Genomic DNA, 72,089 nt, shown 5'->3' with positions numbered 1-72,089 from the left:
CGTCACTTTTTCCCATTTTAAAGAGTGACGCAAAAGTGGTGCAAGGCCTTCATAAATGAGGCCCGTGGTACATCCCTGCTGATATGCAGGGATGCGCCAATAATTGTAAGTCTGCCCCTTCATGTCCGTGATACGTCACAACCCTGTGTGTACTTGCAGCAGAGGGGTGGGACAACATGTTAGACATAGCGTGGCCTTCAGCATTGCGTCATCCAAGTTGCATTTGAAACACAAGTCCACAAATGCCCCACCATTACATCACAGTATTTAACACACATTGCAGCATAGAAAATGCAACACAATTGTGGTGGGCCAGGGAGGTAAATGTGTGTCGCATGTGTGTTGGTGCATCCCTGCATATTTTAAAAAATGCACCAGGACACATTTATCAAGACAAAATGGCATTTGAGCCGATTTACAAGCCCCCTGCGCCACAACTACGTCACTTTTCGTGACGTACTGGTGGCGCAGGGTGGTCCTACATATTTACAAGGAGAGGAAAACCCACCCTGCGTGACTTGCCCTCTCCTTGTAAATACGGCCCCTTCACACGCAGCACTGTGCGTGGTAGGGGTGTTCCATGGGTGTTGCTGTGGATGTTCCCAGGCAACACCTATGGAGTGAGACACATCTACAGAATTTCTGAAAAGTGGTAAAGCTGGAGATGCGTATAAATGCTACGCCACCCTAGAGGTGGCGTAGCAAGGCACATTGATAAATGTTTCTATTTCTCCTTGTTTGGTCCACTTTTAATGCATACTGCATTTTACAGCACACATAGAAAGAGGAAAAAGTGTCTTGCAATAGTTTATGTGCTGGATTTTGGCCCTTCCTGCACAAAAACAATCTCCCCATGGTGCAGGCATCCTTGCACCATGGTGCAAGGGTGCCTGCGCCAGTGCATGGCTGGAGTTTGTGCGTCAGCGCAGGGGATGCACAGACACACAACATATTCTTGTAAATATGTTGCATCTCTGTGCTTTGCAATTTTCACCCTGAGTGGGCTGGGTATACTCAGACGTGAGTCCCAGGCTCTCCACACCACTGGAGTCAAGCTATCCAGGCTGAATGAAGGCTGATAGCCAGAAACCGCTCCTTGGATGCTTGATTCCGGTCTGGGAAAAACATGGCTTGGTAGTTCGGACTGGACTGTTCCCATGAGGCACAGGGTCAGAGCTGATTTGCATATAGACAGTGTCTAACCCAGGGTGGTGTGGAGTGCAAAAAAACGATGGATTTAGGCCCAGATCCTTGTACTGGGGTGAATGTATGACATTGTTCTACATTCTGTCCATCAACTGTGTTTTTTGCAATTTTCAAAAGTAACGCAGCACGGCGCAGAAAAATGACTTGCGTTAGTTTGTTGTAAATCTGAGATATCTTTTGTATAATTTTAAACATAGCAAACTTTTACATATCTGTACATTAGTGAGAATGACAACATGAGTAAGATTACAAAAGTACTCACCGGTTGGCCCACCAACATCCATGCCAAGATGATCAAGCACATCAACCTCGCGGCTGATGGTGTGCTGCCAGCGGTGCTTGATTTGGTGGACTGTCCGCTCCACCTTGAATAATTGTATGTATGTATGTATGTATGTGTGTTCTTATATAGCGCTCGACTTACCCTAGGGCATCTCGGCGCTTGCATTGGGAACCCGTCCTTGCTTTTTCCCTGTGAGATAACCTGTACTGGGCATCCCCAAGGTGAAAGACAGGCATCCTGCCGCGGGGGGGGGGCGTTGTGGAGATTAAGCAAGCTTATTGCCCAGAGCTGCATAGTGTGAACTCATGCTTAGAGTGGGCACCGAAGCGAGAATTATCGAGTCCGTGGACAATTGGGCTCAGGACCCTGCCGCGTTGGGAATCGAACCCTGGTCCCGGGTCTGACCTCTGCTTCAGGGTATGCCTCCTCTAACCAGTGAGCCACACTTCTCCAGTGCCAGATGTTGCTGCACCAGTATCCATCGTCCTCTCCGTTCAACTGTGGGGTATCCTTGGCTGACACGCCCACCCATGCTCACCATTCTAGGTAGGTAGTGGAATATTAGCCACAGGAGCCCACCAAACTCCATGTCTGTCAGGTTCTTTGACCTGCCTGACATTGTGATCAATGTAAACTTTATGAAAATTAAACTGAAGTCAGATAATAAAGGAAACTTAACAATAAAATGAGTGTAATGAAATAAAAACCCAACCCCTATAATAACACCTACACTAACTACCCCTATAGACACACACCCCTAAATATAAAATATAAATAGAACACACAAGACTAACAATAGACAGTCCAAAGAACTGCAAAATACACAAAAAACACAGGAAAACACTACTCTCAATCAGAACTCTTTCAAACACCTCCTCCACCAAGCACACACCCAAAGAGAGTAATAGAAAGTGAGAGAAACATGTACTTCCTGGTTTGGAAGAATCTAGAATGATGACATCACTTCCTGCCGGAGTTGCTGCACATTTTTATGATTTGCAACACGCTTTTTACGATGCGTTATTATTTCAATTGGTAACTAATCTAATCCTGTACATGCGTGACGGTTTTTTATTTTAAGTGTCGCATCGTACGTTAACATGCATTTGCAATTATGAAGCGGGACATTTGTTATAGTGCTTTTTGTGTAGATGCGACACTTTTTTGTGGATTTGCGAATTTTTAATGGTAGATGCAACGCTTTTCATGTACCTTGATATTTGTTACATTTGGTGATGCAACACATTTGTTTAATTGAGACATTTTATGGAAAGAAGCAACACTTATCTTAAATTTGAGTGACTCTTCTCAAATTTGAGTGAATGTTCAAATTTAGTGACTCTTTCCAAATTGGAGTCTCATTTCAAAATTTACAGTTAAATCAGTGCTTCTGTCTCAAGATGTACCAGGAAGTACTGCATCATCTTTTACCAGCCTGCTCGATGGGGCTAATCCCCGGCCTCAAGTAAGCAGTTAGGTGGGCCAGAGTGCGGGTGATCCGGCCCCAGCTTACGGCGTGAGCCGGTGCACCGTTGGAAACTTAGAGCAAAGACACCGAAGGTGAGATGGACCTCGGAGTAGCTGGAGATCCCAGCGGTGCCCTTTTGTGGCCTCATTGGGCTGAAGATGTGCAGCATTCTTGTGACGCTGGGAATTCGAGGTGAGGTTGACAGTGCGGTCTGCTGGTCCCCGGCAGGTGCGGATACCTCCAGGGGCACATCGGCCTGTGTGTCTGGAGCAAGCGGTATGGTGGAGAAGACCGGCTGTATTGCAGAGGACCCCAACGGATACCTTTGTGGGGCAGCACAGCGCAATTCCACGTGCTACAACATTCAGCCTCGGCCCTGGCCGGGAACACGCAAGGGACCAACTGGTGCAATTGCTTGGCTGCCCCAACTGGATGCAGTCCTACATGCCGGGCCAGGGTGCCAGCGGGCACCACATGCGGGAGACACACGTTCCGCACCATTACCCAGTACTGATCCCTGTGGCTACGGTTGAGGAGTAGGGCAATTTATTGGAAGACCTTAACAGGTCGCAAACCAGCAGCGAGGGACCCAAGGGTGATGACAGAGCTCCACCTCTTTTGGCCGGGGCCAATATTGAGGGGGTTCTGTTTCTAGGCCCTTCGACCAGCGGGCATTGGAGTTGCAAGTGCTGGTGCCTCGACAGAATCACGGAGGACCACCTGCGCAGATGGTGGGTGGACTGTACTAACCATCACTTCCGAACTGTGGCCTAGCTGATGGACTAAGATTGGCACAATCAACAGCACATCTGGGTCGCTCACCAGATGTAAATGGTTTTGCACCCCATAGTGAGTAGCTTGCGAGATTGATCTCTCACCATTATCCCTGTTTGCTGTTTGTCCAATGGACTGGGCAGCGGCAGGCGATTCCCACCTGGCATTTGAACGCGCTGGCGTTGTAGGACTCATTTCTTTAAGCGGTTGTGCAGGAAGGTATGGTGCGTTACTTTGACCATGATGAGGTGACGGCATCGTGCAGGGGCCCTTGAATGGGATGCCTTTGAGGCGGTGATTTGTATCTCCTCCACAGCAGGATCTCACAAGACTCTGCAGCAGGATCTTGGGAAGAGCGAGGATCGGTTACGTCATGTAGAGCGGGCCAGCCATGCAGATTCAGTGTATCACGAGGCGGCTTCGGCTGCACGTGCAGACGTTGCAATACAAATGGAGAGACTCCGCTGTTTTGATCATAAGGAATACCTCATTTGGGCTCACGCTGAGCATGATGAGGTGGGCTCCCTGTTGGCCTGGTTGGCTAATCCTGCTGCCCGCAATTCTGTCCCTGTGTACTGTGGAGGGCCGTTTGGTATATTCCCATAAAGAAGATAATGAGCAATTCTTCACTTACTATGACCCCCTCTATAGGAGCGCAATGCCAGACATACCTGTGGACCTTGATGATTTCCTAGCCGCTGCCCAACTGCCAGGCATAGATCCGGAACTGGTAGATTGCTTAGGAGGAGAGATGACAGAGTGTGATATTCATACAGCAATGAAACATATGTATCGACATTAAACCCTTGGTGCAGACGGTTTAGCAATCAAGTTTTACGCAGCATATGCAGAAATATTGGCCCCACGTTTGGAAGCTATTTACAGGGAATCTTGGGACAGCGGTGTATTGCCTGCGACTGCCCGAGAGGCACTAATAATCCCGTTATTTTGATTTCAAAGGCAAAGTACAGACTTTCAAAGAAATCCTGGTAGACATCAACCTCCACCGAGGGCAATTCTGTCTATATAGGGAGTTTTGTGAAGAGTGTTGCTAAACTGTCTTGAAGAATAGATAATAAACCTTCCATGCACCCGGTCATTCACATGTGACTACGGATGTTCCCTGTGCAGCATTTACTTTATTGTGTATTTTAACCATGGCAGTCCTTGATGAATACACCCTTGCACCCCTCCAGGAGATGGAAACACGAACTTCCACACACATAATTGCTAATCATGTGGGCTGTACAGTTCTTGGAATAAAAAACTGATGGACCTACTTTAATTTTCAGATTTAAATTTATTTAACATTATTACATACTTAAGTATGATCATTCATGCAAAAAATTGTGTCACAATGTGTGTGCGGCGTCTTATAGCTGCTGCAGTGTTGCAGATGTTTTGTCCTCCTGCTTGACCTCCATCACCATCATCCATTTGCTCAGGGTGTTGGTCCTCTTCGTCCCAGGGGACATTTGTTTTGACACATATGTTGTGTAGTATTGCACATACTAGTATCATTTTACACACAGTTTCTGGAGAAAACAGTAGCCTTCCACCAGATACATCAAGGCAACGGAACCGGGATTTCAGCATTCCAAAGCTTCTCTCTACGATGTTACGTGTCTTACAATGGGCATGGTTGTATGCCTTTTGAGGTTCCGTCTGTGGGTTTCCAAATGGAGTCATCACCCACGTCTGTAGATCATATCCTTGATCAGCTGGAAGTAAAAGTAAATGTCTTACTTTAGTGTTAATTCTGTATACATAGCATGTGTTGTACAAATAGTTTGTGAAGTTTGTAATGGTGAATTAATTTGTGGTCAATTGCATATTGTGTTTGAGGTTTCTGATCAGCTTTGCATGCCCCTGACACTACTTGTTTTTTTGGGACACACTGTCAGTGCAGTGCACTGCACCATATTACTATGTACGGACAGAGACCCCCTGGGTGGATTTGTAACTCCTTGTTACTTTGAATCATTTACACACAGCACTTTCCTTTGTTGATGCTTACTTTGGTGTTGTGGTGGGTGGTTGCTTTGTTGGTTTGTTGTTGCTGTGGGTGGTTGCTGCTGTGAGTGTTGTGGCTTTTACATTTCCCTGCGCACCTTGAGTTTTCCCCCTAAGAGGCACAGTTCTCAAGAGAGTTGCATTGGGTGGAATGGCATGCAGAGGGACTTGGTGCCTGTGGAGTGGCTGTGGCCCATTAGTCCTTGGTAACAGTGTTGGACCTTGGAAACAAGAGCTGCAATGTCACATTGGGGTCACCTCAACCTAAGTCATTGTAGCAGAGCATTCCCCGTATTGACCCTAAGATCAGTCTCACAACGGAGCAGACTGTAATACAGCGGATCGATTTTTTTATTTATGGTTGTGGGTTAGGGAGGGGGCCAGTATTTTGTGTGGGGTACTGGGGGAGGCTGTTGGTCCCGGAATTGATGGAAACTGGAGTAGGCATTAAGACTGAGTAATGCAGGTTGGAATGTAGGCATCATGGTGTCACTGGCTATGGTATTATGTAGTACATGGGGGGGCCTGACCTGCAGTCTAAGATGGAGTTTGCATAGGCACTTTGCTCCATGCTGGGCCTGCTGCAATGCGACCATACATCCTGTCCCCTGGCATTAATAAGGCTGGAGCAACGTGAACTCGTACCAGAGTATGGTGTGGCTGTCCGGCTGACTTTTGCTGGAGTGTGGTTGTGCAGGAGGGCTTGATTGCTCCCACACGTTGGTGTTAGGACACGCCTACACTCAGGGCCTGGAAGTGGCCTGGTGCTTTCTGCTGCACCGGAGTGTCCTGCCGTGGTGCGTTGGCTGTTGTCCTCACAAGCGGCAGACCCTAATGCGCAAGTGCCAGGCTTGGTCCTCCGCTCCTTGTCCCGGTGGGGACACCCAGGCGCCTGTGTGCTGACCAGATTGGGTGCGTGACTCCTACCTGCTTGCTGCTTCCCGACTACACACTCGCTGGCAGCAGACTTGGGAACACGCTAGGCAGATGCTCTGGGTTCTGACGGGGAAGAAGGAGGTGGTCCAAAACAGAGCCTTGTCTTGGATTCCTGCAGCATGGACGCATGCACATATTGTGCAGTGACAAACTGTGTCGAAGGAGACAGAGATGTCTAGGAGGATGAGTGCTGCGCTCTTGACCTTACCTAGCAGGGTCCTGATAATGTTGGTGGCAGCAATGAGGGCGGTCTCGGTGCTGTGGTTGCTATGGAACCCTGACTGAGAATGCTCCAGGATTCTGTTCTCTTTGAGGTACCGGGTTAGCTGTGTGATAACGATTTCCCCCATGACCTTGGCCACGAAGGGGAGCAGAGTGATGGTTTTGAATTTGTTGTTGTCTCTCGTGTCTACCTTGAGTTTTTGGAGTCAGGCCTTCATGTTTGCATGTTTCCTGTTGTCTGGGAAAGTCATGGTCTCAAGGGAGAGATTAATGACATAGCAAAGGTGGCGTGCAATGGAGCTGCTTGCTCGGATGCAGAGGAGTCGTCCATGACCTTGGACCACTCACACCCTTCATTTTAAGAACACCAATGCTATACATCATGCTGCTGTCTTAACGAGGTGGGCAGAGGGATGAAACCTTACACATCTTGAGATCCCAACACAGACATATACAGGAATATTCTTTCTACTCCCATCCACTCAACTTACATACCCTGTTAGATCATTTCCATTGTACCACACATCTATCCCCTGCCATACACCACAGTACGTTCCTGGGCAAAACTATCTCCACCCATTATACAATATGAGTGTCGCTGAAGTGGGTGGGGGTACCAATGCATATTCATACATGGCGTCTGCAGCCAGCAACACTAGTGGATCATGTGTTTGGGGCTACATTGGCCAACACTGTTAATACTTACTGTAATGTGAACGAGTGCACCGCTACTACCAGGTGCATTTGAAATTGTTTACACCCCGGCGTATTTTCGTTGCAGTAAGCTGCATGAGCTGCTATGTCCTGGAGCTGACAGACTGCGTGACCCTCACTTACTGTTGTCCACCTCAATCCACTACTGGAAGCAGGCACATTTATCGTCTACAATTGGACAAACCTATGCTCCAAATGTCCCTCTTTGTTCTTCCCCTACCCGGCGCGGTGTCTTGTCAGCTGGGCAGGTCCGGGACTGGATATAAGCGGACACAACCACAGTTGAAGTTTTTCTCTACAATGGTGCACTGAATTCTCATGGCAAATGTGCCCGTACTTGAGCAGTACAAGAGACTCTTTTTATCACACATGCATCGTTTGTAGAATATGTCCGGCAATATTGGTTGGCAAGGCAGACGGAACACCCAACATTTCAGTTGTTGCTGTCCATGCACATCATGGCCCATGGTCACCACCTGGTGCACTGGCGATACCATGTTTTGAGTTAACACCAGCAGCTACCACTGCTGACACTGTGTCTTAAGTGTGAGTTGGCACTGCCACAGGAACTGTAGTACAGGGAGTGGGATGCCGCCCTGGAGCATACCTGTCGGGTGTTGCATAATTTACACATACAGTCCTTTCATCTACTGATACTACATAGGACGTATGTTACTAAGCAGGCTATACAATTCATGTACCCCTTGGCTGCTGCCCAAGATGTCCACAGGATTCTTCAGATGTCACACATATGTTATTTGCATGCACCTGTTCTGGGAGGGGTTTTGGTCTGAAGTTGTCGGTGGATTCTCCACATTGACTGAGCACAATGTTTGCGATGCCATGGAAGTGTGTTTCTTGGGTCTTCTCCCCCTCCCAAAGTAAGCAAAACTGGTGTTCCACTGTGATGCTTGCAAACAGAAAATGATGACACAGCGACTACATTCATGCAGGGCGCCAGAAGAGGGCATCTGGAGGGAGTAGGTCATTAGATGGGTGGTGACAGAGGAGGAGGCACTGGCACAAGTAGTATATAGGGGTTTGCAGAAGAAACCAAATGCGTTGTATTGGGCTCAGGTGTAGGAACTGCATTTTTAAACTTGGAAATATAGCGTTTTTTATCTTCTGTACCTGGGGGCTCTAAATAGTATGTTTTAATTGGGGAATTCGTTAGGCACACTGACACCTGTTTACACGCTGTACTGTACCCTCCCTGCCTCGCCCAGTCGTTTTCTTTGAATAGTTGCTAGCGCCGGCGGGCGCCATCTTAGGTAGGGCTGGGGGTGCGCTCTAGTCGCGCCGCCCTCCCACCCTCCTAACACTCTATAAAATGTGTATCCCGGCCAGACGGCGCAGCGGGCTGGCGCAGCGGGCTGGCGCAGCGGGCGCGCCGGATGCGCGCCGAAGCCGCGCCTAAGCCAAGCCTGTCTGCGCCCGTCCGCGACCGGACACGGCCCAGGGCCCGAACCCCTGCCCCGACCAGCAGAATCTCTTGGAGCAGAAATGAACTTGTAAGTTACTCGCTCAATGTGTGCACTCCAGGACTCCACAGTATGAAAGCAGGGTTGAATGAAGGGTGCCGTCACTGCCAATTTCGTTTCCACACAGGGAAAGCAGATAGCAAGAATAGTAATTCTTCCTTGTCCTGCGGCCTCATTAACGTGAGATCGTTGAGTTGTCATAAATATGATGTTCATGAACTCCTCACTGATAAAAATCTTGACCTACTGTTCATGACAGAAACATGGCTTGATCCCAACTGTGACCCTGATATTATACAGGCCTTACCAGAGAACTATCAGATGGTCCGCCTGGACAGACCGAAAGGTAGAGGAGGTGGAATTGCGATCGCCTTTAAACAACATTGGGCCTGTAAACTTGAATCAATCTGTTTGGCAAGTTGTGAGGCGGGCTTTTTCACCATAACGATAGACGGTAATATAACTTTAAAAGGCTTGTTAGTCTACCGCCAACCAGGTCCTTTGTCTAGATTTAAAGGCAATCTGCTAGAGTGTATCACTGAAACAGCGCTAAGAAGTGATAAGTTTTTGCTGTTAGGTGACTTAAATACACATCTAGATGATCCACTAGACAAAGGAGCGATGGAGCTCAGTGAGGAATTGAATACCCTACAGCTAGAACTCAAGGGTCAGCTTCCCACACACAGCCGTGGGCATCTGTTAGATCCCATATTTGCTAACTGGGAGGATGTCCGGGCTGCACCCCCTGAGCCCCTGCCCTGGACAGATCATTTCCTTGTCCCGTTTGTCATTCACCTGCCTAAATACAAAGCTCATGCCTCCGCCCCTCTCAATTACCCTCGTCGAAGGTGGGCAACATTCTCCTTGCCAGAGTTTAATAGGGCTCTCATGGCGGAAGGGCCCCCAGGAGACCAGGATGTGACAACAGCAAACAAATTGCTTAATGACCGCATCACAGCCGCCCTGGACTGTACAGCCCCATTGGGTCGGCCAAAAAAAGGTGCCCACAGACAGACAACTGCTCCCTGGTTTGGGGAGGCACTGCGTCCCGCCAAAAGGGACTGTAAGCGGGCAGAGAGACAATGGAGAGTGGCATATGATGACTCGATGAAAGAGGTCTATCATATCAAGAGACGCATCTATCATAATAGAATCCGTATTGAGAAAGCTACATACTATGCAGACAGAATCCAGAGAGCAGAGAATTCCGCCAAGGAACTGTTTAGTATATATAAGTCTCTAGCCACCCCTAAAACTGCGAGTCTAGATCAAGATCTCTCAGTAGCAGCATGCAACCGCATCGCTACTTATTTTGGAGATAAAGTATCTAAAATCTATGCTGCTTTCCCCGAAATGCCTCATGCAGCGGAAGAGCCAATAGACCTAGCAGCAGAGGAAGACGATCGTAACCAGTTACTTAACTTTATCACCCCTTCACCGGAAGAGCTAATTAAAATCTGTAGGTCTGTTAAATCTGGTTCCCCTCGAGATCCTGCACCCCCTAAAAGATTGAGTGACAGCTTGGAGACCTTGGAACCCTACATCAGGCATGTGCTAGATGTCTCCTTCCGATCCAGTTCAATACCTGAGGATTGGAAACAGGCTGTGGTGCTTCCCCTCCGCAAGAAGCCCAACATTAGCTTCGAGAATTTGGACAATTTGCGCCCCATCTCCTTGCTGCCGTATTTCTCCAAGATAGCTGAGAAGGTGGCAAATAAACAGCTAATGACATATGTGGAGGAAGGCAACCATCTTCATCCTACCCAATTTGGGTTTCGGCCCCGTCACTCGACGGAGTCCGCCCTTCTGAGGGCTACTGAAGCCCTCAGGCAGGGTGCTGACGAGGGACAAACAATGGCACTAATTTTATTAGACCTTAGCGCCGCGTTGGACACTGTGGCACATTCCATCTTGCTACAGTGTCTGGACAAGGTCGGGGTGAAAGGGGCGGCGTTGAAATGGATTTATTCATTTCTCACTGGCCGGGGTTTCCAAGTGAGGCAGGGTGAACACTACTCGGAGCGAATTCCTTTGGACCAGGGGGTGCCGCAGGGCTCGTCCCTGAGTCCAAAACTCTTTAATCTTTATGTCGCTCCGATTGCCACCTTAGTAGAGAGTCACGGCCTCAGCTTGATGTCGTATGCCGACGACACGCAGTTGGTCATCTCCCTATCGCGCGCACCCGGTCTTTCGGCGGACATCTTCAGAGCATGCATGCAAGACCTGGCTGCCTGGATGTCCGCCAATTGCCTCAAGCTTAATGGGGGCAAGACCGAGGTGCTGGTCGTGGGGGGCTGCCAGTCTGCGTGGACGTCGGCATGGTGGCCATCTTCCCTGGGCCCAACACCCATTCCTTGCCAAAAAGCGAGGAATCTGGGCATTTGGTTTGATGCCGCCCTCACCTTTGGCCCTCAGATCAATCAGGTGGTAGGAAAATGCTTTGGGACCCTCAAAAGCCTCAGGAAGACGCTGAAGTTCTTGCCTGTGAGAGCCCGACAGACCTTGGTACATGCACTAGTCACATCGAGGATGGACTACGGCAACCTTCTCTATTTAGGAACCCTGGAGAAGAATCTCAGCCGCTTACAGGTCCTACAGAATGCTGCTGCACGATTGGTGCTTAGATTACCCAGAAGAGCTGCTTCTGCAGCGGCTCTCCGGTCCTTGCACTGGCTCCCGGTCAGAAGCAGGGTAGAATTTAAAGCACTTTGCACGTGCCATCGGATCATTCATGGGAAATCCCCTCTTCCTCTACAAGGACTCTTGACACCTTATGAGCCTCCCCGCTCTCTAAGATCTTCTGGCTCTGGACTCCTGGCTGTCCCTAAGGTATCCAGAGCTCGGATGGGGGGTAGATCTTTCAGATACCTTGCAGCCGCCAGATGGAACAAGCTGCCCATGGCGCTACGACTAGAGCCATCTGAGTCAATTTTTAGAGCTAAGCTCAAAACTGCTCTATTCGCCTAGTAGGTATGCCGTTTTGCATGGTCCAGGAATAAAGTAGCTCCTCAGCGCGGGGACACGCCGTTGCTGCGTCACCATGTGCTTTATAAAACCCCCAAAATAGAAAATAGAAATAGGAACAATTTAAGGAACTGGTAGGAGAAGATGTAGATGCAGCCCTATATCTACCGCTTGAGTTGGCCGCATCGGCATGGGGCTATGTTATGGACAGCAACTCAAACTAGATGGGGAATTACATTTGTGGACCAAAGAGGTGATGGGGTTTTTACATTACCAAACCTGACCTAGGCTTTCACCCCCCCCCCCCACCTTCTCACCCCTGACTGTCTTGCCGCCTCACTGGTCCTTCCTCCTCTGCCCCCCAAACCTAGGGAAACATATGCAGTATTATTTCAGTGACTCCTTGCCTCATTCATAGTAATGTAGCAGACAAGTTGATTGTTCAATCTTTATAGAGAGGTATAGTTATGGGTAGTATATTAAAGGAGGGTATGCATGGATGGCACAGATGTGGGTTACTATTGGCAGACTGGAGTACATTGATTACTTTTGGATAGTATTTGTCCCCTAGATGGTTGCGTAACATTTAAAAAAAAAATCTTTTTTTATTAATCACATTAATTCACCATAACATACACGGTGCAATATCTCTTATCAGCAAAACATTTCCACTGTAACGGTGAACAGTACAGTATACTTTCAGTATTCGTATTTTTCATTTTTGGGAAAACTCACCAAACCCGGAACTGTACCCTCCCTCCCTCCCCCCTTTGCACTGAAAGATCCAGCTATTAAGATCAGTAGAGGCAATGGTACGGTTAAAATAGACGTGTTAACCTAGTCGAGGGTTCTTTTGTTTGTTTGTTTGTTTAACATTGTGATTCTGCTGTATTTTTTCATTGTTTTCATTGCCTTCTGTTCTTATCTGCTGTTGTCCCCCTGTGCCTGTGTGCGTTGCTATTGCCTTGCTAATACTTATTGTAGTCCCCCTGTGCCTAGCCCACCCCGCTCCCCGCTGCCGCTCATGCGGCCACGCCCCCTTCTGTTTTGTGTCCTCCCCGCTCCCGCCTCCCAGCTGCTCCTCCCTCTCACTTAGCCATAAATGGCGACTGCGCGCACGCGCAGCGGGTGCGCCCAAGGCGCGCCAAAGGCAAGCCCGTCTGCGCCCGTCCACGCCTGGACCGCGCCCAGTGCCAGGACCCCTGGTCCCCATCGATGCAAGTCGACCCGACAGACCTACGACGCCGCAGCCCTCAACGCACTCAATGCCGGCCGAAACCCCTACTGCTGCCGAGCCGCCCCGAGACGCATTAACGGACCCTTCACCTGCACAAGCTGCAAATTCTCCTGCCTCCGAACCTGCACCGCGCCCGCCAAGCCAAACTCCAGCAGCGACCTCAAGTGCATCCTGCTCAACACTCGCTCCGTCCACAGACACGCCGTGGAACTCTGGAACCTCCTAGACACAACATCACCATACATCGCCTTCCTCACTGAAACATGGATGAACGCCTCCTCAGCCCCCGACATTGCCATCGCCATCCCGGATGGATACAAGATCATCAGGAGGGACCGCGTCAACCAGACCGGAGGAGGCATCGCCATCGTCCACAAGAACACCATCCGCATCACGACCGACGCCGACGACACCTTCGCCACCGCCAAACACCTCCACTTCCAGATTCACACCAACCCAAAGACGACCCTCAGAGGCACCCTCATCTACCGACCCACGGGACCACGCACGCAATTCAGCAAAGACATCACAGACTTCATCAGCCCACACGCCCTCCCCTCCGCCGACTACATCCTCCTAGGGGACCTCAACTTCCACCTGGAGAACAACAAGGACCGCAACACCGCCACCCTGCTGGACAACCTCGCCAACCTCGGACTCAAGCAACTGGTCAACACCCCCACCCACTACGCCGGCCACACGCTTGATCCCGTCTTCTCATCCAGCAAGCACATCAGCTTCAGCCACTCCACCGGACTCCACTGGACCGACTACAGCTGCGTCCATTTCAGCTTCAGAAAAACCACAACCCACCACCACCCGCAACAGGTTCCTCACAGGAGCTGGAGCAAGATCACCGCCAACCAGCTCACCACCTCCCTCAGCCAGAACCCACCTGCCAGCACATCGCACGCCAACGAAGCAGCCCGCAACTTCACGCAGTGGCTGACCGCCTGCGCCGATGACCTTGCACCATTGAAGAACCCTCCCAGCAGACCCAGAAGCAAGAAAGCCCCCTGGTTCACCGAAGAACTCAAGGACTCCAAGAAGACCTGCCGCACCCTCGAGAAAGACTGGCTCCTCGACCAACCGCTGACAACATGACCGCCCTCAAACACGCCACCCGCAAGCACCACCAGCTCATCCGCACCACCAAGAAGAAATCACTGAAGGAGCGACTGGACAACAACGCCCACGACAGCAAGGAACTCTTCAGCATCGTCAAGGAGTTCTCCAACCCCAACACCGGCAACAACAACATCACCCCTTCACAAGATCTCTGCGACTCCCTCGCCTAATTCTTCCACCGCAAGATTGCCGACATCCACAACAGTTTCGGCGCACCATCCACCACCGAACCCCACCGCCACCCTCTGCACCTGGACCACGGTGACCACCGGAGACACAGCCCACACGATGAACACCATCCACTCCGGCTCTCCAACCGACCCCTGCCCCCACCACGTCTTCAACAAGGACGACTCCACCATCGCACCCCAACTCCGGGACGTCATCAACAACACCTTCAACACTGCCACCTTTCCGGAGAGCTGGAAGCATGCCGAGCTCAGCGCCCTACTGAAGAAACCAACAGCGGACCCCACCTACCTCAAAAACTTCCGCCCCATCTCGCTCCTCCCTTTTCCTGCCAAAGTCATCGAGAAGATCGTCAACAAACAACTTGCCGCCTTCCTCGAGACAAACGGATCCCTCGACCCCTCGCAGTCCGGTTTCAGAGCCAACCACAGCACCGAGACCGCCCTCATCGCAGCCACCGACGACATCCGAGCCCTGCTCGACAACGGGGAAACAGCGGCACTCATCCTCCTGGACTTCTCTGCTGCATTCGACACTGTCTGCCACCGCACCCTAGTCCAACGCCTCGGCAACACCGGCATCCAAGAGAAGGCACTGAAGTGGATCCTTCCAGAAGAAAACAGAGAGCCCGCCTCCCCCCGTTTCGATCCGAGGCCACCGAAGTCATCTGTGGCATCCCGCAAGGATCATCACTCAGCCCCACCCTCTTAAACGTCTACATGAGACCTCTTGCCGCCATCGCACGCCAACACAACCTCAACATCATCTCCTACGCCGACGACACCCAGCTGATCCTCTCCCTCACCAGAGACCCCGACACCGCCAGAACCAGCCTACACGAAGGGATGAAAGACGTCGCCGAGTGGATGAAGAACAGCCGCCTGAAACTGAACTCAGACAAGACGGAAGTCCTCATCCTGGAACCATCACCCTCCACCTGGGACGACTCTTGGTGGCCCCCAGCCCTGGGCACCGCCCCCAAGCCAACAGACCATGCACGCAACCTGGGTTTCATCCTGGACTCCTCCCTCTCGATGACCAGACAAGTCAATGCCGTATCCTCATCATGCTTTCACACCCTTCGCATGCTTCGCAAGATCTTCCGATGGATCCCGACCGAAACCAGGAAGACGGTCACCCAGGCCCTCGTCACCAGCTGACTGGACTACGGAAACACCCTCTACGCCGGAACCACAGCCAAGCTACAGAAAAGACTCCAACGCATCCAGAACGCCTCCGCCCGACTCATTCTGGACATCTCCCGATGCAGCCATATCTCCGGCCACCCGAGGGACCTGCACTGGCTCCCCGTCGACAAGAGGATCACGTTCAGGTTCCTCACCCACAAGTCTCTCCATGACCTGGGCCCCAAGTACCTCAACGACCGCCTGACCTTCTACACGCCCACCCGCCAGCTACGGTCCACCAGCCTCGCCCTCGCCACCGTACCACGCATCCGAAGAGCCACCGCCGGAGGCAGATCCTTCTCCTACCTGGCGGCCAAGACATGGAACTCCCTCCCCATCCACCTTCGGCTGACCCAGGACCACCTCGCCTTCAGTAGACAACTCAAGACCTGGCTGTTCGAGCAGTAGCGGACCCCTTCCCCCAAGCGCCTTGAGACCCTTCCGGGTGAGTAGCGCGCTATACAAATGTTGTGATTGATTGATTGATTTTACATTCTCCTGTTAAACGTGAGCAAAACATTGTATGACAGCATGTGAGTCCAGCAAGGTCTGCTCCTCAGGCAGGGCTAGGGGCTATTAATATACAGTGAACATGTGTGTGGCCCCCAGCAGACAATTCATCCCAGCGCAATCCGCGTCCAACTTCTGTTGTTATTTGTAGACACACCCCTAATCATCAAGTTCCTGAAGACCCTGCTCAAATTCCATCAACAATTGGTTCCAGTCTAGAGAAATGGGATGTTTACGGAGTCCCCTACGCTCTTCCTTATGTAGTTCCTGCCCCTCTGCCTTACCCCATCGTACTACTTCCCAGTCCCAGTGGTCCACGTCTGGTGGCCTAGCTGACTTCCAATTGATGGCAATCGTCCTTTTCGCCAGTAACAACGCTAGATCCACAAACCGAGTAGTCACACTCCGTTTCTTTTCTTTGTGGCCTATTCCCAGTAATCCAAATAATGCGGACGTGTAGGGCCTGCCCGGTACTACGTCACTCAGGATATGGTGAATCGTGCCCCAGTAATTGCACAGTTTGGGGCAGGTCCAGAACATATGTAAGAGTCCTGCATCGTCGTGTTGACATCTGGGGCATGTTCCGGTTGTATCAGGGAGCATCTTCCGCAGCCTGTGCGGAGTCAGGTATGACCTATGGACTATCATGAGCTGTATAAACTTGAATTTAGGGTTGCGGGATATTTTCTTTGGCAGTTGGAGCGCCCTCCCCCATTCCTTGTCATGCAGTGCCCTCCCCACATCCTGCTCCCAACGCATTCTGAGGGGTTGTAGCGGATTAGTTCTGCCGGCTCTGATGCCATGAGTCAGCCATTTCGTTAGGTGGCTACCCATTCCCATCAGATACATCATAACGGTCAGTGTGTTAGTATCCGGTTCCAGACCGCCTCTCGCTCAGTGCGTGGTTATATAATGTGTGACTTGCGCATGTGTTATAAACAGTTCTGTGGGCGTCTGGTGCAACCTGAGGAAATCTGCATGTATCATGAGTCTACCGTCCGAGAAGAAATCCCCGACTTGTGTGACTCCAGCGTCAGTCCAAGGGTGTAGCTTTCGTTCTGTCAGTTAACCCGTTCCCAACGGTATGCCCAGCAATGGAATTGAGGGTGCATAGGCCGTATTTCTGTTCGTGTATCGTACTGCCCTTTTCCACTGTGTTATCGCCAGCCTAAGCAGTGGTGGCGCTGTGTCGGGTATCCTGGCTTTTGGAAGTAACAACCGGTGTATGTCCCCCCGTTGCCTGTCGGAGTCCGTCATATCTAGTTCTTGGAGGTTCCAGCCCGCCAGCCAGTATGCCAGCCATTGCAGTTGACATGCATATCCGTATGCCATCAGGTCTGGCACCCCTGCCCGTGGGAAGTTGTAGTTTTGCTAAGCTTATGCGTCGTCTGCCTGTACCCCACACCAGTTCCGTTAGCATTGTGTTTAGTGACTTGAAAAAGGGGGCAGGCACGAGGACAGGCAAGTAAGTGAAGAAGTAGAGTAGTCTTGGCAGTACCACCATTTTGGAGATGGCAACTCTGCCCGCCACAGACAAAGGCAGGGAGGTCCAGAAGCGCACCTGGGACTTCAGATCTCGTAGTGCCTTTCCCAAGTTGCCCTCCAGCTTGTCCTGTGGTTGGCGATATCTCTGGACGCCTAAGTATTTAAAGGTCACTGGTGCTATCTGAAAGCGGTAGGGACCAAATGGGATATGTGTCTCGTCTACTGTTTTGTGGAATCCAAACCCATACGATTTGGTGTCATTGATCATAAGGCCCGAGAGTTCGTGGAAAGCAGAGAAGATCTCCGATAATGGGTGCATTGGACCGGTGACATCATTCTAAAACAGCAATATGTCATCCGCATATGCTGAGATGACATGATGGTTCGTGAGCCTGGCGATACCAGCAGTGGCTGCAGAGGCCCGCCCTTTTATCATTAATGGTTCCAGCGCAAGTATAAATAGTAAGGGCGATAGCGGGCACCCTTGTCTTGTTCCCTTTTCTATCTTGAATGGGCCCGAGATACATTTATTAGTGCGGACCCATGCTGTAGGTCCCCGATACAGTAGGGACACCCAAGCTATGAATTCTGGTGGGATCCCAAACCTGGCCATCGCCGTAAGCATATAGTCCCACCTGAGGGAATCGAAGGCCTGTCTAAGGTCCAGGGATATGAATCCCTCTGTGTCCCTACCCTCGGCGCTAGGCACCATGAGTTGGCTCAGCCTCCTCAGATTCAGGGTGGTGCTTCTGCCCGGCACGAAGCCGCACTGATCAGGGTGTATCATGTCAGGAATGTACTGGGAAAGTCTCGTGGCCAGTAGTTTACTAAGAATTTTAAAATCAATATTAAGCAACGACAAGGGTCTATATTTTTCCAGCTGTAGGGCGTCCCTCCTGGGTTTGAGGAGAGACACTATCAAGGCGTGTGAGGTCGTATCCATCAGAGAATCCCTCTCTAGTGCCTCCCTGTAAAGTGTGTGTAATCGGGGGCCAGCAGATCTATGTACGTTAGGTAGAACTCTGCCGGTAGGCCATCCGTTCCGGGTGCCTTGTTCTTGGGTAGCTCCTTAATTGCCTGCCTCACTTCCATTAAGGAAAGGGGCTTTGAAAGCTCCGTTCTTTGCGGCCCACTCAGTTGGGGAATGCATATGTCAGAGAAGAAGGACTCCAAGTCCTGGTCCGAAGGCGGTTCGTTGGGCCATACAGTCCAGCGTAATAGTGTTGAAACGCTGCGTTAATCCCTAACTGGTCTTGCGTTAACACCCCTGCATCATCTCGTACTTCCAATATAGGAGTGCTTATCGGGTCGTTACGCATTAGGCGTGCCAACAGCGTGCCTGCTCTATCTACTTTTGAGTGTTGCCTGGAGGAATATTCCCCGTAGTCGACCACTCTCAGTTCCTCCAAAAGTTCCGCATGCTGTATGTGAGCCTCCTGGAGTTGCGTGAGAGCGCCGTCCATGCCTACTGCCTCGTTTTCAAGCAGCGCCAGGCTGTCTTCCACTGCCTTCAGCTTCCCTAGTATAGTGTGTTTGATTTCCACTTTGGTACCCATCGCCACTCCACGGATGGTCGCCTTGAAGGCGTCCCATTCGACCTGCCTGGAGCTTGCAGTGCCCTCGTTGTCTGTGAAGTAATCGGTGATTGCGTCCAGCAACGTTGACCTAAAGACCGGGTCTTCCAATAACCTCTGAGGTAGTCTCCACGTCGGGATCGGGGTGGACAGCCTCCCCCAGTGTAGTGTCAGCTCCACCGGATTGTGATCCGATAGCGTTTTACCCATGTGTTGCACTGAGGTAATCGACACCAGTAAAGTCCTGGAGCATAGTAGCCTATCGATTCTGGTGTGCAATTTGTGGGGCGGAGAATAGAAAGTGTATTCCCTGTGGGATGCGTGAAGTGCTCTCCATGTGTCAATAAGGACCCAACCAGTCGCCCATCGCGACAGTGCTAATGCCTGTTTTCTGCTCTCCGTGCCATGTAGTGGTGGGTGTGACGTGTCCATCGCTAAGTCCAATACTGCATTGCAATCTCCCCCAAGTATCCATTCATACCCCACCCAATCTGCTAACACCCTGCCTACGACTGCAAAAATCTTCTCTTGGTCGGTATTGGGGGCATAGACACTACCCAACACTATGCAAGTGCCATTGAGCAATCCATTTGTGGACACGTACCTGCCCTCCTTGTCCACCCGTGTGTCTAATGGTTTAAACGGAACTGAGTTTCTAACCCATATGGCTGCCCCTCAGGAAAAATCAGAGAAGGTTGTGGCGAAGAGTTGTCCCTTCCATTTTTTTTAAAAGCTTAGCGCCCTCTGCCCCATTCAGGTGCATTTCTTGGAGATATGCCACATGTATCTGTCTCCTATTTAGTTGCGCTAGTACCCTGTGTCTCTTGTGTATCGAGCCCATGCCCCTCACATTCCAAGTGCAGACCTTGTAAAGATTAGGAGAAGTCATTACCCCAAGCATTCTGGATCCAAAACCATGCCTCTGCCCTCATAGAAACTGACCTCTTGGTAAACATTTTCAGTGCTTCCTGCAACAAAACTACCCCAACTGTACGGTCCCTCCCCCCAAAACAGAAAGGACCAAACCAAAACACCCAACATGGGTAGAAATAGTACTCTATTTTCCCTGCGCCTGTGGGGCGTGTGTCCAGCCAAACACTCTATTCAGTTAGCAACTAAGAGTCTCGCCCGTGTGGCCCCCTTCAGTAACAATCGTCCCATGATCCATTCCCAACCCCCGCTGTAGCCAAGTATTACAGTTTCTACGTTACCACTCCATTATCGTTAGTCCGGTGGTTACATGTCCGCTGCCATCTGTGCTGTGATGCGTGGAAATAACTGTATGCTGCCGTCCGCCTCCGACAACGTCGTGCGAGAGCTGGTCGGGCTGGCGGATAGCGACCCATTAGCCGCATCGTGGTCTGTCAGAGCGCCCGTTGTCAGTAGCGCCGTCGCCAACGAGTCACGGCCCGTCGCCTCTTCTCCCCCTGACGCCTCCTCGGTTGGTTCATGTTGTGGGCCTTCCTCCACTGGTGTCTATGCGCGGTTCTGTAGCGGGTCATGATCAGCAGAGCCCTGCGTCTCCGGTACTGTGTCCATATCTCGTGGCGTCGGAGGCGGCGTGAGTGTCACCTCCATCCATTCTGAGGCCTCTTCCGGGTTATCAAAGAAATAAGTCTTATGGTCGTGGATGACTCTGAGTCGCGCCGGAAAGAAGAGAGCGTATTTCACATTACGATCCCTAAGGGCACGTTTCACGCCCCAGAATGACGCCCTGGCTCTTTGCACCGCTTGTGTGAAGTCCGGGTATATGGAGACTGTTCCATTTTCGTATTTTATCGGTCGGTTTTCTCTCGCGACCCTGAGGACTGTGTCTCTGTCTTTGAAGTGGAGAAGACGCGCTATCAACGGCCACAGCGAGGCTCCCGGCTTCGGTGGTTTTGGGGGGACCCTGTGCGCTCTTTCAACGCTGTATATCGGTGTAAGTTCCGCCGGGTCCACAACGGTCTTCAACCAGTCCTCCACAAAGCGGGTTGGGTTTGTCCCCTCTTTCCGTTCCGGCACCCCCAAAATGCGTAGGTTGTTGCGGCGTGAGCGCCCCTCCGCATCATCCACTCTGTCCCTCAAGTACCGCATCTGTTTCTCCAAAGCTTCCAACCGCGTAGAGTGCTCTGTCTGCTGGGGTATGAGATCTGCGATGGCTAACTTGTGTTCAGAGACCTTTTCCGCTAATTTCTTGTGATCGTCCTTCAGTAGGGATAGCCCTGTCGCCATAGAGTCCATCCGTGTCTCCAGGGCTTCCCTAGAGACCCTAATCTCCGTCAAGATTAGGTCCAGTTTGGCGTCCTGCACTGCGACTCCTGTGGGGGGGATCACGTCCTCATTGGAGGAGGTTAGCGGATCCTCTGAACCCGACGTATGTGCTCGCTGTCGGGGGATTCTATTCCTTCCCATCGTCAGCGTTAGTCGGCGTGCCCCGCGGACCAGCAGTGCACAGTGTGCGGCAACCTCAGGGTTGGTCCGCAGCCGCTGCAGATGTTGGATCGGTGTAGGAAGATATACTGGGCCTTTCGACCTTCTGGCCCGTATCACAGAATCACGCACACTTGCCCGCGTTTTCCAACCGCCCGGCCGGGCTCATCCATCCCCCCGGCAGCACGAGGCCCTCGGGTGTGGCCGGCCCCCGCTAGTATATTGATGGTCTGCCGTGCCCCTGAGCTGCCCTTTTCCAATTCCGATAGATGAGGATGTCCACCGCTCTGCTAAGTGGATCGTGGCAGTGCACAGAACCGCTCCTGCGTGCAGACCGGTATTGGCTATCCGGCCCTCCGCCACGCGTGTCTCCAGGCAAATACCGCTAAGCCATGCACCCCATCACTTGACCACTGCCCCACTCCTCCAGGCCGATAGCCCCGTCACCGTGGGTCGGGGATTCAAAAAGCGTGGTAGGCCTCACTCCAGGGTGTAATCGGGAGCCCAGTGATAAGCTTCAATCTCACCAGATCTGTTCCCCTCGAGTTCCAGCACGATAGCGGGTCCGCCCCCGCGCCTGTGTATCCAGCTGGTCGTGGTATGATACGGAGCCCCGCTGTGGTGGGCAGATGTTATCAGGGACCTCCGCTCTCTCCCTCCTTACGGCCGCCGGAGTCCCGCTCCGTGCATGCCAGGCAAGCCACTGTCCGCCGGTTCGGGCACTTCGCCCCGTGCGCGGTGTCTACTCACAGGCCTCCCCTCGATTCCGGCGTCTCACTCAAGGGAAATGGAGGCGACTCCAGTCGCGCCTCGGACTCCACAGCGGCCGCACTTCCGGCCCGCCTCCCGGCGCACTGTGGGCCGCGGCTGTCTCCGTGCGGCTAGGCCTCCTCCCGTTATGGCGATGTGCCAGCTCTCAGGACGCAGTGGATAGCCTCCGGGTTCCGCAATCACCACCGGACACAGGCTACTTCGGGCCCTTGGGAGTCAGTGCAGGGTATTACTGCGAAACTCACTTTTGCAGGATATAAGTCAGGATTTATGGGGTTTGGCGACGGAGCAAGCCTAGCTCACGTCCTCCATGCTCGATCGCTAGCCACGCCCCCTGATAACATATATGTTTCAATACAAATCTTGACATGTTATGATGTGTGTATATATATGTATATATGATTGAGCGCTCTATCTCAGAATATGTCCCAATATCCTGTATTGTATTACATAGTTGAAAATGCAAAATAAAATGTGTTTGTCAATATAAATGTATTACATAGTGACCATCTGAACTGCATCAATATGTACACCTGTGATGTGATCTGCAATAAAATGTACATGTATGGATGTAATGAAATTCAAGCAACATTTGGTGTGAGATTTGCAAGCCCCTTGCGCCTCATTTACGGCACGGTTGCATCACTTTTGTGACGCAGCTCCACCGCTAATCCAAGTCCACGGTGTGGGGTATTAACAACGTGACGCATCTGGGAGATGCATCACGTTGTAAATCCCTGCGCCATTAGGAGGCGTTCCTGCGCATGGGCCGTTCCTGCGCAGGAACGCATCCTAAAAGTGGCTGAGGGAAATCTAAAAAATTTCACTCATTCACTTTTGAGCCCCTACTGCATCAAAACCCTGTGCCTGCTTGAAGCAGGCGTACGGCTTGGGCAGCATTGAAACAATGGGCCCACCACAGAGCATTGCTGGAGCTGCGTCACGCTTGCAACGCAACTCCAGCAAAGCCCCACTTTTACAGCCCACATGCATGTCGCATCTGTTCCGTTTTGGGACCATGGTGCATCGGCTTTGTAAAGGCAGCGCATCATGAGTGGGCGCATCCCTGATGATTAGCAGGGATGAGCCACTAATTGTAAATGTGGCCCATGAAGTGCAGTAATATGTATCCTGCAAACCAAATAATATGTGTAACCAAAATAAATTATACATGCATTTATTACAAAGCACTGGACCTTTCTATAGTTAATTTGTGTTAGTTGCCATGGGACATGTTGACATTGACTTGCGCATCCCTGCATACAAGCAAGGATGCACCAGTTATTCGGCACCACACTTCCACCACCATGAATGCACAGCATTTACAATGCAGCACACCATGATGGAATAACTTGACAGATGTCTGACAAATCTGTGCCATGAAGGTGGTACATTGCTGGAATTTCATTGCAAGCGCAACACAGCACAAAAAAATGCTCTGGGGGGGAACGATTTTTACAATGCTGCATCAATCCTTACACCTGCTTCTAGCAGGCACAGGATTGGACCCAACATGCACTGTAAAGTGAGTACATGAAATCCTGTGGAGTTCACTCAGCCACTTTTAGGGGACATCCCTGCGCAATACCCCCCCCCACATTGACTTAATACATCATGTTGAAATGCCAACATGTGGTGTGGCAGAGTGCGAACTATTATTGCATAGTATACTTGTATGTACAATTATTTGTGCTTACCTACAAGGAGCCCATTGCCATATTGTCCATTTTGGAAACGGTCATTGATAATGCAGTTTCTGAATATGTACGCATCATGGACACTCCCTTGATATTTTGCCAGTACATTAATATATAGTCCACGATGGTCCACAATGGCTTGCACAGTAATGGAGTGTGTATGCTTCCGATTTCGATATAGGTGTTTTGTTGCTACAGGTGGAACAAACTGTACATGTGTGCAGTCTATTGCTCCAAGCACATGTGGAAAGCCAGCAATGGCATAGAAGCCCTGTTTGATGTCCATCTGCTGCTGGTGGGTGCTTGGGAAATGGATGTAGTGTGGTGTTAGTTCAATAATCGCATCCAAGACTGATGGCAGGAAGGCGGAGAAAGAAGCCTGTGAGACCCCTGCCAATATAGCTGCTGTTGTTTGGAATGGTCCTGATGCCAACATGTGCACAACTGCCAGTAGCTTTGTCATTGGTGGGATGTTGTTACCCCTTTCATTTTCTGACTGCAACTGTGGTTTGATCTGCCGCAAGAGGGTCAAAATGGAGACTTTTTTGAGGCGGTACAGTTTTATGATTTGTTCATTCCGTAATCCAGTCAGTGTGGTCCTTGGACGGAAAATGCGCTCCTTTCTCCTGCGCTGCCTTTGGAATAATGCTGGAAGATGAGGTTGTAGAACTACTTGTAGAGGTGGTTGTGCAACTCCCAACTGCAAAATTAATAGATCCATATTTCTTCCAACTCGTCAAAAATACTCTGCAACACTTTTTGAGTCGTTCAGTCGGCCTTGCGTTATTTCCTGTGCTTGGGTTTCTGATGCGTAGGCTTGCGAGCGTTTTTTCAGATTTGCGTGATGCATTTTGTAGATGCGTCAACGTGACGGAATGTCGTAAATATAGTTGCGACGGAAATGCGTGACATTTTAAGTGGGAACACCTACCTTGCATATATTTATTCTTACGCGACGCAGCCAAATCTTGCGCAGTTTGATGTCGGATCATCTCAGGTTACGTGACGCATAGTCATGGATGCGTCACCTTGTAAATCTTGCGCAAGACAAAAATCAACGATGCGTCATAAGTGACGCATCGGTGGCGCAATGCCTTCAAAAATCTGCCCATTAGTATCTAGCTACATGAGCACTGTTCTAGAGGCTTGGATATTCTACACTTAACAGCTCACACATTATTGATAGTGGAGCTATGTTTGTCATTCTTTTTATCATTAGGTCTATGGTATTCATTACAGCGCATTGGTTTTCAATATCGCCTTTGGATTTCTTTCAATATAGAGCACGATCAGGTAAAGATGTGTTTGATTTGGATTTAACAGCACATATTCGGAGTTACATGTGTAAACTGGTGGAGCACTGTGGATGCACATACATGTCCATCTTAAATTCCGCACTTAATAGAAACAACTATGGGGAACTAATTAGGTCTTTCGCACAAATTTAAACTCAATTAAATATTTTTCTTTTTGGCATGCTGAATTTTTTAACGAGCACAATAGTGACTTGCTAAAAAGATCTACATTTAACAATGAGACCCCAGTGCAATGTAGTTTAATTAGAAAATAAATTACTGTTTTCACATACGAGTATTATACATCATTTGTGTTTTCAACACCTTTGTGTTTTAGGAGATCGCCCCTGATGAAGGGAAATTGAATTCCCGAAATGCATTGGGCTCCGGACTCCATGAAATTCACGAGCAAATAACCTATGTACAATTTGCATTTTGATGATTTCCTAATATGCACGAGCAAGCTACTAAACACAAGTAGTGATAGAAAGGTGTAAATTCATTAGCAATTGTATAATGTGAGAAAATACGCATGTGTAGGTACTAATATCATGAATATTGCAACAATGATGTAATTGTTTAACTTACAACTAAAGGTGGTTGTTAAGATAAAGAATTCATGAAAGGAAGCACAGTGGTTAATTGATTCACAAAAAATTGCTTTATTGTGTATAACTAGATATATTGTTGGTGGAACATAGTTTTCCAGGGTACTGTGCGCACTGCTTGCAGACCTAGTTCTGCATCATTATATTCATTGTAGACAGTGGCGGCCAACACCAGACGTAGTGCGGCACCCCACACATAAAATTTAGAAATTTAGATAACGGGTACATCACGTTTAACAGTGTGTGCACCTCTATTCTCACAAAACACTTCAGATAAATACAAGCCAGAGGCCTGTCTGAGATTAAAAGAGGTGTCTGTGGTGGCTGTGCGATGGTGGAACCCTTCATCTGCTGGCCGATGTCAAATATAAGGACAAAGGGCCTAATTTACAATTTTTTAGCATAGGACAGCACTGCAGGCCTACCTGCTGAGCTGCCCTACGTCAATAGAAAAGGGCATAAATGTGCAGTATCAATAATATGCAGTGTATTCCTGTCCTTTTTTTACTGCACTGGTGATCATTGGCTCCTTGCTCCCTTGCAGGCACCCTTGCACCCTGGTGAAATGGTGTCTACATTTTTGGGATTATTGTCTTTGTGCAGAAAGGGACACTTTCCTGCACAACAACAATCAATGGAAGCAATTTCCTTTTTCTAATTGTGCTGCTAAATGCAGCACACATAGAAAGAGGAAAAAAGAGGAGAAATAATGTTGTTTATTCTTGTTGTGCCTCCCCTACACCTCCCTTGGGGAGTCGTAGGCTTTTGACAGATTCCCAGGTTTACAGATTATTGTAAATCTGGGAATGTGTTAAATGCCATGGTTGTTACATGGAAACCCCCTGTAATTCCCATGGCATGGCTCCACATTGTAAACGGTCTATAGCCAAGTAAATTCAAAACTTATAAAAACTATATGATGTACATTATGATATGTATGTTTGTCAATACCCAGTGTTTAAGTGAAAAAGTCACCCACAAACCAATTTAGGAAAATATTATTTCATTTATTTATTATAAAGTTTTTTTCAAAAAGATTCTATTATATCTTTTGTTGGTGTTCTTTTTACGTATAAACTTCTTTTTTTATATATTATTACATAACAGGTAGTAATTGATGAATCACATACATGAATTATAAAAACAGTTATAGACAGACAGTGAGAAAATAGAACAGGCGGTGTTAGCAATACGGCAAGATGGTTCACCATCTTGCCGTATTGCTAACACCACCTGTTATAATAGAATCTTGATATAATAGAATCTTTTTGAAAAAAACTTTATAATAAATAAATGAAATAATATTTTCCTAAATTGGTTTGTGGGTGACTTTTTCACTTAAACACTGGGTATTGACAAACATACATATCATAATGTACATCATATAGTTTTTAAAAGTTTTGAATTTACTTGGCTATAGACCGTTTCCAACCTGATTTACTTCCCTATGTATAGCAAGTATACTAGTACGAATATATAGGGGTCCCCTACTTTCAAAAATAATATGGCTCCACATTGTAGCCTGAGGCAAAGCATCGACTTGTGCTGTGTTGCCTCACTCCATATCTACAAGGCCATGAAAAGCCACACAGGGCTCTTTACGTGGCCTTGTAGAGATGGTTAAGTCCTGTGCACCACTGGAACGTCACAAAAAGTGATGTTCAAGTGGTGCACAGGGCTTGTAAATAAGATACAAAGGGGCATATTCTCAAGGACTTATCGCTGCGTTAGCAGCACTTTTCTGCCGCTAATGCGGCGATATTATCGCCGTATTACCAAGCTGTCGCTAAAAGCCTTTAGCCACAGCTTTTTGGCAAAACGTCCATTTAAAAGATTGCTCCTTCTGTTAGCGATATTTATCGCTAATGACATACAAGGGAGGCATTCTCATGCAAAACCCAACATCTCCATATTGACAAGGGGATTCCTTAAGTCCAGAGGAGCAAAGAAATGGCTCTAACTGCAACTGCCGGCAGTTTTTTAAGACCAGAAAAAGCCTGGTCTTAAAATGGAGATAACCATTGGGGCCTCATTTCAGCAGGTTTTGTTGCTGGACCGCCCTGCAAGCAATGTTGCTGTGCTGCCCTGATACAAAATTACAGGGCAGGACTGTGCACCATCAATAAGATAGTGCGCATTCCTGGGCCTCACTCATGAAAAGTGTGTCAGCACTGCAACATGACAGCATTGCAACACTTTTCACTACCCCTTCTTGCGACACCACAGGTGCACTGTTTTCACTGGACAGCGTTCCATGACTTGAGTAATGACAGATCCTGATGTATCTGTTTCCACTAAATTCACGCATTGCTGCAGTCGTGTCACAACCATGATGCAACTCCAGCAATGCATGGGGCCAACCTATCCATGTGGTACTGCGTCACCCTTATGCTTGTCATCAGGTAGGCATAAGGTACTGCTGCAGTGCCGTCCATGAGGGGTGCCTCAATGTTGGCGCAGTTGGATATCCATTGTTTGCGTTTGGGCGCTGTGGTGTCATCATCTGCAAGCGTACGCGTAGTGGTGGTGCTGAGGGAGTTGACGAGAGGTACTTCAGTGGCCTTGATTCATCTGCGATGTGTGCAACGATGGCAGTGGTGTACGGTGGGCATGGTGAAGACATGATCTATAAAATGATGGTTGGTCCAGGAGAGTCCTGTGGTGTGGCTGTAGTTGAATGTCCAACTGGCGAAGGGTACGTGCTCGACCGTGTGTCCTGCTATGTTGCTTGCTGAGGTGACTATCTGCTTGACTCTAATGTTGTTGAGCTTCCCCAGGAGAGGGTGTTGTACTGGTCACTGGGGTTATCCAGGTGGAACTTGAGTCCGCCGAATAGGATGTCGTCGGTGGATGGGAGAGCCTGGTGTGCAATACAGTCTACAATGGTATCGGAGGATGGGGTCCATGGCCTGTGGGGCCTGCAGATGAGTGTGAGCACAGGATGGTTCCGAGGTTGGTCTGGATATGGAATTTTAGGTGTTCCATGGTCATCCTTGGGCCATTAGATTGCGTGGTCAATCAGAGTGTGCTCCGGTAGTTGATGGCAATTCCTCTGCTTGACAGTCAGGGTGCTCCTTGAGGGTGATACTTCTTCCGTCAGTGATGGGGATGGCAATGTCCATTCCGGAGCAGAGGTTGTTCCTGGCAGGCGAAGCGGCGTCCAGGGTTGATGGTGAGGAGTCTGCTGGCATCGTAGCGGTGGACTGACCAAGAGGAAGGCTCCTTGGTGCTGAGCACTGTCCAGAGGCAGACGGATGCAAACGAGTTAGCCTATGGGTTGCCTTTGTCATTGGAGACATCCAGTACAATGCAGGCAGTAAATATTTAACTACGCAACTCCGACAGCGCAGGTGCCTTTACAAACGCATTGTGAGCTCAGTAATGGGTTAATTTAACAGTTTTCGGCTGGGTATGGGTTTTGAATGTAAAATATGAAAATTGGGGTGTGTTAGGGTAAACTATGGAATTTAGGATGTGTTTTGTGGTAAGATATGGAATTTGGGATGTGTTGGCGTATAATATGGATTTGGGGGTGTTTTGAGGTATAATTTTGAAATTGGGGTGTGCATATGGGTCAAACTTGATTTTTGGATATGTTATGGGGGCTCAAAAGAATTCCAGGGTTCACGGATGGGTTTGGAGTGCAAAGGTTAGTTTTGGGTTGCACTCACTGATATGGGAATAGTGATGTTTTGCTGCTAATGGGCCGATCGGTAGTTTTCGCCCGCTAACGCCGGATTTCCTATCGCCTTTGCGCGAATGTTACCAGCAGTTTTCACCCCCTTCCCTGATACTATCGCCATGTAGCGATGGCTTGGTAATAGCTCGCTAACATGGCTATAGTTTTCAGCATTAGGCGGCGATAAAAAAACTGCCACTAACTGATGTTTGCGGTAAGTATGGCCGGTCCTTGAGAATATCCCACAAAGTCCCTAGTCTTTTTGTAAAGATCTGCCCATCAATAGCGTTTCTGCAGCAGTGAAATTGTAGCCACCACCCCTACGTGTGTAGATGCTAAACCCTCCTGAGCTGCTGGGAACAAACCTAACTTGCGATCTGAAGTTGGTAGTACTCTATACCCCTGTTAGACCTAGGAAATCCTAGTCTACATAGGGTAGCCTGGCACAGTAGGGAACAGCTAAACTGTAAGGCGTTGGTTAAGTGCTTACAGGACCCACTCACAGTAACTCAATGATTAACCACTAAAAATAAAAGACGCTACACCAGTTTTAGAAAAATACCAGTACCTTTTATAAAAATAATGTTTGTTCTGTTTCTTATGCAAAATCTGTTTTCATTTAGCTCAGCATAAATTCACTTATGTTACACAGACTTCAATACATGGCTTACTTTAGCAAAGCTGAATCATAGGTACATTTCACTTGAGATAGCTTATTATCCGTTCCACAGTATGCTTCTTCAATTAATTATTACAGAAAGGAAAATTCACATTACAGGTTCAATGCGCCACTTGGCATGTACATTACCCCTCTCCTCTCAGACTTCAGAGCAGCTCAATAGGTTTCCACCCCCAGCCGCGCTCCTCTCAGTTCAGGCAGCCAGCTAGATGGCTAGAAAAGATAAGGCACGTTAATGGTGTTGCCCTATATATAATCTATAGCTACACCTTCCTGATGGGATCTGTCGCTAGGCAAAAGACTAACTGGACAGGTGGCTGCGACTGGGCCCTGCCTGTCACTGGCACCCTTTTTCCCAACTTGCAATACTTTTATGTCAGGCACAGAGGCTTAACGCTCTCTTTCTCCTGTTCGCTGCTGTCCCCCTTCTGTTATTGAGCTTGGTAATATCAATGCCAATGAAGTAAGTTAGTCAGAGACCAAGTTCGCGTTCCCTAATCCCCAGCAGCTCCTCAGTTATTCAGCTAGTTCGTTTATTGTGGCCGCTTCTGGATTCCTGGCCAGCCGGCGCTGCCTCCTCCCGCTCTCCCCTTGATCCCTGCTTACTTGTTCTGGGCAGCGATCCATCCGTAGCCACCTCTGCGCTCAGTTCTCCTCCCTCGGCGCAGACGACGGAGCCTCAGTAGTGTCGGCTTCGGGGTGGGGAAACGGGAGAGCTTACTGCCGGACTGGACGCTCCTCTGGCGGGACCGTGGCGGCGCTTCTGCCTCCTCTGCCGGTCGGGACGCTCCTCGGGCGGGTCCGTGGCGGCGCTTCTGCTTCCTTCCGGTTCACCACAGGGTGAAGCTCCGCCTCGACACGCCTCCTTAGTCGCGCTGGGCCCTTCCTCCTGGTTCCGGCTTGGCGCACCTCCTCTGACGCGACGGATACTTTCTCCGCTTCACCGGTGGGTCAGCTGGGCTCTCCACACACGCTTCACAGGCGGTCAGCTGGACACTCCGCTCGCGTGTGGAACAGTCGTGCTGTCGGCGCTCCCCACAGGTAGGAGACTCCGCCGGCGTCACTGCCTTACTTCACGGGATGAGGGTCAGTCACGAGGGTAATGGAAAGTGTCTGACGTTCCTCAGCCGGGTGGCACAGCGCTGCTTCAATGTCCTCCAGCTCTGCCCACAGCCTTCAGGGCAGGTGTACAAGACACAAAAAAGGGATAGCTTTGTCGCAATTACGAGGGTCTTCTCACAACACGACCCGGGCTCTTCAAACTAGTCACAAAGTCTCTGGTCACACTTTATGGATGGTGTGACGGTGGGGTTTGGTCAGCCTGAAAGGGGGCACTTCCCAATAACGCGACAGCCGGCCTACAGGTCGATCTGGTCACCACTGGTGCGCAATCCTCCTCCACAAGTCGCCTCTCTCCTCACTGGTCACTCCTGAGACTGCACAAAATGGCTGCTGGTCACTGGCCTTTTATAGAGTGGCCGGAGACCTCTGGAAGCCACTAGATGTTTCTGGAACCTTCCTCATATTAGCCTATGGGCCTGTTCCTCTGGAATGTCCGTTATGGCAGTTGGTGGACACCATTTTAGGTTCCTGGGTGTCCCTAGATTTTCAAGGAGCATAACTAGGCCTCACAGAATATGAGGGGAAAATGGCGTCATAATCAAGGAACACCTAGCCCCCTGACAGCACTGAAAAATCCTGGTGGACATATAAAAATAAAAATAGAAACTCTGGGAGGCAAAGGGGGACAAAAATAAATAATGTTGGTTAGAGTATCCCCAGATGCAGACAGGTCTAACACGCGTCCCCCCCAGCTGAAAGTGGGGAGAGCTACCCAATCCCTTGGGAGTTCTCATCACTAAGGCGGAAATACCTGGATAGACCGTCTGCATTGGCATGGTCCGATCCAGGCCGGTGTTCCACCCTAAAGTCCATTCCCTGTAGGGAGATGGACCACCTTAACAACTTGGGATTCTCCCCCTTCATTTGCATTAGCCAATGAAGGGGGCGGTGGTCAGTCTGAACCAGGAAGTGCGAGCCAAACAAGTATGGCCGCAGCTTCTTCAGAGCCCAAACCACCGCAAAGGCTTCTCGCTCAATGGTACTCCACCTCTGTTCCCTGGGGAGTAGTCTCCTAGACAGGAAGACCACGGGTTGATCCAAGCCCTCTTCATTTAGCTGCGATAACACTGCCCCAATGCCATGTTCTGACGCATCTGTTTGGACAATGAATTCTCTAGCAAAATCAGGGGCCTTGAAAATTGGAGCGGAACACAATGCTTGCTTCAAGGTCATGCAGGCTCGCTGGCAAGCCTCCGTCCAGACTACCCGTCGGGGTTGTTTCTTGGAAGTAAGTTCAGTGAGGGGTGCCACGATGGTGCCATACCCCTTCACGAAGCGACGGTAGTATCCAGTGAGGCCCAGGAAGGCTCAGACCTCAGTTTGAGTCTTGGGGGGCTCCCAGGCTATGATAGCCTCAATCTTTGCCTGGAGGGGCTGCACCGACCCTCTGCCCACCAAGTGGCCTAGGTACACCACCGACCCCTGCCCAATCTGACACTTGCTGGCCTTGATTGTCAAGCCAGCCTGTTGCAGGGCATGAAGAACAGCTTGCAAGTGCTGCAAATGGTCCTCCCAGCTGCTACTGAAGACAGCAATGTCATCCAGGTAAGCAGCAGAAAAAGTTTCCATACCAGAAAGGACCTTGTTCACTAGCTGCTGAAAAGTGGCAGGGGCGTTCTTGAGCCCAAAGGGCATCACACAGAACTGATAGTGTCCCTGAGGTGTAGAGAAGGCTGACCTTTCCTTCGCCCCCTCAGTAAGGGAAATCTGCCAGTACCCTGAAGTTAGGTCAAAGGTACTCAAGTATTGGGCAGCTCCCAGCCGGTCAATAAGCTCATCCGCCCGTGGGATGGGATGTGCATCAGTCTTGGTTACTGAATTTAAGCCTCGGTAGTCCACACAGAATCTCAATTCAGGTGTGGTGCCTGGTGGGGCAGCTTTTGGTACCAAAACCACCGGGTTAGACCAAGGGCTACTAGAAGGTTCAATCACTCCTAGCTCCAGCATCTTGGCGACTTCACTTTTGATGCTGGCCTTCACCTTGTCCGACAGCCGGTAGATCTTAGACTTCACAGGTGGGCTGTCTCCTGTGTCCACGTCATGGGTACACAGGTGGGTCCTACCCGGGACAAGGGAGAACAGGGAAGAAAATTGCTCCAGGATCTGGCGGCAATCTCTCTGCTGTTCAGGAGTCAGGGATGGTGAGAGAATCACTCCCTCCACCGACACATCCTTTTCTTGGGACGAGAGAAGATCAGGGAGAGGTTCGCTTTCCTCTTCCTCTGCTCCATCGGTCACCATCATTAGGACAACCTCGGGCCTCTCATGGTGTGGCTTGAGGCGATTGGCATGCAGCACCCTGTGGGGCTGCCTCGGGGTCTTAAGATCCACCAAGTAGGTGGATTTACCCTTTTTCTCCAATACCTCAAAGGGGCCTGTCCAACGGTCCTGGAGGGCATTTAGCTCTCCAGGTTCCATCACCCACACCTTTTGTCCAGGCTCCAGTTCCACCGGGTGAGCGTTGTGGTCATACCACTCCTTCATAACTGCTTGGCTGGCCTCCAAGTTGTCTGAAGCTTGCTTCCACAACTTAGCCATTTGGCTCCAGAAGGCCAGCATGTAGCTCACCACGTCCTGGGGAAGCTTCCTGGGAGTCTGTTCCCATCCGTCTTTCACCAGGCTGAGAGGTCCCCGTACAGGGTGCCCGTACAAAAGTTCGAAGGGGCTGAAGCCCACTCCCTTCTGTGACACTTCCCTGTAGGAAAACAAGAGACAGGGTAGGAGGACGTCCCATTTCCTCCGCAGGCTCTCAGGTAGACTCCTTATCATACCTTTCAAGGTTTTATTCAACCTTTCCACAAGACCATTGGTTTGTGGGTGGTAAGGAGTGGTAAACCGATAGGTAACACCGCACTCCTTCCACATAGCCCGCATGTATGCTGAAAGGAAGTTAGTCCCCCTGTCGGACACAACCTCCTTGGGGAAACCCACTCGGGTGAAGATCCCCATCAGGGCCCTTGCCACTGCGGGTGCAGTGATGGTCCTCAGAGGAATTGCCTCTGGGTACCGTGTGGCATGATCCACTAAAACCAGGATGAACCGGTGACCAGCTGAAGTTGGTGGATCCAATGACCCTACAATGTCGATGCCCACCCTCTCAAAGGGGGTGCTAACGACAGGTAGTGGTTCCAGGGGAGCTTTTAGCTTCACCCCTGTTTTCCCACTGGCTTGGCAAGACACACACGTCCGACAATATGTATCAGACGCCACTTTCATTCGAGGCCAGTAGAAGTGGGGGACAAGCCGGGCAAAGGTCTTGTCCTGTCCTAGGTGTCCTGCCAATGGTATCTCATGAGCCAGTTCCAAAAGAAAGGCTCGAAAGCATTGAGGGACCACCAAGGCCCTGGATGAACCATGTCCAGGTGCCTTGGGCTCACTGTAGAGGAGTCCATCCTCCCAGTAAATCTGGTAGCTCCCTGCAATGTTTCCTGCTACCTGGGCTTTGGCCTGTTGCCGCAGCCCCTCAAGAGTAGGACACTCCTTCTGAGCTTTGCAGAACTCTTCCCGGGAAGGACCTCCCTCCACATGCCATTCAGTAGGGATGGGTAGGTTCTCCAGGGAAGCAACATTCTCCCCTGTGGACTCCAGATCCACCTCCGCGGGTGGCCCGTCTGTCTCACGAGGTGGAGATGCCGAGGCAGGATCCTCCGGCCTCCTGTCCTTCTCCTCTCTGGCAGCCGGCTGGGCCATTGTTCCAGGCTCCAGCGTAAGTGAACTCCCCCTTCGGGCAGTCGTGGACCTTGTGCTGACACAGGCCCAGTCAGGGGGTCCCAGCATCTCAGAGTGAGTCTGGTACTCCACCCTCCTCCAAGCATTGTGCTCCATATCATTTCCTAACAGGCAGTCAACAGGCACGGCAGGGCTTACGGCAATCGAAGTGGACCTGCAACCCCTCCCCACTCAAAGGGAACCTCGGCCACAGGGTAGTGGCCCAATCTGCCGTCAGCCATCACGGCGGGATGGAGTACATCTGGGATGACCTGCTCTGGAGACACCAGTTGACTCCTTACCATAGTCATACTGGCTCCTGTGTCTCTGAGAGCCTCCCCTCTACGGCCGTTGATGGTGACCCACTGCTCATACTTGATAGTATTAGAGGGCAGTTGGGTCTTTGGCACCATCTCCTTATCACCCAGGGACACTAAAGTGACACCCGCCCGCTCCCCTCCGTTACCCAAAGGCATCTCCTCCCCGAGCACTACACTGGTTATTCCCGGGGCTTTTTCTCCAGTGGGAGGGGGTGGTCTTTTTGGGCATCTCACATCTCCTTTATAGTGTCCCACACCACCACACTCAAAACAATGAACAACCCTTGGCTGCTGGCTTTGGCCAGGGTTAGGGTTGCGAGGGGGGTTACTCTTAGGGATGAATCCTCTGCCCCTTCCTTGCGAAGTATTTTGTGGACCTTTTGAGAACTCCCTCTTATTATCCCCTCCCTCTTTCTTCTGGGGGGGCGCCCTGTCCAGACTTCTGGGAATCCCCTCCAGTCCCCTTAGTTGACACCCGGGTACTAACCCAGATGTCCGCCTCCTCAGCAAGCTTCCTGGGGCTGGTCAGCTTGCTGTCCACCAGATGCTGTCGTAGCTCAGGAAGACATTTCTCGAGTAGGTGTTCCTTGAGTATGAGGTCATATAAACCTTCATAGTCCCCTACCTCGCTGCCTTTCACCCAACCCTCCAGGGCCTTCCTGGCGTAATCCAAAAAGTCTACCCAGTTCTGCGTGCCTAGTTTGTGGCTACCCCAGAACTTTTGCCTATACTTCTCAGGGGTCAACCCAAACTTTCTTATCAGCGCCACCTTCATAGAAGGGTAGTAGGTCTGCTCACTTTGATCCAGGGCCAACAAGGTATCCCTGCCCGTAGGTGGCATGTATTTATATAACCCACCCCCCCAGTGGGCTTCCAAGATCCCATGGGCCCTCAATGAGACCTCATAGGCGGCTAGCCATTTTGCGATATCATCACTGGGTACATAGCTAGCCATGACATCTTTAGGTAAGTAGGGTCTGGGTTCTTTGATGTTTAACTTGGTTTCGCTGCCACCATTCTCAGATTTGGGGGTCCTTAGGTTTAGGGCTTGTAGATCCATCTCTTTGATGGTCCGCTCATGTGCCAACCTCTTGTCCTCCCTTTCCATGTCCATCCTGGCTAGTTCTAATCTCATCCTCCTCTCCTCCCTCCTATCCTCTAACTCGGCGTCGGTCAAACCCCTCTCCGAGATGCTACTGCCCACTCTGGAAGGTGTCCTAGGACCTGTTAAAAGGTTCCCCCCTCCCGCCTGGTACAGTGTTGCGGTCTCCAGGACAGTGTCCCTGTCACTCCCCTCTGGATCTATTTCCTCCCCGGAATGAGCCTCCACCCATGCCCGGATACTGGTCAGCAGCTCACCTTTCCTGGCGCCTTTCTTAAAAAACACCCCTTGCTGCTGACACCATTCCTTTAGTTGGGTCACGGTATAGTTTTCCAGCTCTTCCACATTTACCTCCATTTCCACTTAGAGGATAAACTTTTACACAGGAGAAATCCAAAAAGTGACCTGGGGTCAACCTCCACCCACCACCAGAAGTTAATTTAGAAAAAGCAAAATTCAGATTAGGAGGGCCGCAGGGAGAAAACTCCAGGTGTGGTCCCGTGGTAGGCACTGCGTTACTACTAAGTGAGTGTAAGCACAAATCCGTAATCCCACCGCTGAAACACCAATTATGTTAGACCTAGGAAATCCTAGTCTCCATAGGGTAGCCTGGCACAGTAGGGAACAGCTAAACTCTAAGGCGTTGGTTAAGTGCGTTGGTTAAGTGCTTACAGGACCCGCTCACAGTAACTCAATGATTAACCACTAAAAATAAAAGACGCTACACCAGTTTTAGAAAAATACCAGTACCTTTTATAAAAATGTTTGTTCTGTTTCTTATGCAAAATCTGTTTTCATTTAGCTCAGCATAAATTCACTTATGTTACACAGACTTCAATACATGGCTTACTTTAGCAAAGCTGAATCATAGGTACATTTCACTTGAGATAGCTTATTATCCGTTCCACAGTATGCTAATTATTACAGAAAGGAAAATTCACATTACAGGTTCAATGCGCCACTTGGCATGTACATTACCCCTCACCTCTCAGACTTCAGAGCAGCTCAATAGGTTTCCACCCCCAGCCGCGCTCCTCTCAGTTCAGGCAGCCAGCTAGATGGCTAGAAAAGATAAGGCACGTTAATGGTGTTGCCCTATATATAATCTATAGCTACACCTTCCTGATGGGATCTGTCGCTAGGCAAAAGACTAACTGGACAGGTGGCTGCGACTGGGCCCTGCCTGCCACTGGCACCCTTTTTCCCAACTTGCAATACTTTTATGTCAGGCACAGAGGCTTAACACTCTCTTTCTCCTGTTCGCTGCTGTCCCCCTTCTGTTATTGAGCTTGGTAATATCAATGCCAATGAAGTAAGTTAGTCAGAGACCAAGTTCGCGTTCCCTAATCCCCAGCAGCTCCTCAGTTATTCAGCTAGTTCGTTTATTGTGGCCGCTTCTGGATTCCTGGCCAGCCGGCGCTGCCTCCTCCCGCTCTCCCCTTGATCCCTGCTTACTTGTTCTGGGCAGCGATCCGTCCGTAGCCACCTCTGCGCTCAGTTCTCCTCCCTCGGCGCAGACGACGGAGCCTCAGTAGTGTCGGCTTCGGGGTGGGGGAACGGGAGAGCTTACTGCCGGACTGGACGCTCCTCTGGCGGGACCGTGGCGGCGCTTCTGCCTCCTCTGCCGGTCGGGACGCTCCTCGGGCGGGTCCGTGGCGGCGCTTCTGCCTCCTTCCGGTTCACCACAGGGTGAAGCTCCGCCTCGACACGCCTCCTCAGTCGCGCTGGGCCCTTCCTCCTGGTTCCGGCTTGGCGCACCTCCTCTGACGCGACGGAGACTTTCTCCGCTTCACCGGCGGGTCAGCTGGGCTCTCCGCACACGCTTCACAGGCGGTCAGCTGGACACTCCGCTCGCGTGTGGAACAGTCGTGCTGTCGGCGCTCCCCACAGGTAGGAGACTCCGCCGGCGTCACTGCCTTACTTCACGGGATGAGGGTCAGTCACGAGGGTAATGGAAAGTGTCTGACGTTCCTCAGCCGGGTGGCACAGCGCTGCTTCAATGTCCTCCAGCTCTGCCCACAGCCTTCAGGGCAGGTGTACAAGACACACAAAAGGGATAGCTTTGTCGCAATTACGAGGGTCTTCTCACAACACGACCCGGGCTCTTCAAACTAGTCACAAAGTCTCTGGTCACACTTTATGGATGGTGTGACGGTGGGGTTTGGTCAGCCTGAAAGGGGGCACTTCCCAATAACGCGACAGCCGGCCTACAGGTCGTTCTGGTCACCACTGGTGCGCAATCCTCCTCCACAAGTCGCCTCTCTCCTCACTGGTCACTCCTGAGACTGCACAAAATGGCTGCTGGTCACTGGCCTTTTATAGAGTGGCCTGAGACCTCTGGAAGCCACTAGATGTTTCTGGAACCTTCCTCATATTAGCCTATGGGCCTGTTCCTCTGGAATGTCCGTTATGGCAGTTGGTGGACACCATTTTAGGTTCCTGGGTGTCCCTAGATTTTCAAGGAGCATAACTAGGCCTCACAGAATACGAGGGGAAAATGGCGTCATAATCAAGGAACACCTAGCCCCCTGACAGCACTGAAAAATCCTGGTGGACATATAAAAATAAAAAAAGAAACTCTGGGAGGCTAAGGGGGACAAAAATAAATAATGTTGGTTAGAGTATCCCCAGATGCAGACAGGTCTAACAACCCCACTCTAAGAATACGAGCAAATGGTATGTTTTGCACACTTAGGTGATAGGAGTACTTCACTGTAAAGCATTTCAGCAGATGTGTGTCTTCATGTGCAGTTTTGACAGCCATCTTGATGTATCTATCTACTCTCATACTTGAACAAAAAATTAGTAACAACAGCAGTTTGCACTGTTGCTTTAGATCTCTGCACTAAACCAGATGGGAGTGTCTACAACTATGCCAACAACACCCAAATCATTATCCAAATCGACAGCTCTCCAACAGCATATGCAAAAATGCAAACATATTAAAATTCACAGTTAATTAGATGTCAGCCAACTCATTAAAAATAAACCCTGATAAAACAGAGGTACTGGTGGTTACCTCAGCTTCCAGTCCATGGAATGACCTCCGGCAGTGGCCGTGAAAAGCCTGGGAATCAAAGTGGATGCCAAACTGTCTATGACACAACAAGTCTCGGCAGTCGTAGGTACTTGTGTTGGCCTCCTGAGACAACTGCGAAAACTGTCTCTACTCCTCACCTTGGCTACGCTCAGACGGGCAGTCTCAGCAATGATCCTGTCGCGTCTGGACTATGGCAACTCTCTGAAACCTGGCCTCACTCAACAAATGTTGGCCAGATTACAAATCATCATGAAAGAAGCAGCAAGACTAATTTTTAAAAAACCAAGAGGGACACTCTCCAAACCCTTGCTACACAATCTCCATTGGCTCCCATTCTGGCAGAGAATTAAATTTAGGGTCTCTGCATTACACATAAAACCCTGTATGGCCCAGCCCCAAGTTATATCAAGGACCGCATTGTCCCCTATGTCCCTAGTAGGACACTGTGGTCAGTAGAGGCCATCCTTTTGGTCTGCCCCCGCTTCAAACTGTCCTCCGTGGGAGGGTGAGCGTTCTCAACCGTGATCCCCCTAGCCTGGAATGGCCGTCCAGTGAGCCTACCCAAGGAAGTGAATCTCCTTTCAGGAAGAAGCTCAAAACCGTGCTCTTCCTGGAAGCATGGGGTACGACTTAGGAGCCTTCCCTCCCCTCTCTCCACCTAGTCCAGGTGTGCCCTCTGACAGTGCTTAGAGACCTCTGGGCAATAATGCATGTTACAAAATTAAAATAGAATTTGCGACTTCATCAGCTATTGAATTCCCTGCAACATGTATCCCTACACGCTGATAGCTCAAGGTGTTAATCACATGAGTCTGTGCCAAGAATTTTTTCTAAACCAGGGCGAAATTCACGGAGTGCTGCTACATGGAACGCCGCGAAGTGCAAAAAAACCCTCTGCTGTGCTACGTGGAGCTCCGCAAGCAGCGGAGTGCATTCAATAAAATGCAGTTCATGGGGATTTTCAGTGCCAGGTGTTTGTCCACAATGTGCAATCATCGCGAATGGCACCACGCACAACGCAAGTAGGTGCTGCTTCCATTCTACCGTTCAAGTAATTTTTTACTCAAGCCGCAGCTTTCTCAACGCGAATGGACAGTTTCTCCATGCGAGTGGTCGAAAGCATACGCAACCACTTGAATGAGAAATCCGACTGCCTGTGTTGAGAAATCTGGCTGGGAAGTTGATTTTCCACTCACTCGCTCACCAACTTGACGTTGACGATCGCAAATTATAAAAATCTCGCTGGGAGGTTATTTTCCTCACTCGCCAAATTGATGTTGATGAGCGCGAACGAGAAAAAACACTCCGCTTCACGAGTGGAGCGGAGTTCTCCACCCAGGATTAATTCTTTCAGGTTGGTCACCTATCCCCAAAGCTGGTGGTGCCCTTTGGAATCTCTGAATCCATTTTGCTTCCAATAGTGTAGATACTCATTGTAAGACACAGTAATACGATTGAAACACAATCATTGTGGGAAATTCAAGATTCATATTCACAATCCAAAATTAGTACCCTCAGTTCTGCCAGCTGTGGTGTGCAATCACCAAGTGACTGCGTGTACGTCTTTTCCGAGTGGAATTCTCTATTCTGCATGCACCCTTTTTATGGTTGCACATGCTTCAGAATATCAGTGTAGATGATGCACTCATACTGATCAAGAGACATGACTACTTAGACTTCTTAAGGTAGAGGATATTCATGTTCATATTGCAGGATTGCTTGTGTTTGTAGTGTAGTCAAATCTGTAATTTCATCTGTTGCAGTGAGAGAGTTGGCTCACTGTATCCATCATGGATATAATGATTTTGCATTAGGGACGCTGCCTTTCGTGACAGCCTCTAAGGCTAACATCAAATTCACAACAGTTATTTGTTTCCCCTGAGCCAATGCTTTCTCCTTCACCACAGCAGTCTCTACCACTGTCAGAATCTTTTCTGTCAGTGCAAAACGTATCTCGGCTTTCGTGTATAAATGTGATTTATATGCAATTGGTACAGTGTCACCCTGATTGAAAGTAACATAGGTATACCCGATGACCCTGCAATGATCCAGATAACCAGGTTTGTGGTGTTTACACATGTCTATAAGTGTTTTAAAGCTAGCATGTCTGCTTGCACTGAACATAAGATCTGTGTGTGTTGAGTTGTCCACGAGTACTTGAAAAGTCTGGATGCATTAAGTCAGAGAATGGTTTAACTTGTTCTGCATAGTTTGGAATGTATTTTTTGACAACATTTAGAAATTCCGGTATGGATGGAAGTTTCTTCAGTGAGTCCTGTGTTCCTGGCAGCACACACTTCTCTAAGAAGTGCATCACAAGGTTTTTCCCTTCACTTGACCGCTCATATCCAAGAAACAGAACATTGAGGAGGGCAATTTTTGACTTAAGTTTTACATTTTTAGTCCATGTGACCAAATCCCAAGACTATGTGATCTACTCTTGTCAGTTGTGTGGACAGGTCATCATTCGTCAAGTAAATGTCATCCATATAGGACAATGCCTGGGCATCACATTCTTGAAGAAGTTCTGCAACTTTAGCTGGGAATAACCAGGTTCTAGTCTTAAACACCTGGGGCAAATTACAGAATTACCATTGAGAACCCAGAGAAGAAAATGCTGTTAAAGGCCTGATCCAGTTGCTATATTTTGGCAGAAAAATCTATTTGAGGTATCTAATGTAGTTTTGCTTTTTATGTGCACTATTATTGATTAGTGCTCTGCTTTGCTCATTCTGTTTTGCAAATGTTTGTATAGCTGTGTTTAACTTTAATTGTCTGTAGTCTAATACTAGATGATATGAATGGTCTGGTTTCATAAGTGGAAACAAGGGATTATTAATATGAGAGGAGCAATTTTCTATCACTCCTTAGTATTCAAGTCATGCGAGAATTTCTCTGAATTGTTTTTTAGACACATTTTTATTGTCTTCGAGGTTATGGGGTCGACCTCAATGGTATTTCATGATAAGGGGAACCATCATCCCAACCCATGTGGTTGCGGTATAATGCAGGAGCTAATGCCCATTCCTTCACGTATGAATGTTTAACTGATTCAGGCCCGAGGTCAGAAAAAGAAGATAAAATTATAGTTTCTTCATTTGGGCAATCAATTGCAAATTCAGGTTGCCAGTACTTTCTGTCCAAAAGAATATCTTAGCCGAATTACAAGTTCTCCCAAAAGAGAAGATTAATATTCCTAGGTACCTCCCACCCAGCTGGAGTTGGATCTCGTACGATGTGGGATGCTTACTCTAGTATTGGGTGTTTCCACCTGGATATAGCCACTTAATGCCACTGCTACCAGACAATCCATCAGGTTCCGGCAAACTATTGTGACTTCTACTGCACTGTCCATCATGTTCAGAGCCCACTTCCTGCTCAGAGTAGTGTCCTCAATATCCACAACAAGCTTGACTTTCAGTCCGCCTACCTTCTTCTTTTTGAATTGAGGTTTTGACTTTTTGGGTTTGTCGTCCTTTTTTATTATGTACTCCGACAAGCGTTGTGAGTCCTTCTTTTGTTTTACATATGATCTGCACTCTGACCGTGCCCCTCTATTCAATCATTCCTCAGATGTCTCCTTAAAGGAACAAGTTGAACGTGTATCCGTATCATGATACCTGTTAGCACATTAATATTATCAAGGTTACTCAGAATATACCAGGTTTTTAGTGCACTCCACCCCAAGTCTTTTCTTTGTTTCTTATTATCCCACTTTTTCTTTATAGAAGAGTCGGATGTTTGCCCAGAGTTATCATTTTCAGAATTACTTTTAATTTGAGATACTAGGTCTGTCTCCCAAATTATCTCTACACACTGTTGCGTAAGTTTCTTTGGTAATTTTCGGTAATTTGCACTTCTGTTGTCCAGGAGACAAATCCTGTAGGCTCTGGCATATAGCCAATGCTGTTGCATCACCTTTAACATTACTTAACTTAATGGCGGACACTGCAGCAAAATTGCCCATCAGTTTCATCCCCAAATGGCTGCCCATACTCATGTTGAATCTGGCAAAACAGCAAATGAGTGCACCATGAGTTCTGCTATCAATTTAAGCAAATACCGCACCCCATGTGGTGCAGTCCTCCACTGGGTCAGCCATCCCCATTGACAAACATATTGTAAGAATTCTGGGAGTGATTAGGATGCTGGGTGGATTTATGTCACAAACCGCCGGCATTGTAATGCGGTGGTCAGAACTTAAACTGAGATGAGGCCCAGAAAGGCCCCCTGTGTTTTATCTGAGGTCCCGATTGTGAAATACTGCTTAAAGCAGGCTTATTTTTTGTGTAATCCCGTCTGCACCTGTCCACACTCGGACCATGCTCGGTGACAGCCCCCCCAGCCAGTTTTACCTCCCATCAACAGGCATCCATTAAATACTCACGATACCAACTGCTTGCCCTAAAACCCTTAGGGCCTGATTCACAGAATGAATTTAAGACTAAATCCTAAACTTACTACTATTTGGTATTCACTAAATGCACTTACTACTTCTAGCATTCACAGAATGAACTTACTACTTTCGGTATTCACAGAATTTACTTACTACTTTCGGTATTCACAGAATAGACTAACGACTATTAACTTTACGTCCGCACCCGGGCTGTAATTTCCACCACTGGGCTGGAATTTATGCTCTGCAGCGGAATTTCCGATTACGACCTGCATTTCCAGCATTGTGCCGTAATTTCTGATTCTGGGCCGTAATTTCTGATTGGTCATGTTAGCCAAGGGTAAACACCTGTCCAAGTGCCTACCATCCCCACCATGGATCAGCTGACACACTGCAGCCAATCCCAGCCAATAGCTCCATTTTGCAATGATGAATGTTGCCAGGGCCTACCATCCTCCACCACGCTCCAGCTGAAGCCAATTAACACTAATTGACCAGCACCACAAAACGCATAAAAACAGCACACATTGAAGGAACAGGTTTGGCCACAGAGTTCGTGTCCACAACCCTCACAGTGCCACAGAAAATGGAAATGAGGAGAAAAAGGAACTTTACTGCATAGGAGACCACCATGCTTGTGGAGTTCATAGTCCGGCACCACAAATGCCTATATGGACTCCCACCTTACTGCACCAGTGGGACACAGAAGGCAGCCCTATGACAGCAGTTAGCCGCTGCTGTCTCAGCATTGGGGGAAGAGAGGCGCACAGTACAGGACATAAAAAAAGTGGCAAGCCAAAAGGCAGAGGGCAAAGGAGAAATACTCCAGGATCGAATTAAACAGGATCCTCCCTGGACCCCGCATACGTCTCACCCCACTGGAGGAGGATATCCCAACAACAATACACCCCCACTTGGTCCATGGGCTGCCTGTCCGTGACGTCCGCTACGTGGTACCAGGTAAATGGAATAAAAAGAAAAAGTGCATGAAAAGATTGTCTGTGTTACACTGTCATTGTGATTATGGAACTTGTCCAAAGTGTATATAAAAATATAGTCTGTCAGAGACTCATGTGTCACCCTCTATGTAGCACCAAACGTCCCAGAATCCTTTGCATCAGAAAAGGCTATTCTTCCCCCTTTTGAAAACATGGGCACAGTACTGCTGCCATACATACACAACCCTGCTAATTCAATAACTGTTCATATTGACTGAAAATGTGCAATGATATATGGAAATGCTGAATAAAGTTTAAAAAAAGTAGCAATTGACAAATATTAGCAGGGAAGCACCAGTACCAATGGTACATTAAGTTCAACTCTTGTGCAAACACGGATGCGTCGCGTTTACATGGTGGTGCACTGTGGCGCAGGGATAGACAGATGTGTGTTGAATCTGATGGTGTGTAGGGGGGGCTTTGCTGGAGTCCTCTCGCAAGAGCAATAGAACTCCAATAATTTCCACGGACTGCCCATACCTAACGTGCTGCGCCACTCCTTACGCCTGCTTCAAGCAGGCTTAAGGTTGCGTTGCAGCGGCCTCTGAAAAGTGACTCTGTAAAATCTTGTAGATTTCACTGAATCACTTGTACGCGGCATATCCCAAATAAATGTCCACCCTGCCTACATCAAAGCTGATGCAGGTTCAATGTTGCACAGGGCCTCACAATGTGACGCTTCACCATAGATGCGTCACGTTGCGAAAAATTCTAAATGTGTTGTCTGTTGTACACTACCGCTGTGTCACAGAAGTGATGCGACATCAGGGCGAATCTTATTCAAGGGGCTTGTAAACCTGCCACAAATTCTCCAAAAAGTAAATCACTCTGTGCCAGCCTAAATCGCAAAGCAGAAGGTGAGAGTATCATCAGATCAAAATATGTCATACACATATTCTGTTGTCCATTTTCCACTCTGCCACGCCATTACATCCGCAACACACCACTGCTCCTACCTGCCCCGTCTGCGGCAGTACTTCACAACACTGTTAGCACGCAGAAGATCTGGGCAAATTCCTGAAAAGTTCCACAAGCACATTTCCCATTTTGGTTACTTTTCTCTCTTCTCACCCATTGGCACATCCAGCCAGAGCACAGACAACTGCAGTAGCAGAGGTCACCGCATCTACTGGGAGGAATCAGCAAAGTACAGTGTAAGACATGACAACCACACTAACTGGTAAGTTAAACTGGCCAGTAGGTGGTCAAAATGCATATATTGTCAGGAGACAACAGAGGGACAAATAGTTCCCACCTATGTAAGTCAACCAGAGATGCAAAATTTGCTTCATTTCAATTGGAGTTGTCAATGGACATTCAACTTTACCATATGACATTTGTGAACAGCGAAAGAAAATAAATATAAAATGTCTTAGCTCATCATACCTTTGTAATTGTGGTACACAAGATGTATTTCACCGGGGGAAACATGGTGGCAGCAAGCTGAGCTGCTGCAATGCTCCTGAAACCCGGGCTCTCGTAGGGTTCTTTTTCCACGCTTAAAATCTCGTGGTGCCTGTAGCGATATGAAATAGGAGGAATACTTTTGTTGCTTGCCTTTTTGAGGGATTTTTCAATTGAAATTTTCTTGAAATACTGGATAAGCTTTCAGTACCCCCTACCTACGCGGGCTGCTGGGATCGGTGTTTTTGGCATTCAGCAGTATAGCGGCGGCTTGAAGGTCACCCTGGTCCGCTGGTCAGTTTGCATCTATGTGCGCCACTATCCGGTCTCTCATGTGTTTGGAGGAGGCGGTTCCTTTTTCGTCTGGTTTGCTGCGGGATGGCAGCGTGGTTTGCTGCATTGGAAAGTGGCCGCCCTGGAGCTCCGCAGGGGGCGTAGGATCCGGAACCTTCTCCACGTCATTCGAGGCTGCTCTTCAGGCTCCATCGAGGGTGGAGGAGACGAGAGCCAAGCGGAGGTTGGAGGACGACAGTCTGTGGAGGAACGCGCTACCAAGCTGAGCGCTGTGCAGGAGAGAGATGACTCGGCTAGTTTAACATCACCCACAGCGGGTCCATTTATGGGAAAGAAAGGAAAACAAAGGGCTAAAGCCAAAGCGAAAGCTCAAATTAGGAAACCAGAAGTATATGGTGAGAGTGACCCCCCATTAACATCCAAAGGTCTAAGGCATAGCTCCATCGGGGGTGGTATAAAAAGTAAATCTTTCACGTCTTTGTGGGCTAAAACTCATACCAGAAAACAAGAAGTGTATGATGAGTGTTGCCTCATTAGCGACAAGTAAAGGTGTAAATATTTGGTCACAAGGTCTGAGACATAGCTCCATCGGAGGCAGTAATAAAAGTAAATCTTCCACCTTTCCATGCGCTGAGGTCAAAGCAAAGCGCTCAAAAGGGTCTAAGTCAGCAAAAGCTACTAAGGCTGGTATTCTTGGTTCGAGTTCAAGTTTAAAAATAGCACCTTCTTTAAGATCCTATTTTAAAGTGGTCCCGCAAATCCTAGACTTGGCTAAAGAGGTACCGGTCTCTGTGCTCACTATTCCTTTCCTTCCTGTCCCTCTTTCCTTAATGGATTTAGAGGGTTCTTCACTGGGTAAGATATCTGATACTAGCAGCATGACTTCTAGTAACGTGGCTTTGATGACTCTGATGGAAGGCGACAATGGATTAGAAGCTGGAGGTAGTCCAGCTGAACAGGGTGTTGACTTACAGCAACAACCACTGCAGGCGTTATAGGCATTGGCGGATCTAGAGCGGTCTAGCTCGGGAGAGGCTTTGCAGGAGACCATGGTTTCATTGTTAATTGGCTCGCAGGGAGAGACTAGCAGCGACCCAACAGAAATCTCATTGAAATCTATGTTTTCATCCCTGTCGCTAGACACAAAAAGGAGTTTCGAGGTCTTTGCGGCCAACCAGTCAGAAATAAGGAACTTCTGCGAGTCTCTTGATAATAAAATTGACGGTCTTAACTCCAGCACCACGTTTTTAGAAGAAACTGTGGCGTGACTCTCATTAAATCTGGATCAGGCCAAGGTTGACATTGTGAACCTTAGAAAAGAAGATCTCGCCCTTTCTGAGAGAATGGAGACCTTGGAGAACAATGCCCGGCGCAGTAACCTTCGAATCCTTAACGTTCCTGAGGGGAGTGAGGGCACCGACCTAAAGCAGTATGTCATCACGCTTTTAGGAGATTCTTTAGAGCTTGAGCAGTCAGCGGAAAACCTGAGTACTGATATCCAAAGTATTCATAGGGATCCCTTTAGGAAAAATCCACAAAGATCTAAACCTAGGAAAATCCTAGTTAATTTCCACACTTTTTCTCTTAAAGAGTTGATCCTTAGTCAAGCCTTTAAACAGAAATCTTTCAGTGGTAAGGGTTTCACTTTCCAGATAAGGTCAGATCTATCTAGGGCAACCCTGGATAAACAATGGGAGTTGGGGAGGAGACTAGACGCCTTCATGCAGCTAGGGGCCACTGCCCAGCTCAAGTTCCCAGCCGCATTAAAGATCATGCACAACAATAAAATGTATAACATTAGAGCTGTTCAAGCAGCAGACAAATTGTTGTTGGCTTTGGGTAATGAGGAAGGTCCATCAGGTTAGCCGGGGTTCCATTTCTGCCCTGTTTTTGATCTGACTTTCGTCAGAATGGTCTCTCACTCCTTTCACTAAACTGGTATTGGGGCTATTAGTTCCGGGATTATGTTCCTATTTAGATCTTTTTAATGAATAAATTGCTGTCTTTTTATACTCATAAAAAAAATTAAGACAATAGAAATAAAAAAAGAAAAGAGAAGGAGTAAAAATAATAGAAAAAAATAAATTAAAAGATAAAAGTTACGTTTTGAACACAATGTAGCGGGTAAACCTCAAACCTCTTAGGTATCTTGGGCTCCTTTGTAAAATTCAGACACACTGCAGGTGCACTATCTTCTGGACATGTTCCTTATAGATAGGGCAAGTGTTTCCAAGGGGGCGGGAGGGGGGAGAATGGGGCATGGGGAAAGTGGGTGGGTGTTGCAAGGGGAAAAACAATAGAAGTTCCTCATTTCCCACTTGGTAGTGCTTGTCGTGTTTTTTTTTTGTATTAAAGTGGTCTTTGCAATGATTATACTATCTTTGGTTGGGTTTCCCCCAGTTGCGACTGGCATTTGGATAGTTGTAGGAGAGAGGCAACTCTTTTATGAATAGTTTGCGGATTCTCTCCTGGAATATCAATGGCCTCTGCACCAGTCCCAGAAGGGATAAGATTTTGCAATATCTCCGTGACTGTGATGCGCAGGTCATTGTTCTCCAGGAGACGCACTGGACAGAACCAGAGCTGCTTGCCTCGGTTAAAAAAAATCCATGGATTGATTTTTTTATAACTACAACACAATCTATGAAGAATAGGGGAGTTGCGATATTGTTTAAAAAATCTTTTTAAGCCCGTCTATCTAAATTAACAGACCCAGGTGGCAGATGGGTCGTCTATACAGTTAATATTGCAGGGGCACAAATTACTATAGTAGGATACTATGGTCCAAACCTGGATGATCCTTCTGTTTTGGAATCTGTTTTTTTCCACCTACTCTCCTTTCCAGAACCCACCATTTTTGTGGGCGATTTCAATATAGTTCTTGATCCCCTACTAGATTAGTCACCAAATAGTCGGGCTTTAACTCCTTCTAAAACCAGGACTCTCCTATTGGCCAACATGAAACAGTATGGCTACTTAGATATCTGGAGGATAATGTCTGGGCAACAAATGGGTGTCTCATTCCGAAATGATAAATATCACCATCAATCAAGGATTGATTTTGTCTTGATTAGTCAGACATTGAAAAGTGTAGTAAAAAACATCACTTATCTCCCTTCACATTTGTCAGACCACTCAGCTGTATCGATGGTAATGGCAGGTTTTCCTAAAGTAGTTCCTAGAAGTTGGTCATTTGATCGTTCACTGCTTTCAACACAAGACGAGGTTTCTTTCTTGGCAAAGGAAAGCGAGTGCTTTATGAATCTTAATATTGGCTCGGCCACTCCAGGAAATGTCTGGGACTCTTTCAAAGCCTTTCTTAAGGGCCAAATTACTAGCAGGGTCTCCTATAGGAGGAAGATGTACAGGGAGGAGGCATCCTCAAGTGAGGCTGAAATAGGCAGGCTTCAAAGGGAAATCGACTTGCAATCAGCCGACTGGCCTATATTTCTACAACAACTACAAAATAAATTGGTCTGAGTAAAGGGGGACCTGGACTCAGTGCTGAATGCACATGTCCTACAAAGGTGGGAAGCTAGTAAAATCGCCCACTTTCAATATGGTGAGGGCGAGGGAGGCTCTTATCTTGGAAATCTAAGACCGACCATTAGTTTAATTATTCATGATAACGTGGCTCACTCTTCAGATGAAAACATCAGGACAATCTTCCGGTTATTTTACCAAGGCTTTTATAACGAGGATAGGTGCAATAACCAGGATTCTATTGATGAGTGGCTGAATGAGATCTCTTTGCCATCGTTGACCTCTGAACAATCGGCTTCTTTAGATCAAGCGATTACACAGGACAAGGTCAAAAAAGCTATCCTGAGTTGTAGGTCGGGGAAGGTGGTGGGCCCAGACGGCCTTCCAGCTGAGATTTATAGGGTCCTGGAGCAGGTGATTGTCCCCTTTATTACTTCCTTATTTACCCAGATTCTTCAGAAAGGGATCTCACCACCAATTTCTTGGGATAATGCATCAATAACTTTAATTTTAAAACGGGGTAAACCAGCATTGTCTTGTGGGTCATATCGGCCAATTTCCATTCTAAACGCTGACTATAAAATCTTTGCCTCTGTTTTGGATAACAGGTTGTGCTCAATTGAAGGAGGGATTCTACACCAGGACCAGAAGGGTTTTGTTAACGGCCGACAACTCTCTGAGTTGACTTATGATCTTATAGGGGCTATCGATATTGCATCTTCTGCTTGTTTACTCTTGGTTCGACGCCACCAAGGCCTTCGACAGGGTGAACTGGTCCTACCTGTTGGGGGTCTTGGGTAAGTCCAACATAGGAGTTGGAGTTCGCCGAGCAGTGAGATTGTGCTATCGGAACCCTTCAGCCTGTCTTCTGGTGAATGGATCACTGACTGACCCATATAACATCACAAGGGGAACATGTCAGGGCTGCCCTCTCTCCCCTCTCCTGTTTGACCTATATATTGACCCCTTTGCACAACGGCTGAGGGATGATATTAACATCAAGCCTTTTAGGTGCGGGGGATGGGAGAAGAGGGTGGCACCATACGCGAATGACATCTTGATCTTTTCTTCAGAATTAAGTACAGCCCTCCCTTCTGTCATCAAATTGGCCCAGAATTTTGGAGAAATCTCTGGATATGTGGTTAACGCCTCAAAAACAGAGAATATGACCTGGAACCATAAGGAGTTAGTCGTAGGGGTCCAGCCCAGCTTAATATTGCGATACCTGGGTATAGAAATCATCCAAGATTTTAACACAATTGTTGAGACTAACTTCTCCGTTATCGCGAAATATTGCCGTAAACTCATGAGAACTTGGTCGTCGCTGCCATTGTCTATTCTGGGAAGGGTTAACCTTATAAAGATGACCATTTTACCAAAGATCACTTTTTTGTTTAATACTATTCCTCTTTATTTTGAACCTTTTTTAGTCAAACTACAGAGTGACATTAATTCATTTATCTGGGCTCAGCGCATACTTAGAATCGCCTGGAAAAAACTAAGGCGCCAAAGAGGAAAGGGAGGGCTAGCAGCCCCGGATCTTAAATTGTATGCATGGGCATTTCAACTCACCCACTCCCGCATGCTATTGAAAACACCCACCAACATTGGGATTGGCTGCATGTTTAGGGCTATGCTTAGTGGGACGAGTTGAGCACAGGAAGGGTTTCTGTTTAAATTTGGAGATCCCAAATGAAAAAAAATAAAAAAACTGTAGGTCTTGCAGGGCATGGTTTAGAACATGTGCCAGGCTTAGCAGCTCCCTAAAATGTGGTTACTTCTTAAGTAAGGCTCCTTTGTGGGATTTACCTGGGGGCCCGAGTTGGCTCGAGGATAGCCTTGCTTTGCCCTTGAGAGAGGCTGGGTTGGAAGTTTGGGATGATCTGTTTGTTGAGGGAGTATTGATACCATGGGAATCCCTGAGCGTTAGAATTGGCCCTAATCTTTTGAGATTTAAATATTTACAGATAGCTAGCTGGGCTCATGCACAGGCCACCATCAAGTCTAGATTCCCACTAGGGGTAGGTAACCATCTGGAGTCTCAACTTCTTAATAAAATTCCGCCTAAAAAAAGAGATCATTTTGGTACCACTCAATTTTAGAGGAGATCAAGAGCGAATTTCAACAGGCCAAGAAACTTTGGGGAAGCCCCTTTCCAGACCTCGATGTGGGAAGACTTTGGCTTAATTCTTTCAAGCTAATATGGGATACCGTTAAACCAGCATGGCTCTGAAGAAACCATCTCTTCTCTCATAGGGCTTATTACTCACCACAAAGGCTCTCAAAATTCTCCAAAGATCGACCGATTGCCTGTGCGAGGTGTGGGGCAATAGCTGCCTCTGACTTACATATGTTTTATGAATGTCCGCTTCTATTTCAATTTTGGGACTCAATAAGTACTTCACTTTCAACTCCTATGGGTCGCCAGATTATGATAAATCCTGCACTGGTAATCTTTGGAGTTATGGAGGGTGTTATGGGCCCTTCCAAACATCTTTTTTTTTGCTCTATCCTTCTGGCCAGGAGGGAAATTTGCAAAAAATGGAAGGATTCAATACCACCCTCTTTTTTTTGACTGTCAGGCTTCAATATTGCAGGTCTCAAAACTCGACTTACTGAGATCAGGTAATCCAAACAAAAAAGCTTTTTAACTTAGAACCGCATGGGTTATTTTGTTTCCCTGCCCCCCTCCCCCTTTTGGTCCAATGATTACGCTGCCTTCGGGTTTTCTTTCCTCTGCTGGCATACCCTGACCTGTTGGACCTTGACCAGGTTGCAGGAATACCTGTGCAGCAAAGTATTGCCCCTAAGGTCTCCGATTGTGGGTCTTGGAGATTGTGACATCACTGATCGGTAAGGCCGGTTATAATACAAGCCTTCCTATCCAGATCTCTGAGACAGTGTGTCGCTCTCTTTTTGATTCTAACGGCATGTCCAGGGTAGAAAATGAGGACCAAAATAAAAAGATGTATTTAACAAACAGTCCCAGACCGGGTAAACCAATCCTGTAATCGAGTGCCCCAACTAGTCAAAAGGGTGTGCCCACTATATTGTAATAGTGTCTGTAGACCTAATCAAGAAATCATATTTGTACAGATATGGAAATGATGAACAAGCAGTGAGATACCAGTCTCAGTAGTATTGACAATGCATCCACTGTCCAACTTCAAATCTTTCCAATATACATTACATTGCACAGTCCACACAGCTGGTCATGTACTGCATACATTGGATGGATTATTTTCTGGGCATCAACAAAAGACTATAGTGGACCTTACCTTTTGATTTGTAAGCATGTAATTGTGATATGGGTAGCATCAAGGTAGTGGGCCCATTCTAAGTTATATGTGGGATCACTCATGACATTATGTATGTCACACTTCTGCAACGGTCGTGCCCACAACTGCTTATGCTCGTCCTCTGTGCCAGAAATTGAGTGCATCACATGTGGCAGCAGAAATGTAAAGTTGCAAAACACACTTATCATTGTAGGTACAATGCGGTCCTCCCAGAATCAAAGACGCACACTGACTTCAGCTACAAGGTTAGACGTGACATCTGTTCAGGGACCACACACTGCTCCGGTGCTGGGCCAAGGTAAGTCTACCTGGCTGAATGCTCATTAATTGTGGCTTTCACCTCCACTGTATGTGTTGTACAACACTGTTGTCCTGCATCACAATATGCTCACATATGGCGTTTGAACACATGGCAGATCAGACCCTGGTGGCAAATGAGAGGCTGACACAAAATGTATGGCAAGTGTGTGCAGAATGGACATACAATAGAACAATGTGTCATATGACCTGACCACAACACAACAGGCTTGCAATTCAATGATAGGATAAATTCCTAGCAAAATACACATGGTTAAATCAAAATGAAATTGGTATAGCTGAGGCACACACTGGTGTCAGTTGTGTACCTTTGAGATGGGTGTAGGGGCTGCTAAGGTGACTCTTCATGCAGTTACACCTGCAAAATGAACTGGGTGAAGAGCAACACTATAATCCAGTGCAGGCGGGAAGCCTCAAAGCTTCTTACATAATCTGCAATGTGTGATCATAACCAAATGTTGTTTTTTGCTTGCCTCCCTTCGATCATATTTACATGTATAGGTGAGTGTTTGACATATGAGGTTTGGATGTCTGCTGCACAAGACACCATCCGTTGTCAGGTAAGTAGTACCATGATGTTGGAAATGGAGTATGGGAACAGAGGACACTCAAAGGATGGACATTAGAAATCTGTGTTCTCTCATTCAAAAATGAGCTGTGTGACCTCTTGGGTAGGGAAGCACAAATGGGCAACATCATGTCCCTGACGACTGCACATCTCACACATGAACTAATTTCTGACTTGTTAACAGACAACATTACACCCATGAAAAATAATAGTCTTAATGGTAAAGGTGAGATCAGTGTGATGCAGATGAGTCCGGGTTATTTATCCCCTTCCTTGAAATATCAGTAACCTTCTCATGCAAGTTTGTCAGTTGATGTGTTATCTTATTGATGTCAGTGCTGCATGGATGTAACAGCTGACAAATGCTGATTACTTGATTATCCCCTGAGGCGGAAGCCGGGGGCATCTTTCTCTGAGCTTTGAATTTACTTTGTTTATCTTATGAGAGTGTGTGTGTAAAATTACTGTGGTGATTTAACATTTTGTGTGCTTAGACGCTTCACCGATCTGGCTGTTTTAAAACTGTAAAATATTTTAACCGGAGCATTTTTAATTGAAAGTCAGACCTCTCACTTGGTCCGGACGAGATTCCTTCGTCCCAGGGGCCCGACCTTGTTCTCTCTCCCCCGGCGCAGCTGAGCACAGCGCTCTCGCCGGCTGGGAGAACGCGGAACCGCCATCTTGGGGGGAGGCAGGGTAGCGCTCCAGCTCCTGGACGCCTCCCGCCCTCCCTCACTACTTAAGACCCTCCGCCCCTCTCTACCATAGATTACTTGATTATCCCCTGAGGCGGAAGCCGGGGGCATCTTTCTCTGAGCTTTGAATTTACTTTGTTTATCTTATGAGAGTATGTGTGTAAAATTACTGTGGTGATTTAACATTTTGTGTGCTTAGACGCTTCGCCGATCTGGCTGTTTTAAAACTGTAAAATATTTTAACCGGAGCATTTTTAATTGAAAGTCAGACCTCTCACTTGGTCCGGACGAGATTCCTTCGTCCCAGGGGCCCGACCTTGTTCTCTCTCCCCCGGCGCAGCCGAGCACAGCGCTCTCGCCGGCTGGGAGAACGCGGAACCGCCATCTTGGGGGGAGGCAGGGTAGCGCTCCAGCTCCTGGACGCCTCCCACCCTCCTCCCACCGCTAGATGGACAGGGATATAAAGAAGGGACTATCCCGTCCGCGCAGCGGGCGGGCGCAGCGGGCGCGCCAATGGCGCGCCGAAGGCGCGCCTAAGGCAAGCCCGTCTGCGCCCGTCCGCGCCGGACCCGCGCCTAGCGCCAGAACCCCTGCCCCTCACACCTCTATAACCTCTTGGACATCGGATCAATTACTGCTCCTTCGTCATGGCACTTGCATCCCCATAACCTGCTGTAATCCTCATGGCTTGGAATCCTCATCTTACTCATGCTCTCATTGCAACTTCACTCTCCCCATGATGTCTAAAGCACCTCTATCGCCCTTGATTGTTAATAACCAGCCCTCGACTACTTTAAAAGCTGCGTTAATTAATTGTAGATCTTTTCCGGCTCACGCCTCCGACATCTGGCTATCACTTGATACCCACAAATGGGACATACTGTTTCTTACAGAAACTTGGATAAAAGATTCTTCCAAACCAGACATCACCCTTGCTACTCCCCCCGGTTACTGTTTCGTTGGCATCAACCGAGACAATTCCAAGCCCGGAGGGGGTCTTGCGGTAATTGCCAAATCCCATTTCAAACTTAATCTTACCAAAATTCCACATCTTGGTCTCATTGAAGCTGCCTATTTTACAGTCATGGACACCGCTAGTACCATCTGTGCAGGCATACTGGTCTATAACCCCCCTGCTGCGTCCTCCTCTTCTCTGAATGCTCTGATGCACTCTATTGCAGATTTTTCTCTCAAACACTCCCATTTCACCGTTTTGGGAGATTTTAACCTTCACATTGATAATCCTTCCTGTTCTCAAGCCTCTACCCTGCTAGAAACTCTACTTGGACTCACCCTGCCTCAATTAGTTATAGGCCCAACCCATATAGCAGGCCATACACTTGACCTCATCTTTTCCAATCATCTTGGCATCTCCACCTTTCCCCCGACCCCCATGACCTGGACTGATCATTTTCTTATTCCATTTACCATTACGGCTCCCTCTCCTCCTCCCCCCATCCCCCTTAACAGAGTTAGTGGTCGTAGATGGACCAAAGTTAACTGTGATTCCTTGGAACCCCATCTTCATTTTCAATTCAATCAGCTAGAAGACCTTGATATTGAGACTACTAGATTCAATTTGACTCTCTCTGCCTCTCTTGACTCTGTGGCCCCTATTGTTCCTCTTACTTCCTCCAGATCACGTCCCTCTGCCCCCTGGTTTTCCCCCCTGCTTCGCGAGGAAAAAAGCAAGTGCAAGCAGTTGGAACGTAAATGGAGACAGGACTATGACCCACTTGCCAAACTGGCCTATAAATCGGCCCGCAACCATTTTCACAAATTAAAACGTTCCACTATGAGAGCTTACTTTTCCACTCTCATTCAACAGGCACAGAACTCTTCCAAAACTCTTTTTTCCATCGTGAAAGACTTTGTAAATCCCCCGGCCTCGAAATCCCAATATACCCCCACTCAAGATCTGTGTAATGGACTCTCTGATTACTTTCAGGAGAAAATAGTCAAACTCTCCTCCTCCTTTGCTACGGCTCCTCCTAACCTTCCTGAAGACATTTCAGATTCCACTCCCTGTTCCTTCAATTCCTTCAGTGAGCTGACCCCAGACTTAGCGCTGTCTTTGCTACACAACGTAAAGTCTGGTTCCCCTTTGGACCCAGTCCCGGCCAAAGTCATGAGCATTCTTGCCCCTATTCTTGTAAATCCGTTTCTCTCCATCTGGAATGCCTCCCTGTCATGCGGCCAGTTCCCCTCAGTGTGGAAACAGGCCAGGCTAATCCCCATACTGAAGAAACCTGGTGCTGACCCTTTGCAATTCAACAACTACCGACCCATATCGCTTTTGCCAAAACCTGCCAAGATTCTGGAGAAAGTGGTACAACAACAGTTGGCACAGTATCTAGAATCAAACCAGCTCTTTCACGACTCCCAGTCTGGCTTTAGAACCGGCTACAGTACGGAGACAGCTTTATTAGAAGTCTCTGAGATCATTAGGGAATCAGTGGATAGGGGCGAGGAGGCCATGTTAGTCCTCCTCGACCTATCCGCTGCATTTGATACTGTATCCCATAATATACTTGCCACCCGTTTACAACAGCTAGGGGTAGGTGGCACGGTACTGGCCTGGACCAAATCTTTCCTGTCCAGCCGAGCTCAGAGGGTCTCGATGCACCCTTTTGAATCTGAGGATAAACCCCTCCTGTGCGGAGTGCCCCAGGGCTCGGCCCTGAGCCCTTTATTGTTTAATGCCTATGTGGCCCCTCTTGCCAGGGTAGTGGAGTCTTGGGGTGTCAGGGTGGTCTCTTATGCTGACGATACTCAGCTTATATTTTCTTTTAGAGACCACTCTGACTCCCTTTTTGCCAATTTTAGAAACTGCCTTGGCAATATATGCACCTGGATGTCAGTCAATCATCTTGCCCTTAACACCGACAAAACGGAGGTTCTCTTCTTCAGTAAGAAATCCCCTCCTCCTGCTATTCTCTGGTGGCCTACCGTTCTGAATCCTCCTCCTTCTCCTGTACAAGCGGCCCGCAATCTGGGCTTCATCTTTGACAACTCTTTGTCTGGAAGTGTCCAAGTCAACAAAGTTGTAGGGGCCTGTTTTTCCAAATTGCGCATGATTAGGAAAATTTTTCCATACCTCCCTCAATCATCTCGCAAAACTGTTGTCCAGGCACTTATTACCACCCACTTAGACTATGCCAACAGTCTATATGCAGGTGCCCCCCTATACCTAATTGACCGTCTACAGATTGTCCAGAACGCGGCTGCTCGGCTTATTGGTAATATCCCTGCTCGCTCCTCGGTCAGGGCTTACCGGGCTGAGCTTCACTGGCTCCCTATAGCCCGTCGCATTGATTTTAAAATACTGACTCTGACCCATCGAGCTATTCATGGAATTGGCCCGTTCTACCCGAGAAAACGTCTCAAGATCTCTTCTTCAGTTAGACACCTGAGATCTAACAGTCTGCGTCTCCTGATGGTGCCAAGATTTAGGCTTTCTCGTACTGGCGGTAGATCTTTCACCGTCACTGCTGCCAAGCTCTGGAATAGCCTTCCTCTTGACCTCAGGTTCACTGATTCCGAGCCAGCTTTTCGACGCAAACTTAAGACCTGGTTGTTTACTAATCATTAGGTCTTCAGTATTCTCAGGTCCTCAGTATTTTCCTTTTCCATTAGTGGGATTTGTTCTTGGTCACTTTCTCCGGGGACTCTCATGTAATCTTAGCGCCAGGACACCTCCGCCGGAGGTAGCCGTGCGCTCTACAAGTCTCTAAAATAAATAAATAAATAAACATGTGAGCAGGTGGCCCACATGAAAGTCAATGAGGTAAACATGCTGCACATGGAGGCGCTAGGGGGCGCACAGCGGAATGGCTGGGTGAGACCGCAGCTCCGCCGGACGGCTGACAACGAGACACCCAAAAGCTGTTCAAATGCCCGAAAACCAACTGGAGAAGCGAAGCCCCTGGTGTGCGAAGGCTATAGGCACACGATGAGCTGGAGAGGACGGTCTGCTGCCCGGCACTTAATGGGAGAAAAACGGCATTTGTAGGGCCGGGACCGGGAGCACACAAGATGGCGGCCGTCACTATCCCGTTCGCGGCTCTGTAAACAACGGCGCACCTAACCCGCCTGCTGGATCGGAGGTGACATGCAGGAATCTCAGGTAATCACACCAGGTGCAGACGTGAAGCGCTCCAAGAGGGATGAAATTTGCCCGATATAAAAACAACGCTCTGTAACAAACTTTTGGTGCTTAATATTGGGCAACGTAGAAACACTCGGAGAACAGACATCGAGGGAGAGGAGTAATGGGCACATCGCGTCTTCAACCCCGGCGATATTATTTGCGTGCACCTGCGGAGCTGGGGCTGCTCATTAGCGAGGGGGTGATTATGAGGCAGCGCTGATGAATCGGCACACTACGTGAGCCAGGTGATAACACGTGGACTCGACCTCAAACACGGCTCTCTGGTAGCAACGGATTGCTAGTTTGAATTGTGGCAGCGGCGGCTGGCGCGCATGTGGCAGTAATACTGTGATTGGTGCTGCGAGAGCCTGCGGAGGTGCTAACTGCAGGAGTAAACGCTGAATCGCCTACAAACCCCCCCAGAGGATTGAGACCCTCGGAACCCACCGAGTGCGCAGCCCAGGGGACCGGGACAGTGGCGACCATCAGGAGGACGAGATCCACACCACGTGGCACTGCCCCGCTCACCCCTCCTCCATCTACCATGGTGAGGCCCGATAAACTCCAACAAAAGATATCATTCGATCCCAAGAAAGCGCCTAAAAACGCAGAAGCGGAATCTGCCGCAATGAACAGCCCCCGACCGAGCCAGCCGCCGGAAGCAACATGGAAAAGATTCTATTGGCTATCCAATCCAATTTACAAGACATCAATGGTAAATTGGATAATCTAACGTGCAGGATGGATGGTATGGCAGCCAAGTTGGAGAAACATGGAGAGAGACTGGAAACTGCGGAGACGCGGATCTCAGCGGTGGAAGATGAGTCGCATGCCACCACTACTAAATGCACGGCCATGGAGAAGGTACTGGAGGTGATAAGAGCAAAGGAGGAGGAGTTGGAATCGCGCTCTAGACGCAATAACATACGCATCACGGGTCTACCGGAGTCGACCAACACTGGGTGCATGGAACCATATGTCGAGAAGCTGTGCAAGGACATATTTGGGGAGGACGCATTCTCGCAAATATTTTTCATAGAAAGAGCGCACAGATGCCTTGCGCCCGGCCCGCCGCCAGGTGCGTCACCAAGGCCTATCGTGGCCAGGGTACTAAACTACCGAGACAGAGATACCATCTTGAGACTGGCGAGGGAGAAAGGACCCATAACTCATCAGGGCAACAAACTGGAATTCTATCCGGATCATACTGTGGCCGTCCAGCAAGCCTGTAGGGAATACATGGCGGTGAAGACCAAACTCAGGGACCTCCAAATTACTTATTCTATGCTGTACCCGGCCAGGCTGCGGGTGCAATGGGAGGGGAAGCCTATGATATTGGCGTCTCCGAAGGCTGCACAAGAGGATCATCACGCAGAGAAAAGCTAATGCACGAGACTGACAGCAGGCGGAAGGGGACGGAGAAGGAGGGGGCTACGCTTGACCAAAACTACATGTGAGTATGTAACTATAAGACCCCATGACTGCTCCCATTCATCAGCGATGGCGTGGATCGCGATTAACCCTGGGCGTAGTGGGCGTAGTGGGGCTTCGCGGAGCTACGTGAAGTGGGCGAGAAACTACGCCCACCTCCGCACTCCGCGTAGCCCCACTACGCACCGCAGGCCTCCCTCCCGCCCTCCCTAAATACTTTAAATTAAAAGTGTAAAAGAATTAAAAGGCACTTACCTTGGCCGCGGCTGCCCGCCACTTCCCGCCGCGTCCCCGGGGCTCGCTATCTTCATTGCTGCCGTCTTGTGTACTAATGCGCGGGCGGCCTCGCATGCGCATTTTTTCGTGAGAAATGCGCATGCGCGGCCGCCCGCGCATGCGCATTAGTACACAAGACGACAGAATGAAGATAGCGAGCCCCGGGGATGCGGCGGGCAGCGGCGGGCAAGGTAAGTGCCTTTTAATTCTTTTACACTTTTAATTTCAAGTATTGAGGGAGGCGGGTGGCGGCCAGCTACGCTCCGTCTGCGGAGCGTGCGTAGTGCCGAATTCTACGCCTGCTACGCAAAATGCGTAGAAGCCGGCACTGCGCACACTCCGTGCACGGAGCGTAGCCGCCCGCCCACCCTTAATCGCGATATGAGACACTGGTGGCCTACTAAAGACTGAGTAATTTGTGATTGTTAAACTTTAATGACTGCTTGGAGTGCTAGTTGCTAGCTAAGGATTGACTAAATGTTAGGAACGAACCATGCTAGAGACGCTCATGACCGCTCAAAATTTCACATCTGACATGCCTACTAATATGTACTGTTGTTAAAGGTATGAACATGCCTAACTGATAACCGTTACTGCAGTCTTTCACAATTGTGCTATGGGAGTAAGAGAGATGGCGGGCCCGCAGAGGGACGCATTGGGACCATAGCTTTTTCTAAAATGATTGGGTTGTTTCAAAATGCAAATTCTCCTCTGAGTTTGGGCGAGGCTCAAATAGGATTGGCCAGGCTCTTACATGTAAATCTATCAATAAGTACTCGTACGAAGGGCTGGGGCGGTCTGGGTGTTATGACACAGCGAATATGTTTTCTCTAACGCATGTAACGCCATCCACTTCCATTTAGTTGGAAGGGGAATTGCGCCTCCAGCGGACCTCCACAAGGGAGTTCCCCACACAAGTTAGACCGTAATGGGTTTGATGTTAATCCCTGATCTGTTGTCGTGGGCACTGGGGGGAGAGAATGGCTTTGGCATGTTTGGGTTGCTGGAGTGGGAGGGGGAGGGTGGGGAAAGTTAATTGTTGATGCTGTGAGACCTACACGAGCGTATGTTGGCTATCGCCTAAGTTTTATGAGACCAGGGAACATTTGTATGTACATGCTTGCACTTGGACACTTCTCGGCAGACCCCCGACACCATTACATAACACGTCACAAGTAGACGCCACTGCATTATCGATGACCCAGAGGACAACTCAGGTTGCTAACACGCACGTAAAGCTACTAACGTGGAACGTGCGAGGGTTGACTCAACCCAAGAAAATCAGACGAGTGTTCACATACCTAAACAGGCATTCCATAGACATCGCGTTTTTACAAGAAACGCACATTGCTCCGAACACACATCACGCTATAGGCATGAAATGGGCTGAGTCTGTGCATGTCACCACATACTCTTCCTATTCCAGAGGGGTGATGTTGCTGTTGCGAAAAGGGCTACATTTTACGGTAACAAAGGTGGTACAGGACCAAGGAGGGAGGTATGTTATTGTGTCAGGTAAATTGAGGGGTAAGGAAATCACCTTACTTTTTTTTTTTTTTATTTTTTTTAAAAGACCTTTATTGATAGCAAAGCCATTGACGTCACCGATTCTCTTACAGTTTACATTGCACTGGTATACACAACACAAGGACCTCCTGGTCAAGAACAAAGAAATACTGTACACAGCCGTAGTGCCGGCATCCCGGAGGCCCGGCGGCGTGATGTAGTGGCGCTAGTCCATTGTGATCAAGAGAGATACCCCTCCGTGGGCAGCAAGTAGAACAGTGCGGCAACTGGCCATTCCAGACTGTAAACGCGGCAGCAAGGTCCTATGTCAAAGTAAGGTCAAAGGAAACTACCCGAACAACCAGCCCAACTCCCCACCCCCCCTCTCCCGAGTGTGATTGTTGAACTACTACCCTCATCTAATCGTGAGCAAATCATGGTGTGTCTGCCGTGTGCCCAGTGTCATCCCCCGTCAGTGTAGCTGTCCCCCCAGTAGCCACCCCTACCCGCCCCCCTGGATCATGAACTTCGATGTAACACCCTCCCGCCCCTCCATCCACTCCATTCCACGCCCCTTGGGGAGAAAACCTTATATGTCCAAACCCCTATTCCAACACCTGGTCTTGTAGATCAACTACCTCGGAGGATTCCGAGCCGCCGTCTTCCCCCTTTTGCAGGTGTTCCTTGTAAAGGTCCCCGAAATTTTTCGGCCTGCTCCTGGGCGGCAGCAATTTGCTGTACAGTTCTGTTTGAGTACAGCAGTATTGTAGATCCCTTAGCCATCTTGTCTTGGTAGGGAGAGGTCCACGCATCCAACAGGCTGCTACCACTCTCCTGGCTAACAGCAGTGCCATATCGACCAGCCGACGCAGGGAGGGGGCAAGAGGTTTAGAGTAACGGAGGAGTGCAAGTGCCGGTGTTCGAGGCAGCGACTCCCCCAAAATCTGGTCAAGTTCAGTAAATACCTCCCCCCAAAAAGCACGTACCCCGGGGCAGAGCCACGCCATATGGAAGAAATCAGCCACCAGTGTTCGGCAACGCTCACACTCCGCCGAGGGGCATAGGCCATATCGATGTAATCGTTCGGGGGTGTAGTACACCCGCTGAAGGAATTTGAAATGCACCAGTCTGTGTCTGCCATTTAGAGATATCTTGCGCGTGCTGGAACAGCAATATCGCCACATGACGTCATCTATGGGTGTTTGCAGATTGTCCTGCTATGCTGCTCTAGCTTTAGAGGGTTGTAAGCGCTGATGCGTCACCCCCAACCTGTTGACTTGTGAGATGAGTTTGGCAGGTGATTGGGATTTAATGATGTGAGTCAGTTCAGGGACCTCCTCAGGCTCCTCCATGGAAGAGCCCAGAACCTCCCGGAACTCCGAGCGGAGCCTGTGAAATTGGAATTTCTGCAGCAAGGAGGGGCCCGACTCCGTGGGAGGGAGCTGATCCCAGGTCTTCAGTGTACCCTCGGAGAACAAATCCTCCATTTTCACTATGCCGAGGGCACGTAAAGCCCCGACTACACCCTTCTCGCCCAAGGGGTCCAGCCAGAGAGCCCATTCTACCGGCATCAGTGGGGAGTACAACAGATCACAGCCGCGGGCTCGCGCTAGGGCATGCCATGCGTGGTTGGTCGCCTTAAGGGAGTCCATCCGTCCGATCGAACGATCTGCCGGGAGGTTCGATCCAGGTCATCAGTTTCAGCGTGTGTGGGGCACGTGTGGGAACATTCATTGCAGCATTAGACATTGCAAGGGCCTATGAACCATGATATTACCAGGGATGGAGAGAACATAACACAGCAGTACACTTTCCCCCATTGTAGCCAGCCGGCATTTCCATGTAGTTACAGTTCCACAAATCAGTCCACTCACAGCAATCACGAACCCCCCAAACACACCAAGGCAAAAAAAACCAACAGCCCAGTCCCCAGACCCCACCCCCGCTCTCCCGCCCACCCACAGCCGACCACCCCCAACCAGGTCAGACAGGCCCCAAAAACCACCCCCATCAACCCAAAAACAGCAGAGAGTTAGTCGTTTCGAAACTCCACTCCCTGGGGAGTCGCACAACCAAAGGCACCGGGGCGAAGCGCGCCTGAATAGTCCAACACCACCAACTGTCCTAGTGTATTTGGTCAGTTCAGCACTCCATCCCAGCCCCGCTGATATTCCAGTGTCCATAGTAAAGCACGTCAAAAAGCCCCCCCCCCCGACCCCACCAACCCCCGACAATGTTATGTTGACCAAATCTCACTCCCCAGCAGCGTTAATCGTTCTCTTCACCAGCAACCTATATTGCACAAGTCTATGCAGTGCGTTCGTTGCACCTCCAATCAATACAGACAGTCCCCATGTAATCCAGACTTACCGCCCCCAGGGGGGTGGTGCAGCTCCACCATTTTGAGGGATAGTGTCCTTCCCTCGGTAGGGAGAGCTAAACGCTCCGGCAGAACCCATCTAGTCTTGCTCTTCCAGGTTCGAAGCTGAACCTGCGTCGTCTTCCTGGTTCTTCCGAGTCTCCTTGCGCTCCCGTGTCCACACCTTCAGGGATTTTTGAAGTTCTCTGGGATCCTTGAAGAAATATGAGTGCCCTCCTGTGTTAATGCGAAGTTTGGCAGGGTACAGCATCGCATAGTCTAGGCCCAGCACACGCAGTTGCTTTTTATACGGCGCAAATTGTCGCCGCTCCTCCTGCACCTTGGCCGTAAAGTCCGGGTAGAGGGAGATGTCCATGCCCTTATGCTGGAGCTTACCCTTTTCCCTCGCCAAGCGCAAAGCAGTGTCCCTGTCGAGGTAATTGAGGAGCTTTGCTATGATGGGACGAGGAGGCGCGCCCGGCTGCGGTTGTGGGCCCAACGTACGATGTGCTCGTTCCTCTATGAACATGGGGGAGAAAGCCTCCTCACCGAGTAGAAGTTTCAGCAATTTCTCGACGTAGAGTTCCAACTTGCCGGTTTGAGTCGTCTCCGCCACTCCCGTTATACGGATGTTGGACCTGCGTGAGCGCGCCTCCAAATCCTCCGTCTTATCACGGATTACCTGCAGAAGTCTACCGAATTGTTTTCTGTCCTTGTCCCATTCGGTCTGTGCCTCCTCAGCTTCCGTGAGTCGACGTTCCGCCATATCCAGGCGCTCTGCATGTTTATCTACTCGTTCCGCCATGCGGTCCATGCGGTACGACAGAGCATCTATTTTGGAGCCCACTGACGCGATACTGTCCTGTATGCCCTTTTCCATGGCAGCCAACATATCCCGGAGCTCCGTGGGCACTGGGGCAGTCGCAGTGGCCCCGTTCGGGGACGCCTCCGGGGCTGCTGCATCTGTTCCCTTCGGTCGACGCCGGTCAAAGGAGAGCTTTGCCTGAGTGGCGTCGTTTTTCCCCATGTTCTTTCCTGCCGCAGGGGAACACAAAAATAGTAGGCACCTCGCTGCCTCCAGTCGGCAAGGGTAGCGTAGGAGGCACACCAGCCAGAGATCCGCTGCCAGCCGACACAGGGCCTGTGCCGGGGGCACGATGCATCCAAGATGGCGCCCTGTATGGAGGTCCAACGGGCTCTAGCGATATATGCACTCAACACTGGGCGATGTTAGTTCAAAAGTCTCAGCACCGGTTACAACCCTTCAGGTGTAGCGTAGGGACGCGGGGACAACAGGACACACCAGGACGGACTTGCCCCCGCGATCGCTCCGAAGTGGCGACTGCTCCGCCACGTAGTTCAGGTGCACATCGTCCGCTCCACCGGAGACCCACAACGTGTGGGGGCAATTGGTTCCAACGTGGGGTGGCTGCAAATAAGGGGGGGACGCTCCGGGCAAGGAAAAGCCTGGTGTCAGTTCGGCCGGTGATCACACCGCCCCTGCCAGATTCCGGGGCCGCACGTCAGGTGACGTCGCTCGGCCTTCTTCCCAGGATAGTCCGTGGCGTCAGGCCCAGACCGCCGCCGCCAGGTCGCCGAAGAACCCCGCTTCAATCATCTCGGTGGGACTCGCCAGCCAGGGTCTGTAGGTCACCCAGCAGTGCCTTGGGGTGCCAGTGGGTGTAGCAGAGCCAGTCACGGCAGATCGGACACTTCGAAGGATAATTTAACAGGATTTTTCCGGGGCTAAGGCGAGGAGCCGAAAGCTCACGCGTCCGCCATCGACGCTGGCTAGCTCCGCCGGAAATCACCTTACTTAATGCATACGGCCCCAATATGGATTCCCCTGACTTCTTTCAGACTTTATGGGGACATCTACAACACTTTACGCACACGACAATACTGTGTGGGGGCGACTGGAATGTGACGCTTACTGACGGGTTGGACCGATCTGCGCAATCCACGGAACCTCCCAAAACCTCCAGAACAACATTACAGCATATAATGACAGACATACAACTAATCGACATATGGAGACACAAATTTCCTGCGGACTCAGGTGCCACGCACGTTTCTGCTTGCCATGGCAGCTGGTCCAGATTGGATTACTGGCTGGGTACTAAGGATATGGTACACTGGACTAATAAAATAGACACCCTCCCGAGGTCGTTATCGGACCACAACCCGGTGTTATTAATGCTCTCTGTTGCTGATCACGTTCCACCCCCCTATCAATGGAGATTTAACTCGCGTGCACTGACAGGCATACTGTATGCGAAGACTATCCACACAGCAATTAAAGACTATTTCCTACTGAACGAATCGGCAGTTGATGACCCATGCCTCCTGTGGGAAGCCTTTAAGGCTACGATTCGTGGGGTTTGCATGAGCACAACTATAGGAACACTCTGCGATATACGACAACGAATCAAGAAGTGCGACATGCGAATGAGGGAGTTGGAAAGGTCATACGAAACTACCCAGGATGTAGCCTATTTGGGTAAATTACGCACATTACATACGGAACACCAGAACCTAGTGGATGATGGGATAAAGTACATGGATAAAAAACACGTGGCTAGAGCTTTTGGCGAGGGAGGTAGGCCGGGTGGTCTGCTGGCGGCAAAAATTTATGAAGGCAGGAAACACACAGAGATACTAGGCATCACAACTGACAACGAGGCTGTACTGACACAAACGGAGGACATACTGAAAAGCTTCGTCGCTTCTTATAGTGCGCTATACACATCACAACCGATTGCCTCCACAGAGGCTATAAACGAATATTTTAGGGACGTAGCTATAGCCTGGCTGTCTGACAGCCAACGAGAATACTTGGCGGCACCCATCACGGTGGAGGAAGTCACAGAGGTGATCAAAACACTCCAGAACGGTAAAGCACCAGGCCCGGACGGGTACACGAACAAATTTTATAAACACTTCGTAGATATCCTAGCTCCCAGGCTGACAGAGATGTACGGGGCCGCATTCGAAAAGGGCGAACTCCCTCCAACGCTCCGGGAAGCGGTAATAATAGCTTTATTGAAACCATCCAAAGACCCAACCAAATGTGATTCCTACCGCCCGCTGTCACTAATTAATGTTGATTCTAAAATACTAGCAAAGATTATGGCTATGAGGTTAACACCGCTAATGACCAATTTGGTGCTGCATGTTTGCCTTAGCTCATTATCTAAAACCAGAAACGAAGGCGGTGGCGGTGCTACTGGACGCTGCAAAAGCATTCGACTCTATCGAATGGCGGTACTTGATCGCAGTGCTCGATCGCATGGGTTTCCCTAAAAGATTTGTCCAATGGGTGTCCCTACTTTACACTAACCCACGAGCCAAGGTCCGCATCAACGGGTATTTATATGACAGCTTTACCATAGAGCGCAGTACCAGACAGGGCTGCCCGCTCTCCCCCCTAATATTTGCACTAGCGTTGGAGCCCCTAGCCTGCATTGTTCGACAGAATTACAAAACATCCGCACTGCATTTTCCCGCCAGACCACTCCACATATCTTTATATGCGGATGACATGGTGCTATACGTGCGCGATCCCGCTAAACATCTAAACCAGCTGCTGCGTGAATACATCAAATTTGGGGGACACTCAGGCCTAACAATAAACTGGTCAAAGTCCTCCATCATCCCCCTCATGGACACTATGTCCCCTTTTGACATTGACTACCCCCTAGAGTGGCAGACAGACCCGGTACGATATTTGGGGGTAATGTTCCACAGAGATCCAGACGTAGTAATCAGAGCAAAATATGGAGTAACAATAGCTAAATTGGAAGATAAAGTGAAGCTCTGGATATAGCTGCCCCTGTCCCTAGCAGACCGTATTGAAATAACTAAAATGAATATATTGCCCAAATTACTGTACTTATTCACTAACATACCCATCACCCCACAGGGAGAAGTATTTCATTGCATCAACTCCTTGGTGCTACAGCTTATTTGGGCGGGTAAACAGGCGAGGATCGATCTCCAAACGTTGACGCTCCCATATGCAAAAGGAGGCTTTGGAGTGCCGGATTTTAAACTATATTATATATGCGCACAGGGACAGTATGCGGCTTACTAGTTCCACAAGGTGCCGTATGTAACACACACAGCGATAGAGGAAGGAGATGCACACCCTATCCCTCTCACTGCCATCCTTTCACACAAACGACCACCGCTACACGCCCGTGACATAAATACAATCGACACAACAGTTAGGGCGTGGCATGAACTTGGCAGAATGGCGCACAAAACCCCACTATACGCACGTAACATGCCACTACACAACCATTCAGCGCTATCAGTCATGCACGAAAAGGTGGGAATGTCACTACTACAACAGGTGGGCATTGTGCAGATGGGAGACTTATATCAGGAGGGTAGGTTCATAGACACAACAGATGTCCAGTATATCCACAATAAATCACAGATGTTCCACTTCACACATTATAGACTGAAGCGTGCGGTGAAAGGCCTCTACCCTGCCTTTCCTGAGGAGCCGGCCACACTGGACACTCTACAGCTCCTCATTACAACACAAGACCTATCACACCTCACATCACGGCTCTACTCAGCACAAGCTGAACTCCCACATTCTACGAATAAGGCCAAGGCTAGATGGGATCTAGTATTAGCTGACCCGCTGTCAGACAAAGATTGGGAACAGGCATGCGCACTCGCACAGATTCTGACCCCCAACGGTAATCTCAAACTCACGCATTTCAAATACATACATCAGGCATACTATACCCCTGCGCGAATGTGTAGATATGGTTTGCAGGATGATAGCAACTGCAAAAGGTGCAGGGCAGATAGGGCTGATTTTGTCCACTTGGCCTGGTACTGCCCCAAAATTCAGGACTACTGGAGAGAGGTAATCACTAAGCTGTCCACGATGGTGGGGGTGGAGGTTGACTGTACAATTCGTTGCTGCTTGCTGGGGATTGTGCCGCATCTCAAGTCCTCTAAAAGTAAATTCTGCGCGATCGCCTTGTTATTGGCCAAGAGGCAGGTCTCACGATGTTGGCACTCCACTCAGACACCCACCACTCTGAAATGGATTCAAGACATGTCCAGCTGTAGGGACAAACTATTGACCTACGAGGAAAGTCTACAACTGCGATCTAGACCGAAGGACTTTTGGCTATATTTCACTGACTATCTGGCCACATTGGAGAGTGACACGGAGTGACATTGGAGGATGAAAGAGTTATAAACAGACTGTAATGGTGGGGATGGGTGGGGGGGCATGAGAGGTCCGGGAAAAATGACATGATACATACACAACTGTGCTTCTAGACGTGTACTGCTGACAGTTGAGGTCTCGTTATTGGGGTTAATGGTTTGTGTTCCATTTTTGACTTTTCCTTTCTGTGTATGTTCTAATACACCAACAAAATTGTAAAAACAGGACTAATTTATGTGTTTTACGCCGCCGGACGAATGTTGTCGGCTGTATGGCTGTGTAATATTTGCATTATAACGCTCATTCATGATAACGCAGCCGGCCTCAGGGTTGTAGGCTCTCGGCTGTGTATACTTTTTATTTGCTGGTAAGAATAAAGGTCTACCCAAAAAAAAAAAAAAAATGCTGCACATTAAATGGTTAATGAGAATGACATGTTGGCTCATAGCTATAATCTGTTGTACTAAAATATGGACATGTATGTCTCATCACAGGTGCTGACAGGATGAGACCACTGCGGCGCAACCTATCCAGGGGGATGCATGTAAGGGTGGGCGTAAAATACGTTTCGCGGGCGAATTTGCGGATTTTCCGCGATTTCGCAATCCGCGAATCTCGCGAAATCGCGGTAAAATCCGCGAATCAGCGGGGACGAATTTTCAGCCAAGCAAGGGTTACAGCAGCAGGTGCAAAAGTTGAACCTAATTTCTTTGTAACCTTTTACAAAAGGGTTACAAATAAATTAACTTCGACTTAGACACCTGCTGCTAATTGCTTCCTGGCACCTCGTTGCCTACTTGCAACTATTCTCTGACCCTGCTCTGACCCTTGAAGCAGGGTCAGAGAATAGTTAGAAGTAGGCAACGAGGCACCTGTCCAAGGAATTAAACCTCATCAGGAAGCACTTACAGATATAAAAAACAGGAAGAAGGGAGAGGATGGCAAATACACCCATTTTGAGTTGTCAGGAGGGGTTAAACTAAAAGAGACCTTTACAGCACAATTTTCATATGCATTTTGCTAAAAATAAATAGCTGTATGTTCTGTAGGGGCAACTCCGGAATCTGGCCCTTCAGAGATCCGGCCTCTCTTTCTTTCTCTTGTTCTCTCTCTCCCTCTTTCCCTCTCTTTCTCTCTTTCTGTCTATCTCTCTCTCCCTCTCCCATAAACAACTGCATGGGTAACTTCACTATGCAAGCGGCTCGCAAAGACGCAAAAAGCCCCGCGAACACGCAAAAAACCCTGCGAACACGCAAAAAAACAAAAATCCGCAAATTCACCCATGTTTAGATGCATGACATCCTCGTTGCAGCAGTGAAACCCTCGCGCGCCTGTCCTTAAAGTAATTTGGGCATGAGGTGTGTCACTAAGCCATGACAGAGATAGAGATCCCCTTCTGCATGGAATCAACAGTTGTTGTTTACAAAGTGTAATACAAATCATGAGTGTCACATGTGTCTGTCGCTCAATTGGTGATGCATATCATTGAGAATGTAGTCTCTACCCTCTACAGCTATATCTGCAACATCTATGACGAGACGGGTGCAGCAGGATACACCAGGGGGGGGAACGCAAAGGGACAGAGTTGTGGCTGGAGCTGGTGAGTTTGCTAGTATTAAGTACATCTCCATGTAACACCTCAGTGCTATGGTGTGAGCGGTCATTTGTGGTGGTACCCTAACCAGATCACATGATTCTCATCTGCTGATGCAAAGTACAGTTAATATAACTCTGGTGTTGCACCACATGTAATACCAGGTCAATCACTAATACGGTTGCAACCTCTGTGTTTCAGATGATGCTGAGGGAGAGGATGACAGACCGACGACCAGTGTTGGCCAACGGGGAATCAGAAGGGAAAATCCCCTGATCCTCCAGGCAGTAATGTTGGCAGCAAGTCTTGCTCAAGAG

The sequence above is a fragment of the Lissotriton vulgaris genome, chromosome 2_1 (assembly GCF_964263255.1).
Source record: "Lissotriton vulgaris chromosome 2_1, aLisVul1.2, whole genome shotgun sequence".
Classification (NCBI taxonomy): Eukaryota; Metazoa; Chordata; class Amphibia; order Caudata; family Salamandridae; genus Lissotriton; species Lissotriton vulgaris.
Note: the sequence above shows the minus strand (reverse complement) of the source record.